This window comes from Dendrobates tinctorius, unplaced genomic scaffold (assembly GCF_039654945.1).
Source record: "Dendrobates tinctorius isolate UK_male_01 unplaced genomic scaffold, ASM3965494v1 ptg000019l, whole genome shotgun sequence".
Lineage (NCBI taxonomy): Eukaryota > Metazoa > Chordata > Amphibia > Anura > Dendrobatidae > Dendrobates > Dendrobates tinctorius.
The window spans coordinates 57,600,417-57,672,505 of NW_027361687.1; the positions used below are offsets into that span (position 1 = coordinate 57,600,417).

Below are 72,089 nucleotides of genomic sequence, written 5' to 3' on the forward strand. Positions count from 1 at the left end.
CAGTTTCCCAGACATACCCACTGAGTCACCCAGTGCTGTCACTTCTTCAAACTTGGTCCCTTTCTGGACCACCACCCCACTTTGGGTTGCCACCCCAATTTGGGTCACCGCCCCCTTTTGGAACTCCACCCCTTTTTGGGTCACCACTCCAACTTGGGTCACCGCCCCCTTTTGGGACTCCACCCCTTTTGGGTTACCACTCCAATTTGGGTCACCGCCCCCTTTTGGGTCACCGCCCCCTTTTGGGATTTCCCCATGTCCGTCCTGCAGAACCTCTTAGGCCACAGTTCACACAGTACAGTTTGTCTTTTAACGATACCACACAAGTCTTTGCTGGCACCACCACAGCTCCTGCTGTCACTGATCACCGGCACCTCCGGCTGCTGTTCACACACATACACAGCGGCTGGTGTCACTGCAGCCCCTGCTGCGCCATCTTCGTGGACCCGCCGATCCACCGGAAGCCGCTTGTCACCTTCGTAACCCCGCCGGGTTACTGGAAGCCGCTTGTCACCCTCAAAGATAAAAAAGCCACAAAAGTGCACCCATAGGGCCTTACCAGTGTAGGTATAATGGGTTATGCAGCAATAATACAGGGTACTCACCCTTAATAGTTGTGTAAAGCCACAACTACTGTATCCGCTTAGTCACATGCCATAAAGCTGTAGCAGGATGGCGTAGACAGACAGCGTCTGCTACCAATGCTCCCAGGGCAGATCCCTTAAAGAAAACACCAGGTCCCTGTGCTGCGAGACCTTCGTGACCCCACTGAGCCACAGCAAGCACCTTCAGGTTTTGCAGAGGAAAAAGAAAAAAAAAAAAGAAAAAAACACATGCACAGTCTCTCACATGTCCTGTTCGTGTGCCACTCAGGACGTACCGTCTCCGCCTGAGACCGTCCACCACACAGGGCACACCGGGTGCTATTCAGGGAGCCGACCCTCCTCCCAGGGTCTCCCAACACACCGGCCTCACCAGGTCCAGGGGCTCAGCGGGTGCTATTCAGGACATCCGTCTCGGCCTGAGACTGCCCAACACTTAAGCCTCACCAGGTCCAAGGTCCTACCATGTGCTCCAGGGCTCTTCCCAACACTGACCCTCCAGGACCTTGCTCACTGAACCCTCCAGGAACACAGTCTTTACCACTGACCCAGGTCAGTAAAACACTTTTTTTTTTTTTTTCTCCTTCTTTCCCGACCGGCACCTGCTGGCCGCGCAGGTTCTCGGACCTCTCTACCGCAGAGGTATCCTATAAGTCTTTGCCACTGACTCCTGTCAGCACATCACATGGCTTTAAGACCGTCAGCCCTCCTGGCTCAGCGTTGCCCCCAGCAACCGAATCTGCAGTCCTTTTCCGTTGCCCCTAGCAACAAGGCTACAATATTGCCCTTTGCTTTTTCCACCATATGTGAGGTAGCGCTGTCATGTAAGTAAGGGGTTCTCGCTTGCAGCGATCGAAAAACACATCCGGCACAGGTTTTTCCAACAAATCATAGTCTATGAGGTTTATTCATCCTTCATAAACCTCCAGCAGCAATATATACAGCATTACAGGAGAGCGTCCATTATACAGGCTATTTAGCCCCAGGGTTATCTCACCCACGTCAGGGTTCCCATATGGCTGTTTCTCCAGGCCGCAGAAGTCCACTCACTCCTCAGGGACTCTCAGATACTGGCCGCCATTACACACACAGCCGCTCCACAGGCTGCTGTTAGTGAGGAGATCCTTCTCCTCACGGGACCTTCCAAAAACTGGACCAATCAGGTCCCAGCATTCGCTCCATGTGACCTAACCTGGCCACATTATATGGTCCATAGCCACGCCCACCGGGTCACATGAATATGACCTCACCACAGGTCCTTCACACAGACATATATACTTTACAATAGCATTCATAAACATACATATGTCTATCTCAAGGTCACCCACCTTGAGATACATAATGGCTCTTCAACCACTCACACTCTTGGGACATCCACACAGCGCCCCCTCGTGGACACAGTGGTCATTACACCACAGTATGTAGTAAGTAGTATGTATGTATTGTGATAAAACACTCCGGGATCGCCTTTGCTGGGGTCAAAGGTCACGTGCGTTCAGCATGAAACTCAGGCGCAGAGCTGGGATTCGGGTATAACTGACACTGGGTCAGGTTTATTAATGGTGAAAGCAATGCATAAAGAAATAAAACATAAAACAAATCCTTGCCTGTCCGGCACTAACTAAACAATGGACAACCTAACTACCAACTGGCGGGCTTCTCCCGTCCAGCCAAACCACAGTTGCAGTGGGCACTGCTTTCACTCACGTGTGTCTCTCACACAGACAAGCTCTCTGTGTTCCCAGGCTGAGACACTCACACAACCACCTGGCATCCTTTTATATCCACCTCCCATTATCCATTAGTAAACAGGTGCGATACTGACCAGACTAGGCCACATAGGAGAGGAATCTGGGCGAGTTATACCTGCCCTCATCCACTATTCCCACATGATTCTCACATATCCCCCCCTCTGCTCATACCACTCCGGTCGAGCAATGACACCCGCCAAACAGTGCACTCGGGACAGGGCATCTGCTTTTCCCATCTGTACCCCTGGGCGGTGCTCCACCGTAAAAGTGTAGGCCTGCAGGGCAAGGAACCACCGGGTCACCCGGCTATTCCGTTCCTTGTTCAAGTGCATCCACTTGAGAGGGGCATGGTCAGTGATCAGCCTGAACTTTCGGCCCACCAGGTAATATTTGAGGGCCTCTAGAGCCCACTTAATGGCGAGGCACTCTTTTTCCACGACTGCATACCTTTGCTCGTGTTTATTCAGCTTCCTGCTGAGATAGAGGACTGGGTGTTCCACTCCGTCCCTCACTTGTGAGAGTACGGCCCCGATACCGGTATCAGAGGCATCCGTTTGTACCACAAACTCGCTGCGGAAGTCCGGAGTCACCAGTACGGGCTGAGAGCAAAGTGCCCGTTTTAGGCCATGGAAGGCTTCTTCAGCCGCTAAACTCCATTTAATCATGACGGAGTCTTTCCCTTTTGTAAGATCCGTCAGGGGGGTAGCGATGGCTGCAAAATTGGGTATGAACCGGCGATACTAGCTGGCGATCCCCAGGAAGGCTTGCACCTGCTTCTTGTTGACAGGTTGTGGCCAGTCCTGAACCGCCTGAATCTTATCAACCTGGGGTTTAACAACACCCCTCCCAATTACATACCCCAAATACCGGGCTTCTTCTAGCCCGATGTGACATTTCTTGGGGTTCGCGGTTAGACCTGCCTCCCACAGGTCGTCAATCACAGCTTGTACTTTCTGGAGATGAGTCTCCCAGTCCAAGCTGTAAATGACAATGTCATCCAAATAGGCCGAAGCGTACCGCCTATGTGGCCTCAGGACTCGATCCATCAGTCTCTGGAAGGTGGCCGGTGCCCCGTGCAGTCCAAACGGCATATACACATACTGAAATAAACCTTCCGGCGTAGCAAATGCCATCTTTTCTCTGGCAGCCTCAGCCAGAGGGATCTGCCAATACCCCTTTGTTAGATCTAGGGTCGTAATATACCGGGCTTTTCCTAACCGATCTATTAACTCGTCGACCCGGGGCATAGGATAGGCATCAAATTTTGAGACCACATTCAGTTTCCTGAAGTCATTGCAGAACCGGATGGTGCCGTCCGGTTTAGGAATTAGCACAATCGGGCTGGACCACGCACTGTGCGATTCCTCAATGACTCCTAACTCTAACATTGCCTTCACTTCTTGGGAAACGGCTTCACGGCACGCTTCCGGGATTCGGTAGGGCTTTACGTGAACTGTGACACCAGGTTCCGTTACGATGTCATGTTTCATTAGCATAGTCTGCCCGGGTTTTTCTGAGAAAAACTTTTGGTTGTGAAGTAGAAACTGCCTGACCTCAGTCTTTTGCCGCTCCGAGAGAGTCTCTGCAACCCGTACCTCCGGTATGGTATGCGAGCAGACAGGACGGGCCAGCTCCGCTGACAAGGCAGACCGATCCTTCCAGGGCTTTATCAGATTTACATGATAAATCTGTTCAGGTTTCCGTTTACCTGCCTGGTATACTTTGTAGTTTACTTCACCAACTCTTTCCTTGATGTCAAAGGGGCCCTGCCACTTTGCCAGGAACTTACTGTCCACCGTGGGGACCAGGATCAACACCCTATCTCCGGGTGCAAACGTACGGATCTTGGCGCCCCTATCATAGATTCTTTTTTGGGCTCCTTGAGCCTGTATCATGTGTTCTTTGACGACAGGCATAACAGCCACAATATGATCCTGCATTTGTGTGACGTGATCTATCACTGTTTTAAACGGAGTGACCTGACCCTCCCAGGTTTCTTTTGCCACGTCTAATAGTCCGCGAGGACGTCGGGCGTACAATAACTCGAAAGGCGAGAATCCCGTGGAAGACTGGGGTACTTCCCTGATGGCAAAAAGCAAATACGTAAGTAAATAGTCCCAGTTCTTCCCATCCTTGTCTATCACCTTTCTCAGCATCTGCTTCAGAGTTTTATTGAACCATTCGACCAACCCGTCTGTTTGAGGGTGATACACGGATGTGCGTAACGGTTCGATTTGTAACAACCGGCAGAGCTCCTTCATTACCCTGGACATAAAGGGGGTCCCCTGGTCGGTGAGTATCTGTTTCGGTATACCGACCCGACTAAACACATGCACCAGTTCCTTGGCAATCGTCTTGGTGGCCGTGTTACGCAAAGGGATGGCCTCTGGGTAACGAGTGGCATAATCCAAGATGACCAGGATATGTTGGTGTCCACGTGCAGACCGTGGAAGGGGCCCAACTAAATCCATCCCAATCCTCTCAAACGGGACTTCAATAATAGGTAGGGGTACCAAAGGGCTACAGAACCGGGGCTTAGGTGCAGAGGCTTGGCAGTCAGGACAAGACTCACAATATACACGAATATCGTGATGCATGCCTGGCCAAACAAAACAGTGTAATATCCTTTCGGTGGTTTTCTGGACTCCCAGGTGACCTCCCATCACATGTCCGTGGGCCAGGTCCAGCACCTGCCGCTGGTAGGGTTTTGGCACGACTAATAGTTGCACCGTATCTTCCCCCTTTTTCTCTATCTGATAGAGTAAATCATTCTCCAGAACCATGTAAGGATATGCCAGCCTAGAGCCAGGTTCTACGGGTACCCCATTTATCACTTTTACATTTGTCCTAGCCTGAGAAAGGGTAGGATCCTTTATTTGCTCGCTTTGGAAGTCATCTTTCTGAACTTCTAAATCCGGCAAACGGGGAGGTGGACGGCTGTCGGCCTCCTCCTCTTCCCCGGTCTCCTCCGTATCACCCGCCATGACTGAAAACGGGAACTGTAGGTCATTTCCAGCAGACTCTTCCCCAGAGTCTTCCGGGGAGACCTCTTCCAGTGGTTCGGGACCCACACGCGCCCTGGGAGAAGAATCATGTACACTATTACCCGAGGGCATCAACTGATTCTCCCACAATTGCCAGAAGTGGGGAAAATCCCGGCCCAGGATAACATCATGCAATAACGCCGGGACGAGTCCCACTTTATGTTGCACAGACCCATAGGAAGTAGTAATGCATATGACCGCGGTGAGGTACGAACAGGTGTCTCCATGCACACACGTTACAGAAAATTTGTCAGATGGTCCAGTCGGGGCTGACACCAGACTGGCCTTCACCAGAGTCACCACACTTCCCGAGTCTAACAATGCCACCACATTTTTGCCATCAACAGTTAAATCACACAAATGTTTTTCCACATCTTTTTGACCGGCATTCACACTCACTACCCGTGCAACCATAGACATGCGGTTTTTAGAGTCTGTGACGTCGCACTGCATGGGTTCAGTAGTGACCGGACAGTTCGCAGCAATATGTCCCATCTCTTGGCAGCGAAAACACCTAACGGGCCCCTTGCTTAGACCATAGTTCGTTACTCTCGGCCTCGCAGTGCGGGCAGTCCCGTTTTCCTCCCCCACTGTCTTAGGGATTTTTCCATCTCCCCTACTCCCTGGAACAGTCTTACCGGTTCCCCGTGGAGATGATGAAGAACGAGGTGGGGTAGCGTCGTCTCGGAGTCCTTCCGCCACAGAGTAACGTTCAACCAGATCCACCAGTTGGTCTGCCGTCGTAGGATTTCCATGGCTTACCCACTTCCTCAGGGCTGGCGGTAGAGCTCTCAGGTACTTGTCCATGACGACTCTCTGAATTATCTCTGGCGCTGTCAACACCTCGGGTTGTAGCCACTTCTTCGTCACGTGGATCAGGTCGAACATCTGTGATCGTGGTGGTTTATCCGGCTGATAAGTCCATTGATGCACTCTCTGTGCACGGACAGCGGTCGTCACTCCCAGCCGGGCCAAGATCTCGGATTTCAATTTGTCAAAGTCCTGCGCAGCTTCAGGTTCCAAGTCATAATACGCCTTTTGGGCCTCACCGGAAAGAAACGGGGCAATCAGGCCGGCCCATCGTGCCTTCGGCCATTTTTCTCGCACCGCCGTCTGTTCAAACGTGGTCAGGTATGCCTCGACGTCATCTTCGGTCGTCATCTTCTGCCAGTACCGACTCACGTGAAACAATCCCGACTCGGCTTCCAGGTTAACCTCCTGTAGGCTTGCCAGGCGCTGCGCCACCTGCTGGAGAAGCGAACGATCGGTAGCTGTCATGTCCACCAACTCCTTCAGCTGGGCCATCATCACCCGATTAGCTTCTTGCTGGACGGCGGTGGACTGTACCAGCACTTTCACCACGTCCTCCATGCTCATGCTTGCAACGTGATGCCCGTGTTCTCCACCACAATGTGATAAAACACTCCGGGATCGCCTTTGCTGGGGTCAAAGGTCACGTGCGTTCAGCATGAAACTCAGGCGCAGAGCTGGGATTCGGGTATAACTGACACTGGGTCAGGTTTATTAATGGTGAAAGCAATGCATAAAGAAATAAAACATAAAACAAATCCTTGCCTGTCCGGCACTAACTAAACAATGGACAACCTAACTACCAACTGGCGGGCTTCTCCTGTCCAGCCAAACCACAGTTGCAGTGGGCACTGCTTTCACTCACGTGTGTCTCTCACACAGACAGCCTCTCTTTGTTCCCAGGCTGAGACACTCACACAACCACCTGGCATCCTTTTATATCCACCTCCCATTATCCATTAGTAAGCAGGTGCGATACTGACCAGACTAGGCCACATAGGAAAGGAATCTGGGCGAGATATACCTGCCCTCATCCACTATTCCCACATGATTCTCACAGTATGTTGTATGAATTTTGTATATATGTAGTATGTATGTATTATGTAGTATGTATGTATGTATGCTGTATGAATGTAGTATATATGTAGTATGTATGTAGTATGTATGTTGTATGAATTTTGTATATATGTAGTATGTATGTATTATGTAGTATGTATGTATGTATGTTGTATGAATGTAGTATATATGAAGTATATATGTAGTATCTAGTATGTATGTATGGTGTATGTATGTTGTATATATGTAGTATGTATGTAGTATGTATGTATGTTGTATGAGTGTAGTATATATGTAGTATGTATGTATGCTGTATGAATGTAGTATATATGTAGTATGTATGTATGTTGCATGAATGTAGTATATATGAAGTATGTATGTAGTATGTATGTTGTATGAATTTTGTATATATGTAGTATGTATGTATTATGTAGTATGTATGTATGTATGTTGTATGAATGTAGTATATATGAAGTATGTATGTAGTATCTAGTATGTATGTATGTTGTATGAATGTTGTATATATGTAGTATGTATGTAGTATGTATGTATGTTGTATGAGTGTAGTATATATGTAGTATGTATGTATGCTGTATGAATGTAGTATATATGAAGTATGTATGTAGTATGTATGTATGTATGTTGTATGAATGTTGTATATATGTAGTATGTATGTAGTATGTATGTATGTTGCATGAATGTAGTATACAGTATATGTAGTATGTATGTAGTATGTATATATTTTTTTCTACATTCAACACATTAGCCGGATGATGGGACTACTACTGTCCCATCATTGGCTAATGTGTCAATCACTGTCATTGTAGTAGGCATCGCCCGATGGGACTTGTAGTCCCATCGGACGATGCCTGCACACAGACACAAAGGCCCCAGGCAGGCCCGCACAGACCCCCGGCAAGCCCGCACAGACCCCCAGCAGCCGGCACAGACCCCCGGCAGGCCCGTACAGACCCCCGGCAGTCCGCACAGACCCACGGCAGCCGGCACAGACCCCCGGCAGCCGGCACAGACCCCCGGCAGGCCCGCACAGACCCCCGGCAGTCCGCACAGACCCCCAGCAGCCGGCACAGACCCCCAGCAGGCCCGCACAGACCCCCGGCAGTCCGTACAGACCCCGGCAGGCCCGTACAGACCCCCGGCAAGCCCGCACAGACCCCGCCCGCACGCACAGACGCGCACAGTGTCCACCCACACACCGCCTACACTCTTCCCTCCTCCCGAACAGGATGTGCAAGTACAGAAAGGGGTTTTTTTAATTCCGATATTTCTGTCCCATTGACTTGAATGGGACTTCCGGTATCGGAATCGGCGATATCCGATACTTTTTGGGTATCGGCCGATCCAATCCGATCTGACATTTCTTAATATTGGACGGTATCGCTCAACACTACCTGCTACACCTTTATAGGCAGGACCCAAGGAATCACACCTGCTTCATTATCATGTGCAATAACTCTAACCACCACCGGGGGCAAACTAGAACAAAAGACACCACCGTGCAATAACCCTAATGGCCACCGGGGGCAAAACCAACCCTGAGCAAACAGCTGAAAGGAAAAAAAAAGGTTACTTATTCAAAACCTGTCATGTCCAACCTGGATCATGACAGTTACTTATTCGAAACCTGTCATATCCAACCTGGATCATGACAGTACTCTCCCTTAATGAGGGGCCTCTGGACCCTCAAGACCGCTCCTCATGAGGGAACCACCTACAGAGGGGACGCCCAGATCCAGAGTTCACCTCTGCAACTACCTGTACCTCAGGTTAATGACAAATGGCCACTGCAGGTATTGGCAATGTATGTTCTGGTGGCGTTTCACATCCCCAGAGCACCGTCCTGGGGAGCGAGTTGTCTATGAGCATGTTTGGAGGTAAAACAAGCTGACAAGACTCCGCACACACTTCCACTGGATGTTATTTGGTGGACACCCATACACGCTCGTTCACACACTGGTCCGGACCAGAACGTTTATTGCCACTCATTACTTTGTCAAATACTGTGAACTTTTACTGGAACTGACAACAGAGCCGTCCCTGTGTCACCACACTCACACCCCCGCTATTCACCAAGGGAAACACCACACTCCAACCCCTCCTACTATGAGGCCTGCGCCTCTCTGGGTTGGTTAATGGCGAGGGTTGATTCTTGCACCTACTCCCTGGCAGCACCCCTGCAGCCACAACTGGAGGAGAAGGGGATGGGGGTATAGAGGAAATATATACTCCCTGGTCGCCTTCCTCCACACGACCAGGAGGGGGTGGCTTCTTCGGTGGTATGGAAGGGTTGGCGTGAGTCCCGCAGACTATAACACAAATCCGCCCACCACAGGGAAGTACCCCTTCACCTTGGGGAATACCAGGCAGCACCATGGGGACAACCACTCCTCCCACCTGCCTGGGTGCGTCTGCATGCATGAGCAAGTCCCACTCACCAGCAGGGACTCTGGGGGCTTCTTTGCTAAAGCCGCAAGTTGATTTTCTGGTTGAACCAGAGGAAAGGCCCCAGACTGTTATGAATGAGTCACCGTAGGAGGCAAAAGCAGAAATACAAGCTAAGTCCAGAAAACCAGAGAAGTTGGCAACTATCAGATTGCAGTCCCCTGAACCTATCAACACAACTAGCAGTAGCCGTGGGGGGTTCCTACGATGCCCTAGACCCCTCGATCACAGCCGGAGAAATACATAGGCCTAAAGAAAGAAAGGGGAAATCTAAACTGCCCCAGAGCAGACCCCAAAGCAATAGACAGCCCCCAACATATAATGACGGTGAAGCAAGATGAAAATACTAACACAGACAGAAAGATAGACTGAGCAAAGACGGGGCCCGAAAACTACCTAGATAGTAAAGGACAGGAAGGCTGCTGTCTGCAATCTGCCAAAACCCTATCAAAGACATAAGCCAACCAGCTGATAAGAAAAAGGCCCTGAAGCAGCTAGGCTTCAAAAACTGAATCAGCACTCAGGTATTTTCAGAAGACAGAGCTAAATGAATTCAGCACACCCCAGCAGGGAATGGCAGAAATCCAGAAAAACAAAGCAAAAACAAAGTCAAAGCACAAAAGCAAAAGGCCGAGCAGCAAACTTAGCTTTGGAGGAGCAGGAATTCAGACTGGTCTCCAAGGATCCCACAGAGAAATCACCCGCAGGGCAGAAGGGCGTCGGCAGCATTACATCCAGTCCATAACTCCACTCAGCCAGTCACAACCATCAGCCTCAGGTGTCTGACAATCAGGCTCACTACCCTTCTCCACCAGAAGAGGGAGTTCCTCGGGCCTCAGTAATGAAGGGGAAAATGAACTCACAACAGTACCTCCCCCTTGAGGAGGGGTCACCGAACCCTCAACTATGCCACCAGGGCAATCAGGGTGAGCCCGATGAAAGGCACGCACCAATCGTTTGGCATGAATATCAGAGGCGGAGACCCAGGAATTATCCTCCTGACCATAACCCTTCCACTTAACCAAATACTGGAGTCTCTGTCTAGCCAGACGGGAATCCAGTACTTTCTCTACCTCATACTCCATGTTACCTTCAACCAATACAGGGTCTGGAGGTGCCACCCCCGGAATAACAGGTTCAACAAACCTCTTCAACAAAGATTTATGGAACACATTATGGATTTTAAATGTGACAGGAAGAGCCAAACGAAAAGAGACCGGATTAATAATCTCCACAATCTTGTAAGGTCCAATAAATCTAGGCTTAAACTTAGGAGAAGCCACCTTCATAGCAATATTTTTTGATGATAACCACACCATATCAACAACCTTAAACTGGGGACCAATGGTCCTATGTCGGTTGGAAAACCGCTGGGCCTTCTCCTGGGACAGAGATAACTTATCCACCACTTGGTCCCAGATCTGGTGCATTCTCTCCACCACAGTGTCAACACCTGGGCAGGCAGAGGGCTCCACCTGCCCTGAGGAAAATCGAGGATGAAACCCAAAGTTACAAAAAAAAGGTGACATCAAAGTGGCAGAACTAGCTCTATTATTCAAAGCAAATTCGGCCAAGGGCAAAAATGAAACCCAATCATCCTGATCAGCAGAAATAAAACATCTCAAATATGACTCCAAGGTCTGGTTTGTTCTCTCTGTCTGCCCATTGGTCTGAGGGTGAAAAGCAGAGGAGAAGGACAACTGAATTCCCAGCCTGGAACAGAAAGTTCTCCAAAATCTAGACACAAACTGCACTCCTCTGTCAGATACAATGTTCTCAAGAATCCCGTGCAAACGAACCACCTGTTGTAAAAACAGGGGCACCAACTCAGAGGAAGACGGCAACTTAGGGAGTGGTACAAGATGAACCATCTTAGAGAACCTATCACAAATCACCCAAATAACAGTCATCCTCTGAGAGACAGGCATATCAGAGATGAAATTCATTGAAATATGGGTCCATGGCCTCTTGGGGACAGGCAAAGGCATCAACAACCCACTAGAGCGAGAACACGATTTAGACCGGGAGCACGTCCCACAGGACTGCACAAAATTCCTGACATCACGAGACAAGGAGGGCCACCAAAAAAACTGACTCACCAGATCTCTAGTACCAAAAATAACTGGATGACCAGCCAAAGCAGAGCAATGAACTTCAGACATCACTCTCTTCTTCCACTGGTCAGGAACATACAACTTTCCACTAGGACAACGCTCAGGTTTGTCCTCCTGGAACTCTTCCAGAGCACGTCTCAAATCGGGCGAGATGGCAGAAAGAACTACCCCTTCGCCTAAGATGGTAGCAGGCTTGGCCACCACAGGAGAATCAGCAAAGAAGCTCCTAGAAAGAGCGTCAGCCTTTACATTCTTTGTTCCAGGAAGAAAAGAAACCACAAAATCAAAACGTGTAAAAAACAAGGCCCACCTAGCCTGCCTAGGGTTCAAGCGCTTAGCCGACTCTAGGTAAATCAAATTCTTGTGGTCAGTGAGGACCACGACTTGATGCTTAGCTCACTCCAACCAATGTCTCCACTCCTCAAATGCCCATTTCATGGCCAACAGTTCCCTATTCCCCACATCATAGTTACGTTCAGATGGAGAGAACTTTCGGGAAAAGAAAGCACAGGGATTCATTTTAGATGTTACAGGATCCTTTTGGGACAAAACAGCTCCTGCACCAATCTCAGAAGCATCCACCTCTACCTGGAATGGAAGTGAGACATCAGGTTGCCGCAAAACCGGGGCAGAGGTGAATCTTCGCTTCAACTCCTGAAAGGAAGAAACAGCCTCCGGAGACCAATTTAACACATCAGCACCCTTTTTAGTCAAACCAGTCAATGGCTTGGCAATACTAGAAAATTTTGCTATAAATTTCCGATAAAAATTAGCAAAACCCAAAAACTTCTGGAGGACCTTCAAAGAAGTGGGCTGAACCCAATCGTGAATGGCCTGCACCTTGGCCGGGTCCATTTCAATAGTTGACGGGGACAAAATAAATCCCAAAAAAGAAATCCTCTGTACTCCAAAAAGGCATTTAGATCCCTTGACATACAGGGAATTCTCCCTCAAGATCCAGAACACAGTCCAAATATGTTCCACATGAGAATCCCGATCCTTGGAGAAGATCAAAATATCATCCAGATAGATAATCAAAAATTTATCGACAAAATCTCGGAAAATATCGTTTATGAAGCACTGGAAGACAGAAGGGGCATTAGTGAGCCCAAAAGGCATCACCAGGTACTCAAAATGTCCCTCCGGAGTATTAAACGCCGTCTTCCATTCATCCCCATGCTTAATACGAATAAGATTATACGCCCCCCTGAGGTCAAGCTTGGTAAACCAGCAAGCACCTTTAACTCTGGAGAATAGATCAGAAATCAGGGGTAACGGATACTGATATTTAACAGTAATTTTGTTGAGGGCACGATAATCAATACAAGGTCTAAATGATCCATCCTTTTTGGCTACAAAAAAAAAACCGGCACCCAAGGGTGACGAGGATGGTCTAATATGACCCTTCTCCAACGCCTCCTTAATATAGGATCGCATAGCCTCGTGCTCGGGTACAGATAAATTGAAGAGCCGACCCTTGGGAAATTTACACCCCGGGCTCAGTTCAATTGCACAGTCATAACTCCTATGAGGAGGCAGAGACGCAGACTCATTCTCACTAAATACATCATAAAAGTCCGCCAAATAATCAGGAACATCATACGACTGAGGAGAGGTGGAAAACACCGGAGCCTCACTAAAGGCACACCGACAACCCCAACTCACCACAGACACAGATTTCCAATCCAAAACTGGATTATGAATCTGTAACCAGGGAAACCCCAGAACAACAGTATCATGCAGATTATGCAACACCAGAAATCTGCAATTTTCTTGATGGTCTGGGGCGACCCGCATTACCACCTGGGTCCAAAACTGGGGTTTATTTTTAGCCAAAGGAGTAGCATCAATTCCCCTCAAAGGGATAGGCGTCTGCAGAGGTGTCATCGGAAATCCACAACGTTTAGCAAAATCCAAGTCCATTAGGTTTAGGGCTGCTCCCGAATCCACAAACGCCTTGGCGGAAAATGTGGACAGGGAGCAGATCAGAGTAATAGCCAGAAGAAACTTAGGTTGAACACCCCCAACAGAAAAAGTGTGTGCAAAGCGTTTCTCTCGTTTGGGACAGACAGAAATAATATGCGAGGCATCTCCACAGAAAAAACACAACTTATTACGCCTTCTGAACTCCTGATGCTGCTCTCTGGAAAAAACTCTATCACATTGCATAGGTTCAGACATTTGTTCAACAGGTGGTAACACCTCTCGTGCAGCTTTGCGTTTGCGTAAACGCCGATCAACCTGAATGGCCAATGACATAGAATCGTCAAGACCAGAGGGAACAGAAAATCCCACCATAGTATCTTTTACGGCTTCTGACAACCCCTTCCGAAAGAGAGCAGCCAAGGCATTATCATTCCAGGTAGTAAGTACTGCCCACTTTCGGAATTTTTGACAGTACAATTCTGCAGAATCACGACCCTGGCTCAATGCCAGCAGGGTCTTTTCAGCCTGATCAATGGCATTAGGTTCGTCATACAACAACCCCAAAGCTTGAAAGAATGCGTTCACATTAGTCAGAATAGGATCATCTGGTTTCAAAGAAAACGCCCAATCCTGGGGATCGCCACGCAGCAAAGAGATGACAATTTTAACCTACTGCGCGTAGCTCCCTGACGAGTTAGGCTTCAAGGCAAAAAATAATTTACAATTATTTTTGAAATTCAAAAATTTAGACCGATCCCCAAAAAATACATCAGGTGTAGGAATCTTTGGTTCAGCAGCATGTGAATGAGCAAGGTAGGCGGAAATTCCCCGCACTTGCACAGCGAGCTGCTCCACACGATCAGACAATTGCTTTATCTCCATTGAGAGAAAAAAAAATTCCCCCTACGGCCTCAGAGATATAGAGGAAAAAATATACACACTTTTTTTTTTTTTTTTTTACAATTCTTTCCTGCTATTGAGTACCCTAGAATCTGCGGTATGGCGGGTGATTCTGTTATGAATGAGTCACCGTAGGAGGCAAAAGCAGAAATACAAGCTAAGTCCAGAAAACCAGAGAAGTTGGCAACTATCAGATTGCAGACCCCTGAACCTATCAACACAACTAGCAGTATCCGTGGGGGTTCCTACGATGCCCTAGACCCCTCGATCACAGCCGGAGAAATACATAGGCCTAAAGAAAGAAAGGGGAAATCTAAACTGCCCCAGAGCAGACCCCAAAGCAATAGACAGCCCCCAACATATAATAACGGTGAAGCAAGATGAAAATACTAACACAGATAGAAAGATAGACTGAGCAAAGACGGGGCCCGAAAACTACCTAGATAGTAAAGGACAGGAAGGCTGCTGTCTGCAATCTGCCAAAACCCTATCAAAGACATAAGCCAACCAGCTGATAAGAAAAAGGCCCTGAAGCAGCTAGGCTTCAAAAACTGAATCAGCACTCAGGTATTTTCAGAAGACAGAGCTAAATGAATTCAGCACACCCCAGCAGGGAATGGCAGAAATCCAGAAAAACAAAGCAAAAACAAAGTCAAAGCACAAAAGCAAAAGGCCGAGCAGCAAACTTAGCTTTGGAGGAGCAGGAATTCAGACTGGTCTCCAAGGATCCCACAGAGAAATCACCCGCATGGCAGAAGGGCGTCGGCAGCATTACATCCAGTCCGTAACTCCACTCAGCCAGTCACAACCATCAGCCTCAGGTGTCTGACAATCAGGCTCACTACCCTTCTCCACCAGAAGAGGGAGTTCCTCGGGCCTCAGTAATGAAGGGGAAAATGAACTCACAACACCAGACCCTGATAACTACCGCTGGAACTGCTCCAAAACACCATGCAGCTCCTCACTCTCCTCAGTGAGGGCCAGCAGCAACTGCTCACCGGTCTGCACTTGGCCCATGGCTCAACAGAGAAAAATGTTATGGTTGGTGATAATGTCATGTGGACCCGTCCTGATGGTGTCTCCGCAGTGTTGGATGTTGATCTCCATGAGTTCATTCATCCTCATTTTTCACAGTCTTCTTCTAGACATTGGTCCTACTGGCCAGTTTCCTACTCCACACTGATGAGGGGCAATACCCCGAAACAGCTGTCTGTGGATGGATACCATGTATGGATACCATGTTTTGGCATAGGTGGTTTCCTTCATTGGAGACTGCCCTTCCCGTGGTTGTTCCTTCCCAGGGAAAGACCTGGCTAGTCATTGCTTGCATTGAGAAACATGTGATGGTGTCTCCGCGGCTTGTGTTTTGCATATTTTTACATATTTCCCATAAGGGATGGGGCTTTGCTCTAGAATCACTGCGTTGAGAAACATGTGATGGTGTCTCCGCAGTGTTGGATGTTGATCTCCATGAGTTCATTCATCTTCATTTTTCACAGTCTTCTACTAGACATTGCTCCTACTGGCCTGTTTCCTACTCCACACTGATGAGGGGCAATACCCCGAAACAGCTGTCTGTGGATGGATACCATGTTTTGTCATAGGTGGTTTCCTTCATTGTAGTCTGCCCTTCCCATAGTTGTTCCTTCCCGGGGAAAGACATGGCTAGTCATTGCTTGCATTGAGAAACATATGATTTATTCAAAACCTGTCATATCCAACCTGGATCATGACACCTCCCTTACAGATTATGTGCCTGTTCCTTAAATTTACATAGATTGGAACAGTTTTGGTGTATTCTTAGGTACTGTCCCTTCAGTATACCTCTCTTAAGAGGTCTTGGGTGACTACTTTCCCACCTTAGAAGAGAGTTAGTGTCCTTTAGTTTCCTCTAGTTACCGGTAACTAATTCGCCATTGGAGCCTTTCTGGATGCAGGCATCAAGAAAAGCTAGATGGGTGCTATTGATTACATAGGTGAAGCGCAGCAGTAAATCATTTATGTTAAGTCCCTTTACAAATTTCGCAAATTGTGTCTTGGTCACTTTCCATATGATAAATCTGTCATCTATATAACGTAGCCATAATATTACCTTTTCTTCTGGGGTTTTTGATGTTTCACTGAACACAACTTTTTCCTCCCACCAGCCCAGGAGCAGATTAGCATATGTGGGTGCACAGGGACTGTGCCCTGCTGTGCGCTGAGCTGGTGGAAGTACTTGTTGCGGAACAGGAACACATTGTGCCATGATCTCAGTGCGGGTTTGTCTAGCACACTTGGGGTTAATGTCTGGAACCAGTGCTGATGACTGGCACTTCTGGGGTTAAATGTTATGATCCCAGTGCAGGCTCTTACCTGCACACCGGGCCTATAATTGTGGTCTCTCCCTGGGTCTGGGAAAGCTTCTTATAGCCTCAGGAAGCTCCCATCCCCGTCAGCTATACTTTCACCCTTGGCAGAGTTGTGTTTGACCCCTGAGTGTGTTTGTGCTGTGTTCTTGTTTGCCTGATACTCTGTGTACAACTCGGTCTGTTCTCTGGATACTGCTTGTTGGATTCTGCTTGGTACCTTCTATGTCTGTTTGGCTTTGACCACTGCCTGGCCCCGACTCTCCGTTCTGTCTCATCCCTGGTACTTTATTGCTATCTCTGTGTATGACCCGGTTTTGTCAGACTTTGATTATTCCTGTATTAGTGTCCTGCCATCTCTGGCAGCAGGACGCTAAGCCCTGCCCCCTTGCAGTCACATGACCATAGGTCCTTCACTGCTCACTGACTTCAGCTCCTCCAGGTCCTGTTTGCTTGAACTGTCCAGCCATGTCTGACCCCGGGCCCCTCTGCAGTGTGGGTGAGTCCTTGCTCAGCGGTGGCTGCACGCCGACCCCAACAGGACCGTGACATTATAACTGACCATTAAGTTTTTGGTTATTTTTTCTCTGTTGAGAACTATGGATCCCATACAATCTCTGGCTGAACAGATGAAAAATCTGAGTCAGATGTTTCAGGGTTTATCTCTGGAGCAGCAAGCTCTGGCTTGTTCTCAGCAGCAGGTTTCTGAGACAATGCAGGGGGCTTTAGCTGCTGGGTCTCTGGGGGCTGGGGCGAGTGATGTTGTTTTGGTGTCCCCAGAACCACCTGTTAAACTGCCTGACTTCTTTTCTGGGAACAAAAAGGAGTTCAGGGTCTTCATGGAGGGGTGCAAACTCTTCTTTAGTTTGAGGCTACGTTCCTCTGGAGATGAAAGTCAGAAGGTAGGGGTCATTATGTCTTTATTAAGAGGGTCCCTACAAGCTTGAGCTTTCTCCCTTCCTCCCACTTCTCCTGAGAGAGTGTCTGTGAATGCATGTTTTGAGCCCCTCGGGCACATATATGATGAGCCAGACCGAGTGTGATTGGAAGAGGACATGGTGATGAGTGTCTGTCAGGGGAAACACTCGGCTGAGTGGTTTTGTACCAAATTCCGCCGCTGGGCCGCAGAGGTCTCTTGGGACAATGCTGCACTCCGAGGACTCTTTTGCAGAGGCTTGTCCGAGCGGCTGCAGGATGCCTTGGCACTACATCCCCCACCTAACTCACTCGAGGACGCTATGACCCAGGCCTTTCAGATGGTCCGCAGGTTGCGGGCCAGGGGGGTGATGCAGGTGGAAACTCAATTGTTCCCTAGTGGAAAAGAGACTGTTTCTGTGCCCATGGACGTAGGGGCTCTCTCCCTGAAGGAAAAGGAGAGACAATGCGGGAGAGAAAAGCAGTTAAGCTTCTACTGCGGTAAAACGGGACATTGGAAAAGGGAGTGTCCTGATTGTCCATCCTCGACTCAATTCGCGGGAAACGACTAGGTCTGGGTAGTCAGCGGGGAGACTACTCAGACCCTCAGGTACCCTTTTCCTCATTTTCTAAGGTGTTGCTTCATGTGGAACTGTTAGTGGATGGTTGCTTTTTTCCCTCTAGAGCCTTCGTGGACTGCGGATCATCCATCAATCTTATTGACTCCCAATTGGTCACACGCTGTAAGATAGGGACAGTTAGACTCAAGGTTCCGATCAAGGTGGTGGCCATTGACTCCTCCCCCTCACTAAAGAGGGAATGCTCTTTATGTCTGACTTGTTTTCGCTCAGAGTGGACCCTACCCCTGTGGAAAACTTAAGTTGTTTGGTTCATGGCAATCTACAAGCAGGATTGGTGTTGGACATGCCATGCTACAACGCCATAACCCAGTTATTAACTGGAAAATGGGGGAGATTGTTCAATGGGGGCTTAATGATTCGATGTTATGTGATAAATCTGCACTACTGGTTCAACCTGTTAAATCTGTATCTGTGTCATCTGTCGAGCTGAAAGGTAGTCCGGAGTACCTGAAAGAATTCGAAGATGTATTCACTGAAAGCGAGGCCGAGACGTTGCCTCCACATAGACCCTTTGTCTGCGCTATCGAGTCAGTCCGGGGGGCTAAATTGCCTAATGCCCGTCTGTTTAATTTATCTGGCCCTGAGCACTTGGCCTTGAAAGATTACATTGCTGAGAGTCTTCGCAAAGGACACATACGTCCCTTAGTCTCACCTGTGGCGGCAGGGGTTTTTTTGTAAAGAAAAAAGATGGCAGTTTACGTCCCTGCCTCGATTTTTGTGAGCTCAATAAGATTACGGTACGGAATACGTACCCCCTTCCGTTGATTCTCGATTTGTGTAATCAACTTTCAGGGGCAAAATGGTTTTCCAAACTGGATCTTCGGGGGCATATAATTTGATAAGGGTCCGGGAGGGGGATGAATGGAAAACTGCGTTCCTCACGACCGAGGGACTGTTTGAAAATTTAGTCATGCTGTTTGGTGTTACCAATGCCCCCGCCATATTTCAGAATTTCATCAACGTGGTATTCTCAGATCTCATAGGTTGTTTTGTTGTCATTTACTTAGACGATATTCTGATATACTCTCCCGACAGTCAGTCTCATCTGAATCATGTACAAACTGTTCTCTAAAGACTGAGGGAAAATCATCTGTATGCCAAATTGGAGAAATGTGTGTTTTTTGTTCAAGAATTGTCTTTTTGGGGATTAATTGTGTCCTGTGAGGGTTTTCGCATGGACCCCAAGAAGGTGCAGGCCGTTGCAGATTGGGTTCAACCCCGAGATCTTAAGGGTCTTCAGCGCTTCTTGGGGTTCGCCAATTATTACCGCAAATTTATTCGGGGGTTTTCACAGGTGGTTTAACCACTCACAGATCTTACATGTAAAGGTGCGGATGTGAGAAATTGGTCCTCGCTCGCAAAAGATGCCTTTGCGACCTTGAAAAGATGCTTTATATCTGCTCCCGTGTTGGTACAGCCAGATCCATCCAAACCATTTATTGTGGAAGTGGACGCCTCCGAGCTAAGGGTGGGGGCGGTGTTGTCCCAAGGGCCTTCCACCCTATCCAACCTCAAGCCATGTGCTTTCTTTTCCAAGAAGTTCTCTGCTGCAGAAAGAAATTACGACGTGGGCAATAGAGAACTTCGTGCGATCAAATAGGCGTTTGAAGAATGGAGGCACTTTTTGGAGGGGGCCAGTCACCCGGTTATGTGATCACCGATCACAAAAATTTGTCATACATTGAGTCTGCTAAAATACTAACGCAAAGACAGGCCCATTGGTCACATTTTTTTTTCCCATTTTCAGTTTACTATTACATTTCGTCCAGGGTCTAAGAATGTCAAGGCTGACGCCTTATCTCACAGTTTTCAGCCAGTATCTCCCCCTGAGCCACCGTCCTCCATTCTTCAGCCTGGGGTGGTGTTAGCAGGGGTCTCGTCTGAATTGGAACGGGAGATTCAGGGGGCCCAGTCGCTGGCTCCGGCGGCAAGTTGTTTGTCCCAGAGCAACTTTGCCTGAAACTCTTGCAGGAGTTCCATGAATTCAAGCTGAGTTCTCACCCTGGTATATCAGCCAGGCGTCTGGTGGTGGCTAGGATCTTTTGGTGGCCTACCCTTAGTTCGGACATTAAAAAATGAATTTCTGGTTGTGGGGTCTGCGCTCGTTCTAAAAGCTCTCATAGCCGGCCAGCAGGGGAGCTGATGCCCTTGGCAGTGCCCGAAAGACCATGGACTCACTTGTCCATGGATTTTGTGAAAAATCTCCCTCCATCTAAGGGTAATACCGTGGTATGGGTAGTGGTGGACAGATTTTCTAAGCAGGCTCATTTTGTACCCCTGTCTGCACTACCGTCAGCTGAGACTTTATCCAAATTGTTTGTGCAGCATGTGATCCGGTTGCATGGGGTATGACTCCTTTCTTGATCAATTATGGGTTCAGTCCTCATTTTGGGGAGTTTTCTCATCTGGACTTGGGGTGTCCTGGGGCTGAGGGCTCTGTTCAGCAATTAAAGAATACGTGGGCGGAAGTCCAGCAGAATATATCTAGGTCTCAGGGCAGGTATAAGTTTTTCACGGACAGGAAACGAACACCAGGTCCCATGTTTCAGGTTGGAGAGAAAGTTTGGCTCTCCATACGAAACATTAAGTTGAAGGTTCCTTCAGCCAAGTTGGGGCCCAAATTCATTGGCCCATACAAGATTGTGGAAAAAAATCAATCCTGTGGCGTATAGGCTGTGCCTTCCACCTTCTTTCAAGATCCCTAACGTTCCATAAATCTCTACTGAAACCTTTTGAAACAGTCCAGGGAGACTCCGAGTCCACTGCTCCTCCTGTTTTGGTCAAGGGGCACGTGGAGTACGAGATTGGTCATATCATAGATTCCAGGTTGGTACGGCGGTCGGTACAGTACCTGGTTCATTGGAAGGGGTATGGACCGGAAGACAGGTCCTGGGTGCCGGCCCGGTTGATGCATGCAGATCGCCTGGTGCGGGCTTTCCATGCTAAGTACCCGGGCAAGCCTGGGGGTCCAGAGGCCCCCCCCCCGTTGAGAGGGGGGTACTGTCATGATCTCAGTGCGGGTTTGTCTAGCACACTTGGGGTTAATGTCTGGAACCAGTGCTGATGACTGGCACTTCTGGGGTTAAATGTTATGATCCCAGTTCAGGCTCTTACCTGCACACCTGGGGCCTATTATTGTGGCCTTTCCCTGGGTCTTGGAAAGCTTCTTATAGCCTCAGGAAGCTCCCATCCCAGTCAGTTATACTTTCGCCCTTGACAGAGTTGTGTTTGACCCCTGAGTGTGTTTGTGCTGTGTTCTTGTCTGCCTGATACTCTGTGTATGACTCGGTCTGTTCTCTGGATACTGCTTATTGGATTCTGCTTGGTACCTTCTATGTCTGTTTGGCTTTGACCACTGCCTGGCCCCGACTCTCCGTTCTGTCTCATCCCTGGTACTTTATTGCTATCTCTATGTATGACCAGGTTTTGTCAGACTTTGAGTAATCCTGTATTAGTGTTTTAGTGCCATTTCTGGCAGCAGGACACTAAGCCCCGCCCCCTTGCAGTCACATGACCGTAGGTCCTTCACTGCTCACTGACTTCAGCTCCTCCAGGTCCTGTTTGCCTGAACTGTCCGGCCGTGTCTGACCCTGGGCCCCTCTGCAGTGAGGGTGAGCCCTTGCTCAGCGGTGGCTGCACACCGACCCCAACAGGACCGTGACACATTGTTGACGAGACAGAATGTAAGGGACCTTAGTGTTAGGGCTGGCGGCATGCACCAAATAATAAAAAGATGGTAATAAGGTGCATTCGTAGCCTGAGTCCACCGTGCAGAGATGTTAACTGCTGTTCGGTAATGGCGGACACTAAATGGCGGTATCACACTGGACACACGTGGGTTAAACGCCACTCAGTGTGTAGTAGCGACGGACTCTGTTGCTTCACCGAGCCAAGATACCACATAACACAGATGCTGTACCCTGTCACAGGGCACAACTGAGTCAGCACTAGTGTACGGTCATGAGACTCTGCCCCAAGGACGCAGGGTAAGAGCCTCTCTAGACCCACTAGGCGCACGGCATCAAACCTGCGAACACCACTAATAGACGCTGGCTACTGTGGAGTGTGTTGTAAGTTTATTCTCGGGTTCCCCTTCTGAACTCCCTCTGGTGGTGTCGGGAGGTGGTGCGGCTGGTTTGATCGGTGGAGATTTGCCACCTGAGGATGGGGATGATGATTGGATCTCGGGATTCTCAGATTGGATTTAAGACAGCCGACGCCCTATTCAGTTGCTGGTGATTCCTTCTGGCTTGTCAGCTCTTGGTTTTCAGCTCTGTTCCAGTCATCTAAAGCTAAGTTTTTCTGCTAATGTTCACACTTGATTTTGTTGGTCTATTTAGTTTTTTGTGTGGTCTGCCAGCCCCGGCTGGGGGCTGAGCTGAATTTCCACTCTTATTTATCAGTATTTTGCCAATTGGCTTTTTGTCCCTTCCTAGTTCGGTCTCTTTTTGCTCTGTCTCAGAATATTCCAGAGTGCTGATATAGTGGGAGAATTCTAGTGACTTCAGGGTTAATTTTGCTGTCAGAAGTGTTGGACATTATTTTTGTAGGGTTTTTTGCAGGTTGCAGACAGTGACTTTCCTTTTCTTTCAAGTTAGCTTGGGCCCCGATGTTTGCTCAGCCTATTTTCCTGCCTGTGTTTGTGCTTTCATCTTGTTTCACTGTCAATACATGTGTGGGGGCTATCTATTCCTTTGGGGTCTGCTCTGGGGCAGTTAGTTTTCCCTTTTCTTGCTTTAGGCTTATGTAGTCCTCCAGCTGTGACGAGGCGTCTAGGAACATCGTAGGCACGCTCCACGGCTACTGCTAGTTGTGTGGTAAGATCAGGGATCTGCAATCTGCATAGTTACCAACTTCTCTGTTTTTCTGTGGCTTAGCTTGTTTTGTTTTATTTTTTCTCCTTGGTGACCCATTCACAACAGGAGTGCAGACCAAGTGCCCAAGGGCGTACAGGCAAAGCCACTACTTGGCGCTGAAGCTAGGCCTTGATTCTGCCTCCTACCTGCACTATCAGCCTATGCACTACCTGGCAAGCCTGATCAACACGTGCGTACGAAGGCTAGGGGTTTCATAATGAGTTAGTCACTAGAGACATTCATACATGCATACAACACTCACTCCATATTGTCTATACTAGCGCACGGCCATGCAGCCATGCGATCCTTTTATAACCGCAGCCTTCCGGGACCTTTCTGATAGCCCAATCTGAGCTGCTTGAGGACCTGAGCATGTGGCCTCCGACCACCAATGAGTGGTCATCTCACGGGCATGATCAGAAGGAGAAAAGCTGGACTTAGTCCCAGGAGGGTCTGCTCGCCACTGACCAATGCTGAATGCTATAGCTAAACCTGGGGCGGTAGCAGCAAGCAGACACATAGCATTAACCTGAGCAAGATGCCAGGACCAACATCTCTGCTGAGCAGGAACCTCTCTGGCTGCAGAAGAATGGGAGACTGCAGAGGTCATGGCTTGAGATTCCCCCTGTGCAGTGGTGGGAACTTGACACGTAACAGGGTAAAGGCATTATGATTTTTAAATTGACATTCTCATGTTTGCAGATAATGGTCCACAGTTATAAGCCCCACTTTATGGGGAATGGAAGACTAGAGTGCCTCGACATCAATAATCCCCAGTATCATGTCTGTCTCTAGGCATAGGCCATCAAGTCTCCTGATGAGATCACCCATGCCACATACTGTATGTATGAGTTCAAAGCCTCCACAAAAGGTCTCAGCATATGGTCAACATATATCCCCAGGTTTTGAGTTACGCTGTTAATGCCTGCCACAATAGGTCTGCCTTTAAGGGGGTTAAGCCCTTATGTACTTTTGGCAGACAATAGAATGTGGCCATAACGGGATGCATTGGGCTAAAAAATTCCCTTTCGTTCTTATCTACTACCAAAAGTTCATAGCCCTTGTTGACCAATTCTTTTAAAATTCCTAAGTAGTTCTTTGGTGGGATTGCATAGTTAGTACCTCGTATCCTATTGGATCTTCTAAAATGGACCGATATAGGGCTATTTATACTTTGAAGTATCCATGATAACGATATTGCCTTGTCAGATGGTGCAATCATTATATCACGGTCCCCTTTGAGGTTTCTTAAACTTATCATCTCCCCTTTGGTCACATTATGATATCTTGAGTGGACTCTGATGTATTCATGAGATCATTTGAGTCAAGATTCAAAAACATGTCAATTGAGCTGAGGTCTCTGGATTGTGGGGGCATGTTTGTACTTTTTTTTTTAAGATCAGTAAATGGATCTTCGCCACTCATGTTCGGGTCTGGATCACCAAGATGGAGCAGAAGCTGTACGTCCTTAAGAGATTTTCTGATATCCATAACTCGAGAGAGGCCCTTTGATCTTCCTTTACAAAAAAGCTTGCACCATCTTAGTTTACGAGCATATACTGTAGATGAAGATCCTGAATTGTTTCAAAGACATCAAGGTCAGATGTTGGAACAAATGAGAGTTCTTTACTTAGGATGCACATTTCTCCTTCTGACAGGGGCCGTGAGGAGAGGTTTATCACCTGTGGTTCTCCGATTCGTTGTGAGGGTTATGTCGATTTCTGAGGGGATAACTGAGTTCTAAAAAATCCCTTCGTTGAGATCTCTTATTGGTACCTCTCCCACTGCCCCATCCCCCTCTTTCCCTTCCTCTTCCCCTTGGGTGTCTGGACCTTGTGTCTGTATCAGAGAATTCAGCCTCTGAAGACGAGATATCAGTTTCTTGAGCCCTAGGATACAATATAAGCTTCATTGTCTCTGAACTCCTGTAGATCTCTTTTATAAAGCTTGTGTTTATGTCCTTCAAGACTAGCTTCTTTGAGAGAGAAGTTAGGTTCACTATTGTACTTTATAGTGATCTCAGCCTGTTCCTTTAGTGTGTCATTCAGGGTATTTAGCGTGAGCTTTTCATCTTGTAGGAGAAGCCTCGATATTCTTATAGCACTTTATGTTGCCTCCTTCTCCCACCATGCTAGGAGGCCGGAGTTCTTATATCTATATCCTGAGAGAGCAAGAGAGATTCTAAAGCCCCCGTTACACACAGCGATCTTGCTAGCGAGATCACTGCTGAGTCCAAAGTTTTGTGACGCAACAGCGATCTCACCAGCGAGATCGCAGTGTGACACCTATCAGCGACCGGCCCCCCTGCCGGGTATCGCTGATCGCCCTGGAATGACCAGGACATTTTTTGATCGCTGGTCTCCAGCGCCGCGCTTAGAAACCCGATGTGTACCTTGGTTACCAGCTTCCTTGACCAGCGCGCTGATAACTAAGGTACACAGTGGGTAACTAAGCGATGTGCGTCGCTTGTTACCCGCATGTCGCTGTCCTGATCGCTGGTGAAGCTGCCTGTTTGGCAGCTCACCAGCGATCATGTAGTGACACACCAGCGATCCAGACACGTTTTCAGACTGTCACAAATCTACATTTTTGCTAAATTGATTATCTGGAATCCAGCAAAATACCGGCCAATTGAGTTAATTTTTTTTTTATCAATTTTTGTACACTCTTGAGAGAAATGGCCAAACTAAGTTGACCTCTTTTGTTTATTCTTTTGGAAAATGTGATCATGTTCCAGTATATTCATGTGCAAAGCAAAAATATCGTCTAAAAAAATATTCGTCTAAAACCAAAAAGGTCATGTGATCTATAAATTTGAGAAATTATAAGAAAAGGTCTGTTCCAGTGTTTTGTCCCAAAATAGGTGTAAATATTGAGTACTACGTTGTACGTTGGCACCTTGAAGATCACATTGGTTTCCATCATGGTGTCATCTGCTTTCTAGAAAGATTACCTAGCATTTATGATAACGCGCATCTCAGTTTATTGACATATATGGTGCTTAACATTTTGATTACACCATTTAGGAAGAATAGAAGGAAAACAATAAAACAATGATCCACAACTGAAAGGATGGCTATGTAGTTACTGTGGCAGGATACAATAGGAACATGGTTCACAGTTTACAAGTTAAAGTCTTTTTTAGGAAAAGTAAAATATATTCACACATTGACTGTACAACATATTGATGATCTCCACTTTTCTGTAATAGAATGCTCCTCAGGGGCATATACTCTTTTCTCCCTAATTTACATAATGTTGAATGTCACTGCTTCCTGTGTCTAGTAAGATAGGTTGTATTCAGCTCTGTGTAGACAATTTCATCCTAAAACGCAAAATCAAACATTAATCTTTGTTTTGGGAAAACAAATGATTAAACATCAAATTCCAGGATTCTGTAAATGTGTGCCACACTCTTTCTAGCTAAACAGTTCCCCTACAACAACCATTTCCGTTTTTGTCTAACTAGGTAGCTTGATATATGAAATGGCCAAATGCACCATTGTAAGTGCCACTCTTATAGAAGAAATCTTCAGGCTCATGGATAGGTTTATGACCAGACACCTCCTACTTTTTGTCCATATTACCAAAAACCTATGTGGCATATGAGCATGGGTTGCCTTGATAAGATAACCATGTTTAAATTCTCAGCAGAAGAATGGAAAATCCATTTTGAACATGAAGCGGTTATCTTACTGTTGAACAGTCAATTGTTATGGGTCTGACAGATGGAAAGTTTCAGAATTAATAATTGCTGATGCCCACACATGGCCTAAGAGTAGTAGTGTTGTATGGTGTCTATACGTGGTTGAACTGTGTTTGGAAATCTATAAGACGTACCATAGAGCGCACGCATTGCTTGCAAGAACAGCTATCCTGGATCATGGTAGTAGGCTAAAATCAGTTTTAACTGTAAAACTAAGAACTCTGCAGAAGGAGAAACACCTAAAGCACTACCAGCTTTTTATCATGGACCAACCTATGAAATCTTTATCATTACATATCTAGCTACTCCTGAAAAACTGCAAGAAGCTCATCTTGGATCAAACTGCTAAATGTTCCCTCTTCTGGTCAATTATATTTACCTTAGTCACAATATCATTGTCTTTAGAAACTTCAGTTTTAGTACCTGAAAAATAAAAACAGGATCATTAACTAAAGTAGTTCCCACACGCCAATAATTATGTATTTGTTACCTGTGAGCTTGAATATCTTGATGAGATGAACAGACAATGTCAGGAGTAATAAAATTCCAGCAATCCCCACAGGTATCAGGAAGTCTTGACATATATGAGTTAGGTATCCATACATTTTCTCTGTAAAGGAGGATTTTGATAAATAATTTGATTAATATGCAAATTACAGTATGGTACATGACTTGCTTTCAATTGTGTTTGCCTATAAAGCTCCATCATCAATAAACATCTGATCATCAATGGCTATTTATAGGAAAATACTCTAGTCTTCACCCAAGACATTATTTCTAAAAGACACTCAATGACTAAAGAACCAGTGTGGTCTGTACAAAAAAGATCTCCAATGAGAGGAATAGTTAATATCTTACATTGGCTTATCATTAATTTAAGGTGCTCATAAAGTGTTTTTGATTGGCCAAAACTTATCTCTTCCTATAACCCCTTAAAAGGGATATCCATAACATTAAAAAAAGAAATTTGCTGAAGCATTAAAGGGAATCTGTCACCTCATTTTTGCCCTATGAGATGCGGTCACCGCCATCAGGGGCTTATCTACAACATTCTGTAATGCTGTAGATAAGCCCCAGATGTAACCTGAAAGATAAGAAAAATGAATTAGATTATACTCACCCAGGGGTCCGGTCCGATAGGTGTCGCGGTCCGGTCCGGTGCTTCCCATCTTCTAGCGATGACGTCCTCCTCCTTACTTCTGCCGCGGCTCCTGTGCAGGCGCACTATATCTGCCCTATTGAGGGCAGAATAAAGTACTGCAATGCACAGGCGCCGGACCTAGGACCTTTCTCGGTGCCTGCGCACTGCAGTACTTTACTCTGCCCTCAATAGGGCAGATATAGTAAGCCTGTGCAGGAGCTGTGGCAGAAGTAAGGAGGAGGACATCATGGTTAGAAGATGTGAGGCCCCAGACCGGACCGCGACACCCATCGGACCAGACCGGACCCCTGGGTGAGTATAATCTAACTCGTTTTTCTTATCTTTCAGGTTACATCGGGGGCTTATCTACAGCATTACAGAATGCTGTAGATAAGCCCCCGATGGCGGTGGCCGCATCTCATAGGGCAAAAATGAGGTGACAGATTCCCTTTAATAGGCAGATAGTTGCTACTTACCTTTCTGTTGTGTTTAGCTGTTCTCTGCCATCACAGAGTGGTCAAAGACTTCTGTTGACTTGACGTCACGCCAAAAGAACAACAGAGTGTCTTCCTGTTGACAGGGCAGAACTACTAGCGTCATTCAGATTGACAGCTGGCGCTCCGCTGTCTAACTGGGAAAGCTGTCAATCAACATGATGCCGGTAGTTCCACTCAGTCAACAGAAGGGGAAACCGATGCTCTGTTGACAGGTGAGCAGCTGTATCTCTGGCAGGAGCATTCAATGACCAGTGCCATGTACAACAGAAAGGCTGTTGCCTCTGTTAGCAACTACATGCCTTATTTTAAAGTCCTGGATATCCCCTTTAAAAAGTTGAGCTAAGCGCTTATATGTTTTAGATGATAAAAAGAAAGCCACTGTCTGATCCTTCTCTCCTCCAACATCATCTATCGGTCAGGAACTCGTTATACAAGTTACATTGTCAGCCAGTCCTTGTGAAATCTATGGGTTTATCCAACTTTATTCTATTTCTCATACTGACCTTTATGTTTCCTTACTTAGAAAGCTCAAAGTTAGAATAATGAAATAAAAACCAATACAAAATGTAGGCAGCTATATGGAAAGGAAAACTGATACCCGTGACCATGGGACATCTGCAAAAATACATTTAATCTATAATGAAACAACTCAGCCTTAGATCACACCCTGATAGGTAAATTTTTCAATTTATCAACTTTTAGGATTGCTACTTCAAATAAGTGATACCAGTAGAGTTGAGCGAAACGAGTCGAAAAAATTCAAAAGTCGTCGACTTTTGGCAAAGTCGGGTTTCATGAAACGAAACCCGACCCTAGGATGAGGTCGGCCACGAGGTCGGCGACTTACGCGCCAAAGTCGCGTTTCAAAAGTTTGTTTTGCGCTCTTTTTCAGCCAATCAGGATCCATGGACACTGTGGGCAACGTGATGACATAGGCACGGGTCACCACCATCTTTCAGAAGGGCATGCAAGTGATTGGCTTGCTTTGGTGGGCGTCACAGGGGGTATAAAAGGGCGTGCACGCCGACCGCCATCTTACTTCTGCCGATCTTAGTATAGGGAGAGGTTGCTGCTGATTCTGTAGGGAGAGCGTTAGGCAGGGAAGAAGACAAAAAAACTGCTTCTGCTGCTAGCGATTTGGCCTGCACAACACAACAGTCACTGTGTGTGCAGTGCAAGGGGAGGCTATATAGTGGTGTATCAGTGGTGTTGGTTGTTGGGCTGCCTTCTAAGGCTTCCTGACATTCCTGCATTGCTGTTTACCCACTGCTCCGCAAACTGCTTTTTTAAAAGCAATCCCAATTTTTTTTTTGTCCTGCTGAGAAGACAAAAAAACTGCTTCTGCTGCTAGCAATTTGGCCTGCACAACACACCAGTCACTGTGTGTGCAGTGCAAGGGGAGGCTATATAGTGGTGTATCAGTGGTGTTGGTTGTTGGGCTGCCTTCTAAGGCTTCCTGACATTCCTCCATTGCTGTTTACCCACTGCTCCGCAAACTGCTTTTTTAAAAGCAATCCAATCTCCCTTATCCTCTAGTCACTTTTGTCACAGCTGTGCCATCGAGCCAGTCACATAGCGCTCAGATATTCATTGGGCCTCACACAATCCAAACGTGTCCAGTGTCCAAAAGTGTGTGCAGAGATTCAAAATCTCCCTTATCCTCTAGTCACTTTTGTCACAGCTGTGCCATCGAGCCTGTCACATAGCGCTCAGATATCAGTGGGCCTCACACAATCCAAACGTGTCCAGTGTCCAAAAGTGTGTGCAGAGATTCAAAATCTCCCTTATCCTCTAGTCACTTTTGTCACAGCTGTGCCATCGAGCCTGTCACATAGCGCTCAGATATTCATTGGGCCTCACACAATCCAAACGTGTCCAGTGTCCAAAAGTGTGTGCAGAGATTCAAAATCTCCCTTATCTTCTAGTCACTATTGTCACAGCTGTGCCATCGAGCCTGTCACATAGCGCTCAGATATCAGTGGGCCTCACACAATCCAAACGTGTCCAGTGTCCAAAAGTGTGTGCAGAGATTCAAAATCTCCCTTATCCTCTAGTCACTTTTGTCACAGCTCTGCCATCGAGCCTGTCACATAGCGCTCAGATATTCATTGGGCCTCACACATTCCAAACGTGTCCAGTGTCCAAAAGTGTGTGCAGAGATTCAAAATCTCCCTTATCCTCTAGTCACTTTTGTCACAGCTGTGCCATCGAGCCTGTCACATAGCGCGCAGATATCAGTGGGCCTCACACAATCCAAACGTGACCAGTGTCCAAAAGTGTGTGCAGAGATTCAAAATCTCCCTTATCCTCTAGTCACTTTTGTCACAGCTGTGCCATCGAGCCTGTCACATAGTGCTCAGATATTCATTGGGCCTCACACAATCCAAACGTGTCCAGTGTCCAAAAGTGTGTGCAGAGATTCAAAATCTCCCTTATCCTGTAGTCACTTTTGTCACAGCTGTGCCATCGAGCCTGTCACATAGCGCTCAGATATTCATTGGGCCTCACACAATCCAAACGTGTCCAGTGTCCAAAAGTGTGTGCAGAGATTCAAAATCTCCCTTATCCTCTAGTCACTTTTGTCACAGCTGTGCCATTGAGCCTGTCACATAGCGCTCAGATATCAGTGGGCCTCACACAATCCAAACGTGTCCAGTGTCCAAAAGTGTGTGCAGAGATTCAAAATCTCCCTTATCCTCTAGTCACTTTTGTCACAGCTGTGCCATCGAGCCTGTCACATAGCGCTCAGATATTCATTGGGCCTCACACAATCCAAACGTGTCCAGTGTCCAAAAGTGTGTGCAGAGATTCAAAATCTCCCTTATCCTCTAGTCACTTTTGTCACAGCTGTGCCATCGAGCCTGTCACATAGCGCTCAGATATTCATTGGGCCTCACACAATCCAAAAGTGTCCAGTGTCCACAAGTGTCTGCAGAAATTCAAAATCTCCCCTGTCCTATAGACACCTTGTACCTTGTTTTACATTACTATATAGTTTGTTGGATTTTGTCAACATTTCTACCAAAAATGAGGAAGGCTGGTGGAAGAGGCCATGGAATTGGGCGGGGGTTGGCAGCTGGTAATGATGGTGTTGGTGGTGGATCTGATGGTAGTGGCAAGAGCAAAATAGGACCGAATGCAGGAGGTGCTGACCCTGCGTCATCGTCTGGCTACATAAGGCCTTGAACGCTTAGTTTTCTAGGAGTTGGCAAACCGCTTTTAAAGCCAGAGCATCAGGAAAAAGTTTTGTCTTACATTGCTGACTCAGCCTCCAGCTCTATCGCCTCCTCTTCTTCAGTTGTAAAAAGTAAGAGCACTGAGTCGTCATTGGAGGCTCATGTTCATGAACCACACCTTTCCTTGTGTCCTTCACCCCAACCAAGATTGAAGGATGACGCAGGCCATACTACTGATTACTCCATGGAGCTGTTTTCACATACCATGCCTGGATTATCAAGTCAAATGGTGAATTACCCAGGCCAAGATGAATCTGACATGGAGTGCACTGATGCACAGCCGCTGATGGATGATTCTGCTGGTACATTCACTCAGAGCACTACATTGTCCTCGCAGTGTACAGAGCCAGATTTTGACCCTGATGAGACTCAGGTGCCCCTTCCCGCACACTATACCACCATACACGGTGACACAGAGGAAGGTGCACATGACATAGAAGAGGAGGTGATGGATGACCCAGTTGTTGACCCAGATTGGCATCCATTGGGGGAAGAGGGTGCTGCTTCCAATAGCTCAGATGAGGAGCATCCACAGCAGACATCGACATCACAACAGCTGTTATCTGGCAGGCCCGGAGCACTCCAAAGACAGGTTCCAAACATCAAAAGAGTTGCTGGACAGCTTGTCCAGAGGGTCAAAAGATCACAGCGTGCTAGGCCGCAAAATGTCTGCCAAAGTAGGAAGAGTGCAGTGTGGCACTTTTTTGAACAAAATCCTCATGATCAGGCCAAGGTTATCTGTAAGAAGTGCGCAAAGACCTTTAGCCGAGGGAAAAATCTGAAAAATTTGAATACCAGTTGCATGCTTAGACATTTAACCAGCATGCACTTGAAAGCGTGGACACAACACCAAACCTCAAGTGCCACATGTGCAACTGATCACAACGAAGGTAGTCAGCAACGCTACATTGTTTCCCCCACTGTAAGCCCACCGGTTAGCACAGCAGCAAATGTTGAGGTGTCGTTGCAAGACCACAGCAGTCAGGGAATCCCACTGTTATATCAACGAAAGACTGATTCTAGGCCATCAGAAAGAACACCAACTCCATCACCATCATCAACCCTCTCTCAATCCGCCCTGTCCACTGCTACTTCCACCATATGCAGCTCTCAAGTCCAGCTCACCCTCCCAGACACTATGAGTAGGTCAAGAAAGTACTCAGTCTCTCATCCGCGTACACTGGGTTTGAACACCCACATTGCCAAACTAATCTCGTTTGAGATGATGCCCTTTCGGTTGGTGGAAAACACAGCTTTCCGCAAACTCATGGCCTATGCAGTACCACGCTATGACCTACCCAGTCACCACTTCTTCTCTCGCAAAGCCATCCCAGCCCTCCACCATCATGTGAAAGACCGCATTGTCCATGCACTCAAGCAGTCAGTGAGCGGAAAGGTGCACCTCACAACTGATGCATGGTCCAGTCGGCATGGCCAGGGCCGTTACGTGTCCATCACTGCGCACTGGGTTAATGTGGTGGATGCAGGGTCCACAGGGGACAGCGGTGGTGGGACAGTGCTGCCTAGCCCACGGTATAGGAATCAGTTGGCTGTAGGCGTTCGACCCTCCTCCTCCTCCGCCTCCTCCTCCTCCAGAAGCGAAAGCTCGTCCACAGAGCGCAGTCGTACGAGCACTCCATCTGCAGCTGCCACTGTTGCACACGATGTGTCCCCCTATCGAGCAGCTAGTGGAAAGCGTCAGCAGGCTGTGTTGCAGATGATGTGTTTGGGCGACAGACACACCGCCGAGGTGCTGGCCGAGTACTTGAAGCGACAAACTGAGTCATGGCTGGGCAGTGTACATCTTGAGGCAGGCAAGGTAGTTAGTGATAACGGCCGTAATTTTGTGGCAGCCATAGCCCTTTCAAAACTCAGCCACATACCTTGTTTGGCTCACACCTTGAACCTGGTGGTGCAGTGCTTCCTCAAAAATTATCCGGAGTTAACAGCCCTGCTCCAGAAGGTGCGAAGACTGTGCGCGCACATCCGCCGGTCGCCTGTACACTCCGTTCGTATGCAGAAGCTGCAGCGATTGCTCCACCTTCCCAACCACCGCCTCATTATCGACATTGCAACAAGGTGGAACTCCACCCTGCACATGGTGGAGCGGCTGTGCGAGCAGAGGCAGGCCATAATGCATTTGTGGGAGGATACACGGCCAGGCACTTTGAGAGCAGACATGGAGTTGACAGGTGTGCAGTGGTTGAAGCTGAAAGACCTTTGTAAAGTCCTTCAGTGTTTTGAGGAATGCACACGGCTGGTAAGCGCAGACGACGCCATCCTAAGCATGAGCATCCCACTTATGCGTCTGCTCATGCAAACTTTGACGCACCTTAAGGAGCAGGCGTCTGCAGCCAATGTTGATGAGGAGGAAGAGGAGGAGGGAATCCTTGATGACATTCAGCCATTGTCTGCTCAGGGACCTCTCCTGGACGAGGTGGAGGAAGAAGAGGAGGAGGAGGATGATGATGGGGATGATTACTTAGGGGAGGAGGATGCATCTCGTGGGGCAAGTGAAAATGTTGGCGTGGCAAGGTCTGGTACAGGGTTTGTGCGTGACTGGAGGGATGTGGATTTGCCAGAAAGTGCTCCTCCACCCAGCACTCGCAGTGCATCATTGACACCGGGAACATTGGCCCACATGTCAGATTATGCCTTGCGGATCCTAAAAAGGGACCTCCGCATTGCCAAAATGATGAACCATGACGACTACTGGTTGGCCAGCATCCTGGATCCATGCTATAAAGGCAAATTACAAAACATCATGCCACAGGAGAACCTTGACCTAATATTGGCTAATAAACAAGCAACTCTGGTAAATCGGTTGCTTGAGGCATTCCCAGCACACAGCAGCGGTGATGGTTCTCACACGAGCCTTACGGGCCGGGGGCAGCTTGGCAGAGGTGTTCGTAGTGCACACAGCAGAAGTGGCGTTGGAGACAGGGGTTTCATGACAATGTTGTGGACTGATTTTTCAAATACCGCTCACACAACTGGTAATACTGCATCGATGGAAAGTGACAGGAGACAGTAGTTGTCAACTATGGTTACAAACTACTTTTCCTCCCATATCGATGTTCTCCCACACAGGTCATTCCCCTTTGACTATTGGGCCGCTAAACTGGACACCTGGCCTGAATTGGCCCAATATGCCTTACAGGAGCTCGCTTGCCCAGCTGCAAGTGTGCTATCGGAAAGAGTCTTCAGTGCAGCTGAATCAATCCTGACAGAAAAAAAGGACCCGTCTGTCAACCCAAAATGTGGATGATCTAACCTTCATTAAAATGAACCACGCATGGGTTTCCAAGGATTTTGTCCCACCTTCCCCTGATGACACATAGGGTGACAGAAAAATGGCTTGCTTTGGTCCACCTCTTCCTGGTACTTCACCTATTTCGCCTTTTGCATCAGCTGAATGTCCAACATCAACATATGCCACTTTCTAAAACTCCCTAACTGTGCTGCCTCCCCCCCCCATGGCCGGGGTCACCACCTAGCCCACGACACCGTGTGAGTGCCGTTGCCCTGGACAGGTGGGTAGGCCGACTCTTGGGCGCGGGCACTGGCACAGGGTCCCTCATAGTGCAATCAAGTGTCTCTGACGGTAGTGGTGCACACCCGCCATCAGACACACCGCTGTACTATGAGGGGCCCAGTGCCAGTACCGACGCCCACAAGTGGGCCCCCCTTGCTTGGGCAGGGCCCCAGCATTTGCAATCTTTACCTCTCCCTGCTCCTCCGCTGTGTAATCTGGGCCGTCAAATCCATACTGTGCCTGACACCGTCTGAGCCTGCCTCCTGAGACATATATTTTGAATGTGTACGCTATCCATACATGTTATCCGGGGAAACGGTACCCTTTCTAACCTTTGTGCAATCACGTGCAATCCATACTGGGCCTAACACCATCTGAGCCTGCCTCCTGAGACATATATTTTGAATGTGTATGCTATCCATACATGTTATCCGGGGAAACGGTACCCTTTCTAACCTTTGTGCAATCACGTGCAATCCATACTGGGCCTAACACCGTCTGAGCCTGCCTCCTGAGACATATATTTTGAAAGTGTACGCTATCCATACATGTTATCCGGGGATACGGTACCCTTTCTAACCTTTGTGCAATCACGTGCAATCCATACTGGGCCTAACACCGTCTGAGCCTGCCTCCTGAGACATATATTTTGAATGTGTACGCTATCCATACATGTTATCCGGGGATACGGTACCCTTTCTAACCTTTGTGCAATCACGTGCAATCCATACTGGGCCTAACACCGTCTGAGCCTGCCTCCTGAGACATATATTTTGAATGTGTACGCTATCCATACATGTTATCCGGGGAAACGGTACCCTTTCTAACCTTTGTGCAATCACGTGCAATCCATACTGGGCCTAACACCGTCTGAGCCTGCCTCCTGAGACATATATTTTGAATGTGTACGCTATCCATACATGTTATCCGGGGATACGGTACCCTTTCTAACCTTTGTGCAATCACGTGCAATCCATACTGGGCCTAACACCGTCTGAGCCTGCCTCCTGAGACATATATTTTGAATGTGTACGCTATCCATACATGTTATCCGGGGATACGGTACCCTTTCTAACCTTTGTGCAATCACATGCAATCCATACTGGGCCTAACACCGTCTGAGCCTGCCTCCTGAGACATATATTTTGAATGTGTACGCTATCCATACATGTTATCCGGGAATACGGTACCCTTTCTAACCTTTGTGCAATCACGTGCAATCCATACTGGGCCTAACACCGTCTGAGCCTGCCTCCTGAGACATATATTTTGAATGTGTACGCTATCCATACATGTTATCCGGGAATACGGTACCCTTTCTAACCTTTGTGCAATCACGTGCAATCCATACTGGGCCTAACACCGTCTGAGCCTGCCTCCTGAGACATATATTTTGAATGTGTACGCTATCCATACATGTTATCCGGGGATACGGTACCCTTTCTAACCTTTGTGCAATCACGTGCAATCCATACTGGGCCTAACACCGTCTGAGCCTGCCTCCTGAGACATATATTTTGAATGTGTACGCTATCCATACATGTTATCCAGGGAAACGGTACCCTTTCTAACCTTTGTGCAATCACGTGCAATCCATACTGGGCCTAACACCGTCTGAGCCGGCCTCCTGAGTGTCATGTCCGCCATGTTTGTCATGTCTGCCATGTCTGTTTTGTCTCAAGAACTCCTGGAGCGATGTGCATATCTTGTCTGCTGTCCTGCATGTTCACTAGAGCAGTGTGCACACTCACCTCATGTCTGAGCTGCAGGATGCCTGCGTTTCTGCTCTGCCTTCTGTGATCTTCTCATCATGTCTAGGAGTCCCTGATCATGTGTCCCTGCCTGGATCCTGCACTGTCTGGTTCTGCAATCATCTCGTCATGTCTGGAACGCTTATCATGTGACGTTTCCTAAAGATCCTGCACTGTCTGGTTCGGTAATCATCTCGTCATGTCTGGAACTATGATCATGTGACCTGTCTAGGTTTCAGCACTGGATCTGCAGTCGTCTCGTCGTGTCTGGAACTCTGATCATGTGACTGTGCTCTGTTATCCTGTGGATCTGAACCCGGAAGTGCTCCCCTGGTCCTGACCTGGAAGAGGAGGTGCTATGCCCTATATCAGGCCGCCCCTTCCTTTGCTCAGGGCCTGAGTATTGTGTAGTGTCCCTGCATGGCTGCTTGGTCTGTGGGGCGCTCCCTCTATTCTGTGCCCTTGCACTCTGCCCTGTCGTGCATCTCTGCACACGCTCCGTGCTCGTACTCCATCTCTTGTCCTGTGCCTTGTCTTATGTTTGTCCGTTGTGCCATGTTCGTCCTTGTCCTGCTTGGACTTGTAGTCCTTCTGTTATTCTCTGCCTTGCCTTTGCTATGCTCTGCCTTGTTCCTTCCTATGGTCTCTGCCTTTGCTTGCTCTGCCTCTCTCTCTCTCCCATGGTGCTCTGTAGTGCTCCCTGGCACACGCACCATTCCTTCTCTCTTTCCTCTTGTGCTCTTTTCCATGTCTAGTCCCAAGGCTCTCCCTTGGCCCGGCTCTGGGCTTCGGCCTACGCTCCGCTGCTAGACTCTTTCCTATTATGCTCTCTTGCACGTTTCTAGGCTAGTCCCAAGGTTCTCCCTTGGCCCGGCTCTGGGCTTCGGCCTACGCTCCGCTGCTAGCTCTGTTCTTGCTCTGATCTGATTCCGTGTTTCTGCCTATGCTTCCGTTCCTGGTTCTTTACTCTGCATAAGCTCTGCCTTGTTTCTCGTCTTGTCTTCCCTTGCTCTTTCTTCGTATGCTCTTGCATGCTCCTGGCCTTCCTAGCCTCCTGTCTGTGCCTCAGCCATGCCCGCCCTAGCCGTGCCCGCCTGCTTGTGCCTCAGCCGTGCTCGTCGGTCAGTGACAGCTGTGTCGCCTGCCATGCCTCAGCCGGGTTCGCTGGAGTCTTGCCCGTCTGTCAGTGCCGCAGCCCGATCAGCTAGCCAGTGCCCCAGCTGTGCTCTCTGTGCTCTCTTGCACCTCACGCTGTTTCCGCACTGTGCTCTGCGTGCTCTCTAAAGCACGCGCAGGCCCTTGCCTGCTCATGGCATACCTCCCCGTGCTTCTATTATAGTACGCGCAGGTTTGGCCATGTACCCTGTCGTGCCCTCTTGCACGCACAGGTCCTAACCTGGTCCTTGAACGCTGTCCCTGGCGTGCCTCTCTGCACGCGCAGGCCTCTGTCTCGCCTGGACCCTGGTGTGCCCCTTTGCACGCTCAGGACTCTATCTCGTACCTTGTGCCTTGGCGTGTCTCTACACACGCACCCTGTCTCGTGCCTTGGCGTGTCTCTACACGCACCCTGTCTTGTGCCTTGGCGTGTCCCCTACACACGCACCTTTGTCTCGCACCTAGCCTTGGACCTCGGCGTGTTCCCTAACATGCACCAAGCCTGGAGATCTGTCTTGCCTCCTTGCCTGAAACCTGGTTTGCCTGCCGGATTCCCGTAACCTGCCGACCGTTGCCAGAGGTCCGGAACCAGATGACTGCGGCCTGATGTCCAGAGCTGATGTCCGCAGCCTGATGCCTGGACCCTGTCGGTCGTTGCCAGTAGTCCGGAGTCCGATGCCATCGCACCCTGTCTTGGATCCTGGCGTGTCCTAGCATGCATTCCTTCTAGGAACTCTTGTGTGATCCCTATCACGTATCCTGTCCTGGACCCTGGTATGTTTTCATGCACGTGTTATGCCTGGAACATTTGGCGTGCCCTTGCACGTATCCTGCCGTGTTTCACTGTTTGTGCCCTGCACCTGATTCCCTGTTATGCCTTGCACCTGAATAAAGTGTGAATCCACGTTTGAGGAAGAAACTGTGTGACTTCACTTTATGTTTGGTATCCAGTCCGTCTTGTTGACAGACACTCAATAGTGTCTCCTTGAGCCGGCCGTCTGGTCCAGCTGCCGTGGTGGCTCACCCCCTTGGTCTTGCCCCTGACACTCCCTGTATAGGGGGTGGGTTCTCACTAGGTCAGCTCGCCCTAGGTGGGTGGGTGCCACGGTCCAGAGGGTCCACTCTTTCTAAGAAGAACGACTCAGTGTAAGCTGACACTCGTCACACTGAGACATATATTTTGAATGTGTACGCTATCCATACATGTTATCCGGGGATACGGTACCCTTTCTAACCTTTGTGCAATCACGTGCAATCCATACTGGGCCTAACACCGTCTGAGAATGATAGATGGGGCCCACCATACACTGGAACATTCCAAAGGTGGACATCAGACACTGGAGCAGCATTTACAGGGCCCATTATACACTAGAGCATTAGAAATGGGGCCCATTATGTTTGGAGCATTATTTGGGCCCATAAGACAGTAGAGCTTCATCCATGGGGACCAACATATACTGTAGCATTATGTGGAGCTCATCATATACTGTTTCAAACATTATATGGGACCAATGATTCTGTATGGAGAAATAGATGGGCCTCGTCATGAGATGTAAAAAGTGAGGTATTTTTCATTGTACTATACCGCTATTTCTCTGCCGTATCGGAGCATGATGAGTTGTGGTATGTGTTAAAGGGGCGCTCTTTCGCCCAGGGCACATGAAAACCTGGAGCCAGCCCTCCCCCCCCACAGTCTGTAGCCAAATAACCCCCATTTTTCAGTGCGTAACTTGTATTATGAAGTTAATTAAGGTTGACAAGCTTAAGTAAGAAGAATTGATGCTTTTGGCATTCAAATGGGCACTGTTGGTGTGTTTCCTGTCCTCCTCTCACTGCCGACTTTTATTCCCCATTGACTTACATTGGGTTTCGTGTTTCGGGATGACCCCGACTTTTCCCTATAATCGGACGATCTTGCTCGACCCGACTTTTGGAAAAGTCGGGTTTCACGAAACGAAACGCGACCCTAAAAAACCAAAAGTCGCTCAACTCTAGATACCAGTGTTCAAGTCTTCTTCCTCTCTGAAGAGGCAATATGCATATTTAGTTTCCCAGAGGCGCATTCATGGCATATATACGTCTCCTCACTCTGACATGCCAAGCCAGGCTTCTCACTATACACAAGGATAATTTTTTTTTTTGCCATCGGTGCAGATACTTTCCTCCTTTTGATTCTGTGAATCTTTGCCGCAGACCTCTGCTTCCTATGGAATAGAATATATGAACAGCTCTGCAGACTCATCCATCTGTGGTTCCCCCACAGTCAGTTGAGCGGTTGGAGAGTTGAGATGCGGGGGGAAACAAGGGTAATTGGTGTGCCACCTCTGAGGATTGTACTGTGTGTGATGTTAAGGTTAAGAAAGAGAAGGAGAGTACACTTGATGCAGCACTTGCCATCTACTGGAGCACATGCTCTTTCTGGCCCTTATCTACAAGGCGTACCGCTGTGCATCTGCCAAAGAAAGGGAGTCGATTAACATCTGTTACTAGACGGGTCAATCAGTTGTCTTTGGATAGTACGAGACGGTGTTTGTTCTGTAGAGCTTTCATTAACATTAGCACCTAACCCACATACACCTTGAACACCAAGCCTATTCCTTCCACTATGAACTCACTTTTTCCCAGTCAAATTCTATAAATTATTTCTCTAGATAGTAGGAATGGATGGTGCACTGGTCAGAAATGACACCTAAATTAGCTTCGATTTTTAATTTATAAACATGCAAATTGCCTCCTCAGAGAGGAAGAGGACTTGCACTCTAGCGCCACCTCTTTGAAGAAGGGATCCTTAAAGTAAATAGCGACCTGTTGACAAGCCTTGCAGTATGACTTATAATAAAAGCCAAACCAGAATCTCAATTTGAAGACACTGTGTTTCGGGTTGTTACCTCTCATCAGTGCAAAGTCTGAGATCTGGTTTGAGTGAGCTAGAGGCTTAAGACTGGGATCTAAAGGGCAACGTTTCTTCTTGTGGAGAGTGACAAACCACACAAGTCATGTCAAAGTGAGGGGACTCATACTCCATGAATGCCCTTCAAGGAAATTAAATATGCTAATTGCCTCTTCAGAGAGTAAGAGGACTTGAACTCTAGTGCCAACTATTGGAAGTAGCAATGCTAAAAGTCAATGTCACCCCTTTGATGAGCCTTGCCATATGACTTAGGATAAAAGCCAAACCAGAATCTCAATTTACAGATATGGTGTTTCAGAGTGTTGCCTCTCGACAGTACAAAATATGAGATCTGATTTGGCTATGTGAGAGGCTTAAGACTGGGACCTAAGTGGTAATGTTTCTCTTTGTGGAGAGTATCAAGCAAGCCTGGTAAGGCTAGTCAAAGGGTCGATATTGACTTTTAGGACTGCTACTTCAAATAAGTGATACCAGTGTTCAAGTCTTCTTCCTCTCTGAAGAGGCAATATGCATATTTAGTTTCCCAGAGGCGCATTCATGGCATATATACGTCTCCTCACTCTGACATGCCAAGCCAGGCTTCTCACTATACACAAGGATAAATGTTACCCCTTAGATCCTAATTTAAAAACTTCAGATTGAAATATTTTAATTATTTTATAAGGAATTCCAGATCCAGAACACATTATTACTGTACCTTTTTTGGGTACTACCCAATTGACACTGCTAGGAGATGAACTAAGCCAAACTTCACAGGTGACCTTATCCCCGTGGCTCCAGTGTTCCTCAGGTAGTGAGATGAAGTTCATTATCACCCATGTCCTACTTAATTCCTTTTTATAGATTGTCCGGCCCTTGTGTTGTCTTCCAGAAATGTTCCAGTTTATATATACTGTATCATGAGCCTCATGTACAACACAAGCCAGTTGTAGTGAGCTGTGAGCACGTGGAGGCGGAAGAGGAGCAAGGATACAGATTGAGCTGCCAGAAGTGGATCTGTCTGCAAATATGGAATAGAAACAACTTTAAATTAGACATGAAATCATAATCTGTATTTACAGATTTAATATCTTGCTATTACCACATAGCATCTTCATATAATGTGGCTTTTGGACAGCATAGGGCAGTCACTTAGTACCAATGTGGTCATTGTGGCTAGGCATGTAAACGTTAGGGTAACGGATTTTTCTTGGGACTTTACTATTCACGATCTATGACTAATATTTTTCATCCGACTCTTAGTACCCCCAACAAAGTGCCAGAGGTTCATTGGAAGTGGCACAACTTTGTAAGTTGTGAAATGTCCATGACACTTGTCTTAGGGAGAGATGGTAGTACCATTCAGAGTCATTATTATAATTATTTATTTATATAGCACCATTGATTCTATGGTGCTGTACATGAGAAGGGGTTACATACAAATTACAAAATGTCACTTACAGTAAACAGACTAACAATGACAGACTGATACAGAGGAGGGAGGACCCTGCCTTTTCGGGCTTACATGCTACAGGATGGTGGGGAAGGAGACAGTAGGTTGGTGGGTTGCAGCAGTTCCAGTGTTGGTTGAGATGATATCTCCGGTAGTGGTGAGAGAGAAGGAGGTAGAGGGGTCATAGCAGGCTGTAAGCTTTCTTGAAGAGGTGGGTTTTCAGGTTTCGTCTGAGGGATCCAAATGTGGTTGATAGTCGGACTTGTTGGGGCAAAGAATTCCAGAGGATAGGGGCAATTCGGGAGAAGTCTTGGAGGCGGTTGGGTGAGGAGCAAATAAGTGTGGAGGGGAGAAGGAGGTCTTGGGAGGACCGGAGATTACTAGAGGGAAGGTTTCAGGAGATTAGTTCAGAGACATATGTGAGAGACAGGTTATAGATGGCCTTGTAGGTCAGTATTAGTAATTTGAACTGGATACGCTGAGGGAATGGGAGCCAGTGAAGAGATTTGCAGAGGGGAGAAGTGGAGAAGTAGCAAGGAGAAAGATGAATTAGTCGGGCAGCAGAGTTAAGGATGGACTGTAGAGGTGCAAGGGTTTTAGCAGGTAGACCACAGAAAAGGATGTTGCAGTAGTCGAGGCGGGAGATGATGAGGGCATGCACAAGCATTTTAGTAGATTGAGGGTTGAGGATAGGACGGATTCTGGAAATATTTTTGAGCTGGAGGTGACAGGAGGTAGACAGAGCTTGGATGTGCGGTTTGAAGGACAGGGCAGAGTCAAAGATTACTCCGAGGCAGCGGACTTCCGGTACTGGGGAAAGCGTGATGTCATTAATTGTTATTGTTAGGTCGGGTAAGGAAAATCTGTGAGATGGAGAAAAGATGATGAGTTCAGATTTGTCCACTTGAGCTTGAGGAAGCAATAGGAGAAGGAGGAGGATATGGCTAATAGACACTCTGGGATTCTGGACAGCAGAGAGGTGACTTCTGGGCAAGAGAGGTAGATCTGAGTGTCATAAGCATAAAGGTGGTACTGGAATCTGTGGTACTTTATGAGTTGCCCCAGACCAAGTGTATAGATTGAGAAAAGAAGGGGTCCTAAAACAGAGCCTTGGGGGACTCCAACAGACAGAGGGTGGGATGAAGAGCTGGTGTGGGAGTGGGAGAAGCTGAATGTGCAGTTGGAAAGGTATGAGGAGATCCAGGATAGGGCGAGGTCTTTGATGCCAAAGGAGGAAAGCATCTGTAGTAGGAGGCAGTGGTCAACTCTGTCGAATGCAGAGGACAGGTCTAGAAGCAGAAGTATAGAGTATTGTCCATTTGATTTGGCTGTAAGTAGGTCATTACTAATTTTGGTCAGGGCTGTCTCAGTGGAGTGATGGGGGTGGAAACCAGATTGTAGATTGTCAAAGAGCAAGTTAGATGATAGGTGGGAGGAAAGTTCAGCGTGGACGTGCTGCTCCAGGAGTTTGGAAGCGAATGGGAGCAACGATATTGGGCGATAGCTGGACATAGCAGTTGGGTCGAGTGTTGGCTTTTTAAGGATAGGCGTGATTGTGGCATGTTTGAAAGCAGAAGGCAAGGTACCGGACGTTAGTGATAGGTTGAAAAGGTAGGATAGGGATGAGATAAGTGTGGTCGTGAGGTTGGGGAGGAGGTGGGATGGGATGGGGTCGAGTGCACAGGTTGTGCGGTGCGATTTGGAGAAGAGACAATTAAGCTCCCCTTCAGTGATGTTGGAGAGTGAAGTTATGTGGTTTGGGCATTGGTCTGGTATACAAAGGGGTTGTGGTGGTTGAATGATGAAGACTTGCCTTGTTTGGTCGATCTTATTTTTGAAGTGTGTGGCAAAGCCCTCGGCAGAGATGAGGGAGGTTGGAGGGGGCAGTGGTGGGCGGAGGAGGGAGTTCAAAGTTTTGAATAACTGTTTTGGGTTGTAAGATAGGGAAGATATGAGGGTTGTGAAGTAGGCCTGTTTAGCAGAGGTGAGGGCAGATTTGAAAGCGAGTGTTGACAGTTTGAATGAGGTGAAGTCGTCTTGCGAATTTGTTTTCGTCTAGCACTGCTCTGCAATCCTGGACACTTGCCGGAGCTTTTTAGTGGGGTTATTGTGCCAGGGTTGTCTGTTGATATTTAGCATTCTGCCATGAATGAGAGGGGCGACCGTGTCAAGAGCTGATGTGAGAGTGGCATTGTAGAAAGCAGTGGCACAATCTGTGTCGTGGAGTGAGGAGATGGATGCCAGTGGTAGAATAGAGTCAAAGAGCGTGTGGGTGTCTAGGTGTGTGAGGTTTCTGCGGGGGTACGCATGTTGCTGGACATGGGTGCCAGGAGAGGAAGACAGGAATGAGAAAGTGAGTAGATGGTGGTCGGATAGAGTGGCAGAGGGGAGTGTTATGAATGAGTCACCATAGGAGGCAAAAACAGAAATGCTAGCTAAGTCCAGAAAACCAGAGAAGTTGGCAGCTATCGGATTGCAGACCCCTGAACCTATCAACACAACTAGCAGTAGCCGTGGGGGGGTTCCTACGATGCCCTAGACCCCTCGATCACAGCCGGAGGACTATATAACCTAAAGACAGAAAGGGAAATCTAAACTGCCCCAGAGCAGACCCCAAAGCAAAAGGCAGCCCCCAACATATAATGACGGTGAAGCAAGAAGAAAGGACACTAACACAGACAGAGAGATAGACTGAGCAAAGATGGGGCCCAAGCTAACTAGATAGGAAAGGACAGGAAGGCTGCTGTCTGCAATCCGTGAAAAACCCTATGAAAATAAGAGCCAACAGACTGACAGTGAAAAAGGCCCTGAAGACGCTAGACTTCAAAAAGACTACGTCAGTACTCAGGAATATTCTGAAGACAGAGCAACCGGCAAAAGGAGATTCAGCTCACCCCAGCAGGGAATGGCAGAATCCAGAAAAGCAAGGCAAACAAAAACAAAACACAAATGCTAAAAGGCAAAGCAGAAAACTTAGCTTTAGAGGAGCAGGAATCAGACTGGTCTCCTAGAAGTCCACAGAGAAATCACCTGCAGGGCAGAAGGGCATCGGCAGCCTTATATCCAGTCCGTGACTCCACTCAGCCAGTCATCATCATTAGGCTCAGGTGCCTGATAATCAGGCTCATTACCTTCCTTTACCAGAATAGGGAGTTCACCAGACCTCAATGACGAAGGGGAAAATGAACTCACAACAGTACCTCCCCCTTGAGGAGGGGTCACCGAACCCTCAACCACGCCACCAGGGCGATCAGGGTGAGCCCGATGAAAGGCACGCACCAATCTTTTGGCATGAATATCAGAGGCAGAGACCCAGGAATTATCCTCCTGACCATAACCCTTCCACTTAACCAAATACTGGAGTCTCCGTCTAGCCAGACGGGAATCCAGTATTTTCTCTACCTCATATTCCATGTTACCTTCAACCAATACAGGGTCCGGAGGTGCCACCACAGGAATAAATGGTTCAACAAACCTCTTCAACAAGGACTTATGGAACACATTATGGATTTTAAATGTGACAGGAAGAGCCAAACGAAAAGAGACCGGATTAATAATCTCCAAAATCTTGTAAAGGTCCAATAAATCTAGGCTTAAACTTAGGAGAAGCCACCTTCATAGCAATATTTTTTGATGATAACCACACCATATCACCAATCTTAAACTGGGGACCAATGGTCCTATGTCAATTGGAAAACCGCTGGGCCTTTTCCTGGGAGAGAGATAACTTATCCACCACTTGGTCCCAGATCTGGTGCATTCTCTCCACCACAGTGTCAACACCTGGGCAGGCAGAAGGCTCCACCTGCCCTGAAGTAAATCGAGGATGAAACCCAAAGTTACAAAAAAAAGGTGACATCAAAGTGGCAGAACTAGCTCTATTATTTAAAGCAAATTCGGCCAAGGGCAAAAATGAAACCCAATCATCCTGATCAGCGGAAATAAAACATCTCAAATACGACTCCAAGGTCTGGTTTGTTCTCTCCGTCTGCCCATTGGTCTGAGGGTGAAAAGCAGAGGAGAAGGACAACTGAATTCCCAGCTTGGAACAGAAAGTCCTCCAAAATCTAGACACAAACTGAACTCCTCTGTCAGATACAATGTTCTCAGGAATCCCGTGCAAGCGAACCACCTGTTGCAAAAACAGGGGCACCAACTCAGAGGAAGACGGCAACTTAGGGAGTGGTACAAGATGAACCATCTTAGAGAACCTATCACAAATCACCCAAATAACAGTCATTCTTTGAGAGACCGGCATATCAGAGATGAAATCCATTGAAATATGGGTCCATGGCCTCCTGGGGATCAGCAAAGGCATCAACAACCCACTAGAGCGAGAACAAGATTTAGACCGGGAGCAAGTCCCACAGGACTGCACAAAATTCCTGACATCATGAGACAAGGTGGGCCACCAAAAAGAGCGACTCACCAGATCTCTAGTACCAAAAATACCTGGATGACCAGCCAATGCAGAGCAATGAACTTCAGACATCACTCTCTTCTTCCACTGGTCAGGAACATACAACTTTCCACTGGGACAACGCTCAGGTTTGTCCTCCTGGAACTCTTGCAGAGCAAGTCTCAAATCAGGCGAGATGGCAGAAAGAACTACCCCTTCGCCTAAGATGGTAGCAGGCTTTGTCACCACAGGAGAATCAGCAAAGAAGTTCCTAGAGAGGGTGTCTGCCTTGACATTCTTAGTTCCAGGAAGAAAAGAGACCACAAAATCAAAACGTGTAAAAAACAAGGCCCACCTAGCCTGTCTAGGGTTCAAGCGTTTAGCCGACTCTACAGTCATGGCCAAAAGTATTGACACCCCTGCAATTCTGTCAGATAATATTCAGTGATTGCAAACACAAATTCTTTGGTATTATTATCTTCATTTAATTTGTCTTAAATGAAAAAACACAAAAGAGAATGAAGCAAAAAGCAAAACATTGATCATTTCACACAAAACTCCAAAAATGGGCCAGACAAAAGTATTGGCACCCTCAGCCTAATACTTGGTTGCACAACCTTTAGCCAAAATAACTGCGACCAACCGCTTCCGGTAACCATCAATGAGTTTCTTACAATGCTCTGCTGGAATTTTAGACCATTCTTCTTTGGCAAACTGCTCCAGGTCCCTGATATTTGAAGGGGGCCTTCTCCAAACTGCCATTTTTAGATCTCTCCACAGGTGTTCTATGGGATTCAGGTCTGGACTCATTGCTGGCCACCTTAGAAGTCTCCAGTGCTTTCTCTCAAACCATTTTCTAGTGCTTTTTGAAGTGTGTTTTGGGTTATTGTCCTGCTGGAAGACCCATGACCTCTGAGGTAGACCCAGCTTTCTCACACTGGGCCCTAAATTATGCTGGAAAATTTGTTGGTAGTCTTCTGACTTCATAATGCCATGCACACGGTCAAGCAGTCCAGTGCCAGAGGCAGCAAAGCAACCCCAAAACATCAGGGAACCTCCGCCATGTTTGACTGTAGGGACCGTGTACTTTTCTTTGAATGCCTCTTTTTTCTCCTGTAAACTCTATGTTGATGCTTTTGCCCTAAAAGCTCTACTTTTGTCTCATCTGACCAGAGAACATTCTTCCAAAATGTTTTAGGCTTTTTCAGGTAAGTTTTGGCAAACTTCAGCCTGGCTTTTTTATGCCTCGGGGTAAGAAGTGGGGTCTTCCTGGGTCTCCTACCATACAGTCCCTTTTCATTCAGATGCCGACGGATAGTACGGGTTGACACCGTTGTACCCTCGGACTGCAGGGCAGCTTGAACTTGTTTGGATGTTAGTGGAGGTTCTTTATCCAACATCCGCACAATCTTGCGTTGAAATCTCTTGTCAATTTTTCTTTTCCGTCCACATCTAGGGAGGTTAGCCACAGTGCCATGGGCTTTACACTTCTTGATGACACTGCGCACGGTAGACACAGGAACATTCAGGTCTTTGGAGATGGACTTGTAGCCTTGAGATTGCTCATGCTTCCTCACAATTTGGTTTCTCAAGTCCTCAGACAGTTCTTTGGTCTTCTTTCTTTTCTCCATGCTCAATGTGGTACACACAAGGACACAGGACAGAGGTTGAGTCAACTTTAATCCATGTCAACTGGCTGCAAGTGTGATTTAGTTATTGCCAACACCTGTTAGGTGCCACAGGTAAGTTACAGGTGCTGTTAATTACACAAATTAGAGAAGCATCACATGATTTTTTGAACAGTGCCAATACTTTTGTCCACCCTCTTTGTTAAGTTTGGTGTGGAATTTTATCCAATTTGGCTTAAGGACAATTCTTTTTGTGTTTTTTCATTTAAGACAAATTAAATGAAGATAATAATACCAAAGAATTTGTGTTTGCAATCATTTTCAGGAAGAAACTGAGTATTATCTGACAGAATTGCAGGGGTGTCAATACTTTTGGCCATGACTGTAGGTAAATCAAATTCTTGTGGTCAGTGAGGACCACAACTTGATGTTTAGCTCCCTCCAACCAATGTCTCCACTCCACAAATGCCCATTTCATGGCCAACAGTTCCCGATTCCCCACATCATAGTTACGTTCAGATGGAGAGAACTTTCGGGAAAAGAAAGCACAGGGATTCATTTTAGATGTTACAGGATCCTTTTGGGACAAAACAGCTCCTGCACCAATCTCAGAAGCATCCACCTCTACCTGGAACGGGAGTGAGACATCAGGTTGCCGCAAAACAGGGGCGGAGGTAAATCTTTGCTTCAGCTCCTGAAAGGAAGCAACAGCCTCCGGAGACCAATTCAACACATCAGCACCCTTCTTAGTCAGATCAGTCAATGGCTTGGCAATACTAGAAAATTTTGCTATAAATTTCCGATAAAAATTAGCAAAACCCAAAAACTTCTGGAGGGCCTTCAAAGAAGTGGGCTGAACCCAATCATAAATGGCCTGTACCTTGGCCGGGTCCATTTCAATAGTTGACGGAGACAAAATAAATCCCAAAAATGAAATCCTCTGTACTCCAAAAAAGCATTTCGATCCTTTGACATACAGGGAATTCTCCCTCAAGATCCGGAACACAGTCCGAATATGTTCCACATGAGAATCCCAATCCTTGGAGAAGATCAAAATATCATCCAGATAGATAATCAAAAATTTATCGACAAAGTCTCGGAAAATATCGTTCATGAAGCACTGGAAGACAGAAGGGGCATTAGTGAGCCCAAAAGGCATCACCAGGTACTAAAAATGTCCCTCCGGAGTATTAAACGCCGTCTTCCATTCATCCCCATGCTTAATGCGGATAAGATTATACGCCCCCCTGAGGTCAAGCTTGGTAAACCAGCAAGCACCTCTAACTCTAGAGAATAGATCCGAAATCAGGGGTAACGGATACTGATATTTAATAGTAATTTTGTTGAGGGCACGATAATCAATACAAGGCCTTAAAGAACCATACTTTTTGGCCACAAAAAAAAAAACGGCACCTAAGGGTGAAGAGGATGGTCTAATATGACCCTTCTCCAACGCCTCCTTAATATAGGATTGCATAGCCTCGTGCTCGGGTACAGATAAATTGAAGAGCCGACCCTTGGGAAATTTACACCCCGTGCTCAGTTCAATTGCACATAATTATCAACATAACTCCTATGAGGAGGCAAAGATGCAGACTCATTCTCACTAATTACATCATAAAAGTCCGCCAAATAGTCAGGAACATCATGCGACTGAGGGGAGGTGGAAAAAACCAGAGCCTCACTAAAGGCACACCAACAACCCCCAACTCACCACAGACACAGATTTCCAATCCAAAACTGGATTATGAATTTGCAACCAGGGAAACCCCAGATCAACGGCATCATGCAGACCATGCAACACCAAAAATCTGCAATTTTCTTGATGGTCTGGGGCGACCCGCATGACCACCTGGGTCCAAAACTGAGGTTTATTTTTCACCAAAGGAGTAGCATCAATTCCCCTCAAAGGGATAGGCGTCTGCAGAGGTGTCATCGGAAATCCACAACGTTTAGCAAAATCAAAGTCCATTAGGTTTAGCGCTGCTCCCGAATCCACAAAAGCCTTGGCGGAAAATGTGGACAGGGAGCAGATCAGAGTAATTGCCAGAAGAAACTTAGGTTGAATACCACCAACAGAAAACGTGTGTGCAAAGCGTTTTTCTTGTTTAGGACAAACAGAAATAATATGTGAGGCATCTCCACAGAAAAAACACAGCTTATTACGCCATCTGAACTCCTGACGTTGCGCCCTAGACAAAACTCTTTCACATTGCATAGGTTCAGACGTCTGTTCAACCAGTGGCAACACCTCTCGTGCAATCCTGCGTTCACGTAAACCCCGATCAACCTGAATGGCTAATGACATAGAATCGTCTAGACCAGAGGGAACAGGAAATCCCACCATAGTATCTTTTACGGCTTCTGACAAACCCTTCCGAAAGAGAACAGCCAAGGCATTATCATTCCAGGTAGTAAGGACCGCCCAGTTTTGGAACTTTTGACAGTACAACTCTGCAGAATCTCGACCCTGGTTCAATGCCAACAGGGTCTTTTCAGCCTGATCAATAGCATTAGGTTAGTCATACAACAACCCCAAGGCTTGAAAGAATGCGTTCACATCAGTCAGAGTAGGATCATCTGGTTTCAAAGAAAACACCCAATCCTGGGGATCGCCACGCAGCAAAGAGATGACAATTTTAACCTGCTGCGCGGAGCTCCCTGACGAGTTAGGCTTCAAGGCAAAAAATAATTTACAATTATTTTTGAAACTCAAAAATTTAGATACATCAGGTGTAGGGATCTTTGGTTCAACAGCATGCGAACGAGCAAGGTAGGCGGAAATTCCCCGCACTTCCGCAGCGAGGTGCTCCACATGATCAGACAATTGCTTTATCTCCATTGAGAGAAAAAAAAAAATTCCCCCTACGGCCTCAGAGATATAGAGGAAAGAATATACACACTTTTTTTTTTTTTTTTTCTTTGAACACAATTCTTTCCTGCTATTGAGTACCCTAGGATCTGCGGTATGGCGGGTGATTCTGTTATGAATGAGTCACCGTAGGAGGCAAAAACAGAAATGCTAGCTAAGTCCAGAAAACCAGAGAAGTTGGCAGCTATCGGATTGCAGACCCCTGAACCTATCAACACAACTAGCAGTAGCCATGGGGGGTTCCTACGATGCCCTAGACCCCTCGATCACAGCCGGAGTACTATATAACCTAAAGACAGAAAGGGAAATCTAAACTGCCCCAGAGCAGACCCCAAAGCAAAAGGCAGCGCCCAACATATAATGACGGTGAAGCAAGAAGAAAGGACACTAACACAGACAGAGAGATAGACTGAGCTAAGACGGGGCCCAAGCTAACTAGATAGGAAAGGACAGGAAGGCTGCTGTCTGCAATCCGTGAAAAACCCTATGAAAATAAGAGCCAACAGACTGACAGTGAAAAAGGCCCTGAAGACGCTAGACTTCAAAAAGACTACGTCAGTACTCAGGAATATTCTGAAGACAGAGCAACCGGCAAAAGGAGATTCAGCTCACCCCAGCAGGGAATGGCAGAATCCAGAAAAGCAAGGCAAACAAAAACAAAACACAAATGCTATAAGGCAAAGCAGAAAACTTAGCTTTAGAGGAGCAGGAATCAGACTTGTCTCCTAGAAGTCCACAGAGAAATCACCCGCAGGGCAGAAGGGCGTCGGCAGCCTTATATCCAGTCCGTGACTCCACTCAGCCAGTCATCATCATTAGGCTCAGGTGCCTGATAATCAGGCTCATTACCTTCCTTTACCAGAATAGGGAGTTCACCAGACCTCAGTGACGAAGGGGAAAATGAACTCACAACAGGGGAGGTAGTGAAGTTAGAAAGAGTGGAGGGGAGGTTGTGAAGTTAGAAAATTAAGAATCCAGGTACAGAATTGGTCAGTGAAGGCAGTGGTCGGGCCTGGAGGTCGTATATTACGGCCACTTGGAAGTTGGAGGGAGAGTAGATGCAGACAGAGTGGTCTTCAAAAGAGGGGAGGATTAGGGAGGGAAGAGGTAAGATTGGGTTAAAGGTGCAGTTGGAAGAAAGGAGAAGACCCACTCCTCCACCATGTCTATTGCCAGGGCGAGGAGTGTGGGTGAAGTGGAGGCTGCCGTAACACAGCACAGCAGGGGAGGCAGTGTCAGAGGGTGTCAGTCATGTTTCTGTGAGGCAGAGGAAGGCATGATTGTGAGAGAGAAAGAGGTCATGAATCACATGGAACTTATTGCAGATGGAGCGGGCATTCCAAAGTGCTCCCGAGAGAGGGAGCAGGGGGTTGGATGTCAATGGCACAGGTTTTAAGTTGGAAAGATTGCGGTAGTTTTTATTAGATAGGGAGCAGTAGGAAGGGGTAGTATGGGGGTATGAGGTGTGGGTGTCCAGGATTGGGAGATATGTTGCCAGCAGTGAGGAGAAGCAGAGAAAGGGAGATCAGATGGGAGAAGGAGAGTGGGCAGCTTGGTTTATGTTTCATTAGGACAGATTTGAGGTTGTGGAGCAGTTCAGCAGAGGAGGTCAGGAGGGGAGGCAAGAGGGAAGGTGAGATGATTATTTGGTTAGAGGGTGCAGGGGTTTGGGGATAACGAAGGAGAGTGAGGACTAATGGAGCAAACACTGTGAGGGCATATGTAAACATGGTGTAGGAGTAGGAGGGTTAATAGAAAAGCTAGATTCAAGTAATAAGAAGTGCTTACCTAGCAGACATACCCAAAAGAGACAAGTACATAGTGTGGGGTACTGAATCCTGCCGTGACTAACTGCCATAGTAATAACTGCATCTTCAAGATACTTTTGCTGCAGTGATACTTAAGCTGCAGGGACACACATGTCTGATTATTATGCATTCTGTTGAGCTCTACTACTTACAGTACACTATGAAGCCTTCAATCAGTGGATCATGGATGTGTCGAAAGTTGAACCCCCACTAATCTAATATTGAGAACCTACAGTATCTTTGATCTAAATGTAAAACCAAAGCCCCAAAGTACTATTTGTATAAATTACAACCTGTAAAGTTCACTCCATTTCTTACCTCCAACATTCAGATATGTTCCGTTTCCAAAAATGTAATTGTCAACAAATATAAATGCACAGAAATAATCCCCTGAGTCATTGGTTTGACCATTAGATAAGTATAATTGAGAGATGCCTTTATCATATTTACATGTATATTTCTGTTTGTTATTATAAATCAAGCAGGATATAAGAAAAAGAGGACGTGCATCAAAGATCCATTCCCTTCGAAACCAAGAGATCTGACGGCCTTCATCAGAATTTTCACTGGACACACATGGAATGACTGCGGTGGTATTAACTTCAACTGCTATAACATTCAGTGGCTGATACATGACCAATTGACCGGGGATCACTGAAAGACACAAGAGTCATCCCCTTAATAAAAAATGATAGCAAAGTAAGAAAATAATAATGAATGGCTCACTGATCACTAGAGAAGAAACCTACACAAATAGACCCTGCAGATATGAGCAATATAAACTGTGTGGAGAAAAATTGTGTTCCCTCTACATCCCACCTATATTAGCTCTTCTGACTCCATTCTCTGTTCAAAGACATTAATATGGCATTGGTCTCTTTACAGCTATTCTGGGAAGGCTTTCTTCAAGATTTTGGAGGCGTTTGTGGGAATTTTAAAGTTTAATTGACTTTGAAAATATTTTGGACATTTAAAAAAATATATTTTTTTTAAATTATTTAATTACAGGATGTATTTAGTGTGAAATGTGATTAAAAAACTTTTAGAATATGGCAATAAAATTATATTTTTTACAAATTCTACACATTCTATGTTTTTGCTCGATAATTGAACATCAATATCAATATCTAGATACTTGTTTCCAGGTTTCCATAAAAGATTGCACATGTGGTCAAAATTGTTGGTACCCCTCGTTTAATGACAGAAAAACCCACAATGGTCACAGAAATGGCTTGAATCTGACAAAAGTAATAATAAATCAAAAATCTATGAAAACGAACAAATGAAAATCAGACATTGCTTTTCAATCATGCTTCCACAGAATTTAAAAAAAAATAAAACTCATGAAATAGGCCTGGATAGAAATGATGGTACCGCTGAAAATAATGTGAAAAAAAAGGACATGTTTAATCACGGTGTGTCCAATAATTAGCATCACAGGTGTCTACAATCTTGGAATCAGTGAGTGGGCCTGTATATAGGGCTACAGATTCTCACTGTGATGTTTGGTGACATGGTATGTATCACATTCAGTTTGGACCAGAGTAAGTGAAGGAAAGAGTTGTCTCAGGAGATTAGAAAGAAAATTATAGACAAACATGTTATAGGTAAAAGTTAGAAGACCATCACCAAGCAGCTTGATGTTCCTGTGACTACAGTTGCACATATTCAAAAATTTAAGCTCCATGGGACTGTAGCCAACCTCACTGGACGTGGCCGCAGGAGGAAAATTGATGACAAATCAAGGAGATGCATAATATGAATGGTAACAAAAGAGCCCAGAAAAACTTCTAAAAAGATTAAAGGTGAACTTCAAGCTCAAGGAACATCAGTGTCAGATCGCACCATCTGTCATTGTATGAGCCAAAGTGCACTTCATGGGAGACGACTAAGGCCTCTTTCACACTTCAGTTTTTTGTGACAATTACAATCCGCCAAAAAGGTGGAGAAGCGGATCCGTTCTTAACTGATGTGAACGGATGCCACAGGATCCGTTTTTTGACGGATCCGCAAAATGAAGAAATTTAAAGGAACCGCTGGCCGGGAAGAGGAGAGAGAGAGAGAGAGAGAGAATTTTTTTTGGTCAGGCACCCAGACTTTTTTTTCGGGTTAAATCAGTGTCTGGAGGATCCGCCGGCCAAAAAAACGTTGCAAGCTCCATTTGGAAATCTTTGAGGATGGTAACGGACAGCAACATTATGGCAGATCCTCACAAAAACGGATGCAACGGACGGCAATCCGTCAAAATCCGCCGATAATGGAAGTCAATGGGGGAAAAAACGGATCCGCAAAAAAAAATTGCGGATCCGTTTTTTTCAAAACCTGGCTGATTTTGACTGATTGTAAAAAACGGAAGTGTGAAAGAGGCTTAAGGAGGACACCATTGTTGAAAAAAAAAATCATAAAAAAACACAGACTGGAATTTTCCAAACTACATGTTGACAAGCCACAAAGCTTCTGGGAGAATGTCCTATGGACAGATGAGACAAAAATGGAACTTTTAAGCAAGGCACATCAGCTCTATGTTTACAGATGGAAAAATGAAGCATATCAACAAAAAACACTATCCCTACTGTGAAACATGAAGGTGGCTTTGTTTTGTTCTGGGGCTGCTTTGCTGCATCTGGCACAGGGTGTCTAGAATCTGTGCAGGGTACAATGAAATCCCAATACTATCAAGGGATTCTAGAGAGAAATGTGGTCCTCAATGTCAGAAAGTTTGGTCTCAGTCGCAGGTCGTGGGTCTTGCAACAGAATAATGACCCAAAACACACAGCTAAAACATACAAGAATGGCTAAGAGGAAAACATTGGACTATTCTGAAGTGGCCTTCTATGAGCCCTGACCTAAATCCTATTGAGCTTCTTTGGAAAGAGCTGAAACATGCCATCTGGAAAAGGCAACCTCCAAACATGAGACAACTGGAGCAGTTTGCTCTTGAGGAATGGGCCAAAATAACCTTCGAGAGGTGCTGAAGTCTCATTGACAGTTACAGGAATCGTTTGATTGCAGTGATTGGCTCAAAGGGTTGTGCAAAAGAATATTAAGTTAAGGGTACCATCATTTCTGTCCAGGCCTATTTCATGAGTTTTACTTTCATAAAATTCTGTGGAAGCATGGTTGAAATGCAATGTCTGACTTCCATTTGTTCATTTTCATAGATTTTTTATTTATTATTACTTTTGTCATATTCAAGTTATTTCTGTCACCATTGTGTGTTTTTCTGTCATTAAACGAGGACTACCTACAATTTTGGCCACATGTGTATCTTTTTTTGATCCAGTTTGTTTTTTTATTGCACCCCAAGCAAGGTACCCTACAGTACATAAGTTTTCAATAGCAACTCACAAGTATTCAAAGTTGTAGTAGTAGCTGAAATGGGAGCAAAACAAGCCTTATAGCAAAAAAAAAAGTGAACATTTTTCATTTTTTAATAGAAAAATAGGAAAAGGAAAAAAAAGCAGAAAAGCATTTTCCCCATTAACATTACTTTATTATATAAAAAGGTATATGGATGGAAAGTAAATACACTGCTCAAAAAATAAAGGGAACGGAATATAACTACAAGTAAATGAAACTTCTATGAAATCAAACTGTCCACTTAGGAAGCAACACTGATTGACAATCAATTTCACGTGCTGTTGTGCAAATGGAATACACAACAGATGGAAATTAATGGCAATTTTCAAGACACCCTCAATAAAAGAGTGGTTCTGCAGGTGGGGACCACAGACCACATCTCAATACCAATGCTTTCTGGCTGATGTTTTGGACACTTTTGAATGTTAGTTGTGCTTTCTCACTCGTGGTAGCATGAGACGAACTCTACAACCGACACAAGTGGCTCAGGTAGTGCAGCTCATCCAGGATGGCACATCAATGTGAGCTGTGGCAAGAAGGTTTGCTGTGTCTGTCAGCGTAGTGTCCAGAGACTGGAGGCGCTACCAGGACACAGGCCAGTACACCAGGAGACGTGGAAGGGGCCATAAGAGGGCAACAGCCCAGCAGCAAGAGCGCTACCTCAGCCTTTGTTCAAGGAGAAACAGGAGGAGCAGGACACAAATGTGCATGTGTCTGCACAAATGGTTAGAAACCAACTCCATGAGGATTATCAGAGTGCCCGACGTCCACAGATGGGGGTTGTTTAAGTGTTCCCTTTATTTTTTTGAGGAGTGTATATCACTATGTCTTTATCAACCTGAGCTATATAATTACGGTAACTTATTTTTGATGAAAGCACACACGAAAAAGAAAAATGGCAGAATTTTGTTTCTTATTCATACCACTTAAAATATAAAGTGCTTTATAAAGTCCTGTGTAAGCCAAAATGGTCACAATAAAAAGTCAACTTTTCCCACAAAAGCTCCTTATGTGGAAATATTCAAAAGTTCAAAGAAAATGGTGACAAAACCCATATTTATTATTATTTCACAAAAGTAGTAAAACTTAAAAACTATTCATTTCATTTTGCCATCTTCATACTGATTTGCATAAATTAATGTGTCATTTACCATACGCGACTGTTAAAGCAACCAAAATCTGAAACACAAAATCCTCCAAAAATACTGAATTGCTCTTTTATAGTTTTATTGCACCATCGTTACTGTTAAAAAAAATACTAAAATTATATACCCCAGAGTTGCTTACAAAAATAAAAGTCATGCTACCAAAATCAAGCAATAATGACCTAAAAAAATAAAACATTTTAGAATATGACGATAACAATAAAAAATAAAGAAAAGTTGTATGGTTATTAAGAAGCAAAAAATACTCAATACATATGACACTTTTCTTTTCAAACAATTATAGTTTTGACTCAAGTAGCTTGGTCTTCAGGATACTGACACTCACAAGGTATAAAATACAGAACAAACTTCATAATCATATGTAGATACTCATTGTTGGTAGAAATAAGCACAATAATTAGATATGAGAACACAAAAATAATGTTCTTACCTTGTATAAATAGAAGAATGAAGACTACAGCCATATCTGCTGCTCAGCACAGGGGTACTGTACAAACTGGATATTACTGTACATTGTATAAGAATATGCTCCCTATTTATGTCCATTTATAGAAATGTTGATAGCTCTGACTCCTCCTGCCCCACCATGGAAGGTACTACCAAATACGTCTAATCTCTTGTCATGCATCACCAATGCAATTAATATTTTTCAAACTTTAAAAATGAATTAAAGGATTCATATATAATTTTTTTTTAATAGTGCAGCACGAGGGACGGATCTAAAAATTATATAAAGAAATATGGGTACAACTAAGATATTCTTGGCAAATCCTATAAGGTGGTTTTTCAAAAACATAACATAAAAAGAAATATCATACAAAATTATGGATTTAATACAATTCAAAAAGTTAAAAGTTTGAAATGCCAGAATTAAAATAGTTGTCTCAATAACTGGCACCCTCACCAATCTACTGTTTCAGCTTCAGTGCAGTGTACATGGCCTGATTGGCATGGCTCCATATCCTAGGTTGTGGTTGTGATTGTTGCTGAGAACTGGAGTTCAGTTCCTATTTAAGAGAGCTTTTTGAGGGTGTCTGATGTCAGACTCTTTAAAATGATGTTGATGACCCATCCTAAAGCTACATTATCAATACCATAAATCCAGAAAACCCTTTTAAGACTGGCTTCAGTTGGCCATAATGTTGCCTCTTTCAAGGTCTGTATTACAACCTCAAGAAAATGATCTATGATTCTAATGTATTTAACTTTTAGTCACCAAAGTATTTTATGGTGATGTACTTTCAGTTTTGTAGAATTGTTTGGTGATCTATATGTACTTTTGGCACAGTAGAGTTGTATGATCATTTAATTTCAAGTCAGTAGGTTTCTATGGTTGGTTAGCTTCAGTAATGATCCATGGCAATTTAATTTTGGTTCAATTGGGTCCTTTGGTGATCCAAGATCAGCTCAGTAGAGTTCAATCATGGTATAGCCTCAATTCAGCTGATTTTTATGATGGTCTAAGGGTAATTCAGTAGAGTTCTGTTAGTATTCTAAGTTCTATTCAGTAGCATTATATGGTGGTCTAAATTCAGTTCAGCATAGTTTTATGGAGTTCTAAGTCCAGTTTAGTAGAGTTGTATGGTAGTTTAAGATCGGGTCAGTAGTGTTCTATACTTGTCTAAGGTCTTTTCAGTAGAGTTCTGAGGTGGTCTAAGTTCAGTTTAGTAAAAGTCCATAATGCTTTAAGGTCATTTCAATAGAATTGTATAGTGATCAAAGTCAGTTCAGGTAAGTGCTTAAATGATCTAAGGACAGTTCAGTAGAGTTCTATGGTGGTCCAAGATCAGTTCACTTGCCTTTTATTGTAATTTAATGTTAGTTCAGTAGAGATCTATGGCAGGCAAAGTTAAGTCTGGAAATGGTTGAGGAGGTAAGAGTGGCTGGGACCCTAGGAGGTAGCGTCCATGCTATTTTAGAATTTTGGATTTCTAGAAAAAGAAGACCTGTGAAGACTCAGACTTCAAGGATAGATTTCAGAAAGGCAGATTTTAAGTGACTCAGAAAGAGAATCTTAGGGATCCAATGGCTGGATATCCTTAAAGACAAAAATGTCCGGGAAGGATAGGAAATCTTGAAAAATGAGATTCTTAAAGCACAATCGTTAACAATTACGAAAAGAGGAAAGAATAAGAAGCATTTAAGGAAACTAGGGTGGAGGAACACAGAACTTTAAACACATGCTAAAAAGGAAGAAAGAAATATTTATCCAATGGAAAGAGGGAAGCACATCTAAAGAAAAATATAATGCTGCCTGCAGAACCTGCAGGGCAAGAATCAGATTATCTAAATCTGACAATGAATTAAGGCTTGCAAGAGACATCAAAAGCAATAAAAAAGGATTTTGGGGATATGTCAAAAGTAAAAGAAAAGTCAAAGATGCTATAGGATTTTTACAGAATGAAAATGATGAAATGGAAAGAAAGGATGTTGAGAATTGCAAACTTTTAAAATTCCTATTTTGCATCTGTTTTCTCTCATAAAGGAAATGTACCATCAAATGATCTTCACTGTCCTACTAAAGGAATAGAAGAATCCAGGATATATATAGTCAGAAAGATAGTGAAGAAACACTTAGCTAACCTAAATGAATTCAAGAAAAGAAATACACCGCGCTATACTGGGAACTGAAAAAATAATATAACTGAGTACTCACTTGCTGGTGTGTGAAAAAATCACGTGGTGGTGGATGTATAGCAGTATTCTGAGACTATTCACCTTGTAATAGATGTATATTGCCTTGCATTTGGATGCCAAAACTGCTGAGTAGATAATATAGGGTTAGATTGGGGTGAGCCCGTTAGTGTGCTTCAGAGGGAAAAAAAAAATAGATAAAATATGAACTAATCTTGATTTACTCACTTAAGGAAATCAGAACCATATAAAATACATGCTGTAAATGTAGCCATTGCTAGGTATTAAGATTGGAATGTTGCAGCCTGTTTCTGATGTAAAAAAAATATAATAGTTGAAAAATAAAATGAAACACCAAAAAAAAAAAAAAAAAGAGGGGGATAAATAGATGTTTGAGATGATAACAATGCTGACCTTACTGCATGCCAATTTCAACAGGCAAGGTCAGAATGATTAATCCTGTGCAAAACAAATGATGGCACAGTTCCTGCAAAGTGAATGAGCGTTAGTGACAGCTTGTGCCCACTAGTGGAACGGGGTGCGTGATTCTGGTGCACTTACTTGCAGGGCCAGTGCTCTTTGAGGCAGGCTTGGGTGCTCAGCGTGGGGGCTGGGGCTGCTGCTGCTAATCCGTATGGAAGTGGAGACCGCCGCTGCCTCGCGCGCTCCGGCCGAGAGCAACGCTGAGGGACTCGGCGTGTGATGGGGCAGGGCTAGCGTGACTTCACACTGGGGGTAAGACGATGGCCCAAAGGCAGCACAATACCGACATGTTTCGAGAGATAGCTACTCTCTTCATCAGGGTTGTGCCTCTTAGTGTGCAGACCGTCAATTTATAGCAGACTGAGCCTGAATTAAGTGATCACCTGACCAAAATGCCTGATTGAGCGACTTAATTAGATGTAGTACAAAGTACTGGTGTGTCTACATGTAACTAAATGATTGTGGGACCCTATCATTACCAATGTGCTACAGAGATGGGTTAAATTTTAACCCTATTTGGTCCAAAAATTCCTTATGAGAATTAAAAAGTGAAAAAAATGAAAAATAAAAATGAAAATAAAAATAAAAATAAAACATAACCTTTATTTACATAAATGTATAAAAAAAAGTGTTATTAAAATTGTATATAAAAAATCAGTTTAAAAAATGACAATGAAAATGTGCCGAAGCCCAAAATCTACCGATGAGGTGCCTCTTTAGATGTTTGTTTCATTATACTCGAAGGGTTCATAGGCTTACATGGCGGCCAAATAAATGCACGATATTGGGGTCTTATTCAGCATAATGGCATGATTATGATTAGTACCATATCCTCCTACTAAATTGATTCCAATAAATGAGATATACTTAGGTGTTAATACAAAAAAAAAAGGTTTTAATTCCTGTTTTTGTTGTATCAGGGATTTTTTTTTTCTTTTTTTCCCTTTTCCTCTTTCCCTTCCACATATATTATAAAATATAAAAAATATGGATCATTAAGAACTGAAAAAATTATACGTGAATAAATCACCATTTGAGTGTACTAAAAGATAAAAAAAATTTATGTCATCTTGGGGGACTGTATAAAAACATATCTAAAATTATGATACATAATAATAATATATAGGGGGGAGGGAAAAAAAGGAGGGGGCTGGAATGCATACAGCTCAATTTCATGATTGAGGCCCTTTGGGGCCAAACTGTCCAGAGTGTAGATCCACCTGGATTATACCCGGGACATTGCTTTAAGGTAGTCGCCCCTTCTTGGGTTTGGCCGAACTATTTGAATGCCCATAAAGGAAACTCCTTTGCACGATCGATTATGAGTATCCAAAAAGTGACGGGATAATGGATATCCCTTATAACCTTTTCTAATATTATCTAGATGCTCCTTAATCCTAACCTGAAGGGGTCTCTTAGTTCTCCCTACATAAATCTTACCACAGGGACATTTTAAAATATAAATAACGCCTGATGTTTGACACGAAATGCTATCTTTGATATAATAAGTATTATTGTTAGATGATTCCGTGAAATGATTATGTAATTGTTTAGACGTTGCTGTTCTGATGCAACAAACACACTTCCCACATGATTGAAAGCCTGGTAGGTTTGAACTTGACCAGGCTAATTGGTTGACATGATTAATAGAACTGCGCATTTTAGTCGTGGGCGCCAATAATAGGCCTAAATTTTGCGCTTTAGTGTACACGAACCGAGGTCTTTTGGGAAGCAAGTCGCCTACATACTTGTCTCCCTGTAAATGTGACCAATGTTTACATATGATTTTGTTAAATACCTTATGGCCTGCATGAAACTGAGTAATAATGGGTAAATTTTGAATTTGTTCTTGGATAGTAGGTGGGTTATTAACTGTGGGAGGTTTGTGGATCAGAGGAGATCTTTGCATGGATTGTACCTCCTGCCTGGTCCTATTGAGAAGCTCTATATCATACCCTTTGGCTACAAATTGATTGGTTAAATATTGTGATTCCTTTTGATAGTCAATAGTGTTTGTACAATTACGTCTAATTCGCATATACTGGCTTTTTGGAATATTAATTAGCCTTGTGGGTAGATGGCAACTACTAGTATGAATATAACTGTTGGAGTCTACCTCTTTGTGGTAGCTATTTGTAATTAATTTGCCTTGTTCAATACAAATGCTTAAGTCCAAAAAATTTATGTTGGATCTACTAACCGTGGGTGTAAACTCCAGTCCAAAATCATTGATGTTTAATCTAGAAATGAATAAATTAAGGTCTGATAATGGGCCATCCCAAATGAACAAAATATCATCAATGAAACGGCGCCATAATTTTATATTCTTATGTAAGGTGCCATTGCTGTAAATATGTTCATATTCCCACATGCCTACATAGATGTTTGCAAAACTAGGCGCGAATCTCGTGCCCATCGCGGTGCCGTGGGTCTGAATATAGAACTGGTTTTCGTACGTGAAATAGTTGTGTTTCATGATAAAGTCAATACTGTCAAGGATGAATTGGATCTGTAGAGGTTTGTAAGTTTTTAAAGCGCCAAGAAAAAATTGTGCTGCCGCCTGACCTTTAGAAGGGTCAATGACCGTATATAATGATTTAATGTCCAGAGTTGCTAAAATAAAATTGTCATTCCACTCCAATGGTTCCAGGACATGCAAAATGTGAGTGGTATCTTTTAAATAAGCTGGCAGCAAGGACATACATTTTTGTAGATGGTTATCCACATATTTAGATAAGTTAGCTGTAAGTCAATTTATGCCTGATATAATAGGCCTGCCTGGTGGATTTACTGCATTTTTATGAACTTTGGGAATGTGATAAAATACTGCTATTGATGGCATTTTGTTATTAATAAACTAATACTCTTTTTTTGTTAGAATGCCTAAAGATTTACCTTTAAGGGCTAGAGAATTGAGTTTATTAAGAAATGATTCTGTTGGATCTGCGGCCTTGATTTATTCACGTATAATTTTTTCAGTTCTTAATGATCCATATTTTTTGATGATAGGGTCCCACAATCATTTAGTTACATGTAGGCACACCAGTACTTTGTACTACATCTAATTAAGTCGCTCAATCAGGCATTTTGGTCAGGTGATCACTTAATTCAGGCTCAGTCTGCTATAAATTGACGGTCTGCACACTAAGAGGCACAACCCTGATGAAGAGAGTAGCTATCTCTCAAAAAATGTCGGCATTGTGCTACCTTTGAGCCACCGTCTTACCCCCAGTGTGACGTCACGCTAGCCCTGCCCCATCACACGCCGAGTCCCTCAGCGTTGCTCTCGGCCGGAGCGCGCGAGGCAGCGGCGGTCTCCACTTCCATACGGATTAGCAGCAGCAGCCCCAGCCCCCACGCTGAGCACCCAAGCCTGCCTCACTGAGCACTGGCCCTGCAAGTAAGTGCACCAGAATCAAGCACCCCGTTCCACTAGTGGGCACAAGCTGTCACTAACGCTCATTCACTTTGCAGGAACTGTGCCATCATTTGTTTTGCACAGGATTAATCATTCTGACCTCGCCTGTTGAAATTGGCATGCAGTAAGGTCAGCATTCAGTTATCATCTCAAACATCTATTTATCCCCCTCTTTTTTTTTTTTTTTGGTGTTTCATTTTATTTTTCAACTATTATATTTTTTTACATCAGAAACAGGCTGCAACATTCCAGTATTAATACCTAGCAATGGCTACATTTACAGCATGTATTTTATATGGTTCTGATTTCTTTAAGTGAGTAAATCAAGATTAGTTCATATTTTATCTATTTTTTTTTTCCCTCTTAAACACTCTAACGGGCTCACCCCCAATTAACCCTATATTATCTACTCAGCAGTTTTGGCATCCAAATGCAAGGCAATATACATCTATGACAAGGTGATTAGTCTCAGAATACTGCTATACATCCACCACCACGTGATTTTTTCACACACCAGCAAGTGAGTACTCAGTTATATTATTTTTTCAGTTCCCAGTATAGCGCGGTGTATTTCTTTTCTTATCAGCTTTAGCTCTTTTAAACAGGCACCAGCACAGAGCCTGTTATTCACCCGCTGCATCTGGGAATAGTGGACCTTCCTTCTCTGTCCAAGTGGACTGGCGCCAGTGTGTTAATCTCAAACTAATCTATAAATGAATTCAAGTCTTCAGGTCCAGATGAATTACACCCCAGTGAAGGAGACAGCAGAAGACATTTTTGAACCACTCTCCATAATTTTGAAAATTCTTGGAGAACAGGAGAAGTCCCAGAAGACTGGAAAAGAGCAAATGTTGTCCCTATCTTCAAAAAGGGGAAGAAGGTGGACCCAGGCAACTATAGGCCGGTGAGTCTGACTTCTATACCAGGAAAGATCTTTGAACAAATTATTAAACAACATGTATGTAAGCACCTGGATAAGAATGAAGTGATTAACCAGACTCAGCATGGGTTTGTAACTAATAAGTCATGTCAGACTAACTTAATTTCCTTCTATGACAGAATCACTGACTGGGTGGATCAGGGAAATTCTGTAGATATAGTATATTTTGACTTCAGCAAAGCATTTGACAAAGTATATCACACCATCCTTATTGAAAAAATGACTAAGTATGGAATGGACAAGACAACTGTTAGGTGGATTCATAAATGACTTAGTGATCGGATCTAAAGAGTGGCAACAAAAGGCTGTACATCTAGTTGAAAGAATATCTCAAGTGGGGTACCACAGGGCTCTGTCCTGTGCCTTATATCAATGATTTAGATGAAGGAACTGAGTGTAAACTGATTCAATTTGCTGATGAAACAAAGCTAGGAGGAATAGCTAATAATAGCAGGGACTGCCTGGTGGTTATCAGCCTGAGGGCAATCACAAGGCAGTGGCCCTCCAGTTGCAGTGCTTTTACCCTGCTTATCTCTTGCTGCTGCATTAAAGCAACAGAGGTAACAGGCTTTAAAAACAGGGTGGTACATAGATATGGGAACAGAACAGAGATAGCTGCATATGTATGGAAGCAGAACCAAGCTTGCTGCCTACATAAATACTGTAACAGAAGAAAGCTGATGACATAGACACGAGACCGGAAACAAGATTGCTACGTAGACAAGGAAACTGACTGGAGCTTACTATAGAGATATGGGAGTAGAACCAAGCTTACTACAGAGATATGGGCACAGAACCGAGCTTACTACAGAGATATGGGAGCAGAACAGAAGTTACTACAGAGATATGGGAGCAGAACGGAGCTTACTCCAGAGGTATGGGAGAAGAACAGCGCTTACTACAGAAATATGGGAGCAGAACCGAGCTTACTACAGAGATATGGGAGCAGAACAGAGGTTACTACAGAGCTATGGAAGCAGAACAGAAGTTACTACAGAGATATGGGAGCAGAACGGAGCTTACTCCAGAGATATGGGAGAAGAACCAAGCTTACTACAGGGATATGGTAACAGAACGGAGCTTACTACAGAGATATAGGAGCAAAACCGAGCTTACTGCAGAGATATGGGAGCAGAACCGAGCTTACTGCAGAGAAAAGGGAGCACAACAGAGCTTACTATGTCTGCTACATTGATATATTACCAGGGGCATTGCTAAGGTTCTTAAAGATCAAGGGCCCAAGCTCCAAAATGCATGCTTCCCTATATGACCCCCCTATAGCCATTTAAAATAGCATGTATATATAATTACAGTATAACCAAAAACACACAATGCAAAGACCAATATTATCAATATTACTACTATAAAAGACCAAAACAATACGGCTGCACAATGCCCACTTCCATCACCACCACACCGCGAATGCATAATATAATATGACCATTACCTCCACATAACAAAGCTACTATACAAAGACCAATGATACCACCATACACCTTCTACTACATAATGACTGAAACACATTAAACTGTTACAAAATAAATTTAAAAAGCTACTAAAAAGAGCAATATTCAGGGGCGGGTTGGGCCGGATGGCAGGGAGGCAAATGCCCCCTGGGCCGCTCCCCCCCGCAGCTGTGCAGGGCCGACCGCCTGATGGCCGCACACTGCAAACCGGGCATGTCTGCTGTACTGTTCTGTGATGCGGCTGGCAGCAGACACGGCCACGCACATCACACTGAGTACACTGATGTCTCTCAGCCGTGGTCTGCGGCTTATGAGACAGACGGTGATGTACACACAGGTGGCACGATGACGTCATTGTCTCGCGATGCTCTACAGGCCGGAAGAGAAGACGGAGGCTGTGGTGTCGGGCATCAGGATGATGAGGTGAGTATAAACTTCATTATTTTTTATATGAATGGGCTGTGGGGCCATCACATTACATACAGTGGGGCAAAAAAGTATTTAGTCAGTCAGCAATAGTGCAAGTTCCACCACTTAAAAAGATGAGAGGCGTCTGTAATTTACATCATAGGTAGACCTCAACTATGGGAGACAAACTGAGAAAAAAAAATTCAGAAAATCACATTGTCTGTTTTTTTTTCATTTTATTTGCATATTATGGTGGAAAATAAGTATTTGGTCAGAAACAAAATTTCATCTCAATACTTTGTGATATATCCTTTGTTGGCAATGACAGAGGTCAAACGTTTTCTGTAAGTCTTCATAAGGTTGCCACACACTGTTGTTGGTATGTTGGCCCATTCCTCCATGCAGATCTCCTCTAGAGCAGTGATGTTTTTGGCTTTTTGCTTGGCAACACGGACTTTCAACTCCCTCCAAAGGTTTTCTATAGGGTTGAGATCTTGAGACTGGCTAGGCCACTCCAGGACCTTGAAATGCTTCCTACGAAGCCACTCCTTCGTTGCCCTGGCGGTGTGCTTTGGATCATTGTCATGTTGAAAGACCCAGCCACGTTTCATCATCAATGCCCTTGCTGATGGAAGGAGGTTTGCACTCAAAATCTCACGATACATGGCCCCATTCATTCTTTCATGTACCCGGATGAGTCGTCCTGGCCCCTTTGCAGAGAAACAGCCCCAAAGCATGATGTTTCCACCACCATGCTTTACAGTAGGTATGGTGTTTGATGGATGCAACTCAGTATTCTTTTTCCTCCAAACACGACAAGTTGTGTTTCTACCAAACAGTTCCAGTTTGGTTTCATCAGACCATAGGACATTCTCCCAAAACTCCTCTGGATCATCCTAATGCTCTCTAGCAAACTTCAGACGGGCCCGGACATGTACAGGCTTAAGCAGTGGGACACGTCTGGCACTGCAGGATCTGAGTCCATGGTGGCGTAGTGTGTTACTTATGGTAGGCCTTGTTACATTGGTCCCAGCTCTCTGCAGTTCATTCACTAGGTCCCCCCCGCGTGGTTCTGGGATTTTTGCTCACCGTTCTTGTGATCATTCTGACCCCACGGGGTGGGATTTTGCGTGGAGCACCAGATCGAGGGAGATTATCAGTGGTCTTGTATGTCTTCCATTTTCTAATTATTGCTCCCACAGTTGATTTCTTCACTCCAAGCTGGTTGGCTATTGCAGATTCAGTCTTCCCAGCCTGGTGCAGGGCTACAATTTTGTTTCTGGTGTCCTTTGACAGCTCTTTGGTCTTCACCATAGTGGAGTTTGGAGTCAGACTGTTTGAGGGTGTGCACAGGTGTCTTTTTATACTGATAACAAGTTTAAACAGGTGCCATTACTACAGGTAATGAGTGGAGGAAAGAGGAGACTCTTAAAGAAGAAGTTACAGGTCTGTGAGAGCCAGAAATCTTGATTGCTTGTTTCTGACCAAATACTTATTTTCCACCATAATATGCAAATAAAATGAAAAAAAAACCGACAATGTGATTTTCTGGATTTTTTTTTTCTCAGTTTGTCTCCCATAGTTGAGGTCTACCTATGATGTAAATTACAGACGCTTCTCATCTTTTTAAGTGGTGGAACTTGCACTATTGCTGACTGACTAAATACTTTTTTGCCCCACTGTATATGTGGGGCTGTGGTGCCATCATATTACATATAAGTGGGGCTATGGTGCCATCATATTATATATGTGGGGCCACTATATTACGTATATGTGGGGCTGCGGGGCCATCATATTATACAGTGGGGCAAAAAAGTATTTAGTCAGTCAGCAATAGTGCAAGTTCCACCACTTAAAAAGATGAGAGGCGTCTGTAATTTACATCATAGGTAGACCTCAACTATGGGAGACAAACTGAGAAAAAAAAATCCAGAAAATCACATTGTCTGTTTTTTTTTTCATTTTATTTGCATATTATGGTGGAAAATAAGTATTTGGTCAGAAACAAGCAATCAAGATTTCTGGCTCTCACAGACCTGTAACTTCTTCTTTAAGAGTCTCCTCTTTCCTCCACTCATTACCTGTAGTAATGGTACCTGTTTAAACTTGTTATCAGTATAAAAAGACACCTGTGCACACCCTCAAACAGTCTGACTCCAAACTCCACTATGGTGAAGACCAAAGAGCTGTCAAAGGACACCAGAAACAAAATTGTAGCCCTGCACCAGGCTGGGAAGACTGAATCTGCAATAGCCAACCAGCTTGGAGTGAAGAAATCAACTGTGGGAGCAATAATTAGAAAATGGAAGACATACAAGACCACTGATAATCTCCCTTGATCTGGTGCTCCACGCAAAATCCCACCCCGTGGGGTCAGAATGATCACAAGAACGGTGAGCAAAAATCCCAGAACCACGCGGGGGACCTAGTGAATGAACTGCAGAGAGCTGGGACCAATGTAACAAGGCCTACCATAAGTAACACACTACGCCACCATGGACTCAGATCCTGCAGTGCCAGACGTGTCCCACTGCTTAAGCCTGTACATGTTCGGGCCCATCTGAAGTTTGCTAGAGAGCATTTGGATGATCCAGAGGAGTTTTGGGAGAATGTCCTATGGTCTGATGAAACCAAACTGGAACTGTTTGGTAGAAACACAACTTGTCGTGTTTGGAGGAAAAAGAATACTGAGTTGCATCCATCAAACACCATACCTACTGTAAAGCATGGTGGTGGAAACATCATGCTTTGGGGCTGTTTCTCTGCAAAGGGGCCAGGACGACTCATCCGGGTACATGAAAGAATGAATGGGGCCATGTATCATGAGATTTTGAGTGCAAACCTCCTTCCATCAGCAAGGGCATTGAAGATGAAACGTGGCTGGGTCTTTCAACATGACAATGATCCAAAGCACACCGCCAGGGCAACGAAGGAGTGGCTTCGTAAGAAGCATTTCAAGGTCCTGGAGTGGCCTAGCCAGTCTCCAGATCTCAACCCTATAGAAAACCTTTGGAGGGAGTTGAAAGTCCGTGTTGCCAAGCGAAAAGCCAAAAACATCACTGCTCTAGAGGAGATCTGCATGGAGGAATGGGCCAACATACCAACAACAGTGTGTGGCAACCTTGTGAAGACTTACCGAAAACGTTTGACCTCTGTCACTGCCTACAAAGGATATATCACAAAGTATTGAGATGAAATTTTGTTTCTGACCAAATACTTATTTTCCACCATAATATGCAAATAAAATGAAAAAAAAACAGACAATGTGATTTTCTGGATTTTTTTTTCTCAGTTTGTCTCCCATAGTTGAGGTCTACCTATGATGTAAATTACAGACGCCTCTCATCTTTTTAAGTGGTGGAACTTGCACTATTGCTGACTGACTAAATACTTTTTTGCCCCACTGTATATGTGGGGCTGTGGTGCTATCATATTATATGTGCGGGGCTGTGGCGCTATCATATTATATGTGTGGGGCTGTGGCGCTATCATATTATATAAATGGGGCTGTGAGGCCATCATATTATATATGTGGGGCTGTGGTTCCATCATATAAGTGGATAAGTGGGGCCATCATATCACCTCAACCAACACGGGAACTGCTGCAACCCACCAACCTACTGTCTCCTTCCCCACCATCCTGTAGCATGTAAGCCCGAAAGGGCAGGGTCCTCTCCCCTCTGTATCAGTCTGTCATTGTAAGTTTGTTTACTGTAAGTCATATCTTTTTAACCCCTTCTTATGTACAGCACCATGGAATCAATGGTGCTATATAAATAAATAATAATAATATCTGGGCCATCATATGTAAGTGAGGCTGTGGGGCCATCATATTATATATGTGGGGCTGTGGCGCCATCATATTATATAAATGGGACTGTGGGGCCATCATATTATATATGTGGGGCTGTGGTTCCATCATATTATATAAGTGGGGCCATCATATTATATAAGTGGGGCTGTGGGGCCATCATATTATGTATAAGTGGGGCTGTGGGGCCATCATATTATATATATAAGGGGAGAACTGGGGCCATCGTACTATGTATATGAGGGAACTGGGGCCATCATACTATATACATGGGGGAACTGGAGCCATCCTAATATATATATATATATATATATATATATATATATACATATGAGGGAACTGGGGCCATCATACTATATATATGGGTCTGTGGGGCCATCATACTATATATATATATATATATATATATATATATATGGGGTGAACTGGGGATATCCTACTATATATGGGGAGAACTGGGGATATCCTACTATATATATGGGGAGAGCTGGGGCCTTCATACTATATATATGGGGTGAACTGGGGATATCCTACTATATATGGGGAGATCTGGGGCCTTCATACTATATATATGGGGCTGTGGGACCATCATCCTTTATATATGGGGGAACTGGGGCCATCATACTGTATATATGGGGGAACTGGGGCCATAATTCTATATATATATGGGAGAACTGGGGCCATCATACTATATATAGGTTATACCGTGACGTGGTGGAGTGGCTTAGTGTACATTTTTTTGCAAAAAAAGTATCCACAAAATACCCTGGTTTTGTTACATCTTTTACTAGCACTTGCTGCTTACTGTTACATATATTTTACAACAGAGTATTTCTTGGGTGGTGTGAACAGGGTCTTACTGACCTGTTCATTTTCTGTGCATGTGTCATGTGTTCTGAATCTATT

The 72,089-nt window shown here is 45.3% G+C and overlaps 1 protein-coding gene across 1 annotated transcript; it reads right to left on the minus strand.

The window, feature by feature from the left end:
• Window positions 1-26,385: 26,385 nt before the first annotated feature.
• LOC141082973 (uncharacterized) lies at window positions 26,386-58,520 on the minus strand. The gene is made up of 6 exons (XM_073567066.1): window positions 58,454-58,520; window positions 53,816-54,151; window positions 42,056-42,358; window positions 27,623-27,742; window positions 27,512-27,555; window positions 26,386-26,751 (listed from the first exon to the last, which is right to left on the minus strand). The coding sequence occupies exons 1-6, from the start codon at window positions 58,485-58,487 to the stop codon at window positions 26,692-26,694; spliced, it is 897 nt and encodes a 298-aa protein (XP_073423167.1). The 5' UTR covers window positions 58,488-58,520; the 3' UTR covers window positions 26,386-26,691.
• Between the last annotated feature and the right edge of the window lie 13,569 nt (window positions 58,521-72,089).

Bases quoted from the DNA above. Each gene is read 5' to 3' on its own strand.
- LOC141082973 (XM_073567066.1), bottom strand. From the start codon at position 58,487: ATGGCTGTAGTCTTCATTCTTCTATTTATACAAG. The intron at 27,743-42,055 runs GTACAGTAATAA...CCTCCTTTACAG, and splicing joins TTGGGTAGTACCCAAAAAAG to AGAAAATGTATGGATACCTA. The intron at 27,556-27,622 runs GTAACAAATACA...TTTATTTTTCAG, and splicing joins CAAGATATTCAAGCTCACAG to GTACTAAAACTGAAGTTTCT.